The sequence below is a fragment of the Dama dama genome, chromosome 1 (genome assembly GCF_033118175.1).
Source record: "Dama dama isolate Ldn47 chromosome 1, ASM3311817v1, whole genome shotgun sequence".
Taxonomy (NCBI): domain Eukaryota; kingdom Metazoa; phylum Chordata; class Mammalia; order Artiodactyla; family Cervidae; genus Dama; species Dama dama.
The window spans coordinates 9,808,086-9,880,174 of NC_083681.1; the positions used below are offsets into that span (position 1 = coordinate 9,808,086).

Genomic DNA, 72,089 nt, shown 5'->3' on the forward strand with positions numbered 1-72,089 from the left:
GCTTGAAGGAAGATACAGGAAGAGCCAAAATTAATGAAAAATATAGGAAAATGGGAGGGAAAAACTGAAGAGAGTTTATAAAGCAAGTTGATTGTAGGATTTAAAGAACAGTAGTTTCCGAAGTTTTTGCTCTTTCCTCAGTCAGTGCTATTAGATGCCATAAATTGCAAGAGAGCAGCTTATCACAAAGCAGATTTAGGTGGAATTACTTTTTCTATGGATCCATCTATTTGATGCTCCATTTCATCCCTTGGTATGCTGGGAAAAAGGACCTAAACTGCTCTTCAGTGTGGAATCTGGCCCAGTGAAAGCATGCCTCACAATTACATATATTGCAAATGTACCTGGTGAATAATACATTACTTTTCTCAAGATTTTGGTTTTAGGAGAAAGCTTTTAGTGGGAGTTTGGTGAATTATATTAAGGATTGTGTTCCCCAGAGGTTTAAGATAAGAATTAAATGAAGGTTTACAATTTTGTTATAATATTTAGAAGTCAGAATATAAGCTGCCAACAATTTTTGCCATTAAAAAAAGAGAAATGATGACTAAGAATCTTTTGGTCATCACCTTGCCTCTTTCCAGTCTCATTTCCTCCTACATATTTTCTTCTTAACCAGTACAGAGGTGATATAGAAGTAACACAAATATTCTCAATGTTATTATATGCATAAAGTCTCTGTGGTCTAAAAATTCCTACTACTTTTATGGACTATATCATTACATTGGTACATCTTAAATATTGTCTTATACTTCTTTGTATCTACAGTAGAGTCTAGAGAAGTAGCAAGCAAAATGAAAAATTTATAAATAAATGTCACATAACTTCCAAATTGGAAAATTCTGAGAGATGGGATTACCAGACCACCTGACTTGCTTCTTGGGAAACCTGTATGCAGGTCAGGAAGCAACAGTTAGAACTGGACATGGAACAGCAGACTGGTTCCAAATAGGAAAAGGAGTACGTCAAGGCTGTATATTGTCACCCTGCTTATTTAACTTATATGCAGAGTACATCATGAGTAATGCTGAGCTGGAAGAAGCACAAACTGGAATCAAGATTACCGGGAGAAATATCAATAACCTCAGATATGCAGATGACACCACCCTTATGGCAGAAACTGAAGAGGAACTAAAAAGCCTCTTGATGAAAGTGAAGGAGGAGAGTGAAAAAGTTGACTTAAAGCTCAACATTCAGAAAACTAAGATCATGGCATCTGGTCCCATCACTTCATGGGAAATAGATGGGGAGACAGTGGAAACAGTGTCAGACTCTTTATTTTGGGGGGCTCCAAAATCACTGCAGATGGTGATTGCAGCCATGAAATTAAAAGACGGTTACTCCTTGGAAGGAAAGTTATGACCAACCTAGATAGCATATTAAAAAGCAGAGACATTACTTTGCCAATAAAGGTCTGTCTGATTAAGGCTATGGTTTTTCCAGTAGTCAGGTATGGATGTGAGAGTTGGACTGTGAAGAAAGCTGAGCACCGAAAAATTGATGCTTTTGAACTATGGTGTTGGAGAAGACTCTTGAGAGTCCCTTGGACTGCAAGGAGATCCAACCAGTTCATCCTAAAGGAGATCAGTCCTGGGTGTTCATTGGAAGGACTGATGCTGAAGCTGAAACTCCAGTACTTTGGCCACCTCATGCGAAGAGTTGACTCATTGGAAAAGACCCTGATGCTGGGAGGGATTGGGGGCAGGAGAAGGGGACGACAGAGGATGAGATGGCTGGATGGTATCACCAACTTGATGGACATGGGTTTGAGTAAACTCCAGGAGTTGGTGACGGACAGGGAGGCCTGGTGTGCCTCGATTCATGGGGTCGCCAAGAGTCAGGCATGACTGAGAAACTGAACTGAACTGACTGAACTTCCAAATTAATATACTTTTTAGCATATCCTCATTTTCCTGAGACCAAATATTGTCTCTACATTTACATATAAATATATGCTAGAAAATCCAAACTCATTATAGCTGAAACAAAATTTAGGGTTCTTCTGTACCTGCACTAACCAAATATGTTTTTTTGCCTATGTTCCCTAACCTAATAAATGGTCCTGTATCTATTTATGACAGAAACCTGAAAAATCATCCCTGATGTTTCCCTCCCACTATCACAATCTGTCTCCAACTCCTATCCCTTCTATTTCTGGAATATTTCTTGAATCCATCCATCTCTTTGCATTGCCAGCACCTTAGCACTTTCATCTCTCTCCAGAGGTCCTGCAATAGCCCTGTGACCTATTTTCTCATCCATTCTTTCTAGACTTTCCGCCCTTCAGTTTCTCTTCAGGCATTGTTCAGAGGTATATAGTTAAAATTAAAAATTTGATGAAGACATTCCTCTGCTTAAAACCATTGTATAAATTTTTATACTATTAGGACAAAAATTGTAATATTTTGCTTGGTTTTTCAGTTCCTCAATGATTTGTTTCCTAATTTCATTGTAAAACTTTGCTGAGTTTCCACATCTATAAGATGGGGATAATGATTGTACATTTGTCATAAAATTACTATTATAAGAATTAAATGAATACATATTTGTAAAGCACTTAGGGCTTCCCTGGTGGCTTAGCTGGTAAAGAATCCACCCACAGTGCGGGAGACCTGGGTTCAATCTCTGGGTTGGGAAGATCCCCTGGAGAAATGTTACCCACTTCAGTATTCTGGCCTGGAGAATTCCATGGACTGTACAGTTCATGGGGTCACAAAGAGTTGGACACAACTGAGTGACTTTCACTTTCATTTTCAAAGCACTTATAGATGTTCCTGGCTGGCAAAGAATAAATGCTATACAAATGTTTATTAAACGAAAAAAAAAAAAAAAAAACCCAACTAATCTTCAGTTATACTTCCCGTATTTTATTTTCTCTGTCACATTCTCTCCTTTAATTTCTAGCTACTTCAGGGTTGTTCCCCCTTTGGCTCTATGCCCAATTAAATCTCTCTACCAGGAATTTCTAGCTCTGACATTATCTTTGTTATTACCCAGTTTAAAAAGGGAGGTTTTTATGATGCCCAACTTCCAGACTAAATTAAATTCCCCAAACAAAAATTTTAAAGCACTCTCTACCTTTTTTTTGTTGGATTTATCACAATCAAGCATTTGCATGGTTTCCTCCCCAATGCCCATATACCTACCTGAACTAGAAACCCTCAGGTGTTAGCATTAAGATTGTGTTTGTATTGCTTATGCTCTAATCTCATCACTTATCACAGTAAATAGTCCATGGTAGACTCCCACTAAACATTTAGAAAATGAACAAATGAATGAAGAAACAATACTCCCAACATTCCATCCTTGTGTGCAATCCTAGAATTTTGTATCTACCTTGAAACAAAATGGCAGTTTAGTCTTGTCAGTTTATGAAAGACAGATGTGCCAAAGCTGAGCTTAGACACTCAGTTTGAATGACTTATACAGTGAGTGATTAGTTTTTTAAAGTTATCTTAATATGAGTATTAATACTCAGTGTTATTCTCCTTAAACCTCTGTCTCACACAATGTGGCAAAAGTAATAAACCCCAGCCCAGTAATAATTTATATCCTTAGTCATAAAGAAAGAGTTCAGATAATGTTCTGCTTATAAGATGTTCTCTTGTTATCAGTCACTTTATAATGAGTTGCATAACTCTTTCTAAAAAGGCAAGCTTATCTCAGGGTCTTCAACTGAACAACCCTCCCTTTTCCACATGTGGGGTATCAGAACAGCAAGTAGAGGAAGTCATCTCCACAGCATCCTGGTGTGAAGCATGTGTGAGACTGAATTGCACTCCTATGGACCAGTGAGGAATGCTTACTTGTCCTCTTCACCATTTTAGAATGAAAAAACAGACACAGTAAACAACTTTGTTTCGAAGGAAAGAGTGCAGTTGAATTGCAATTGCTGGAGGGGTCAAAAAAACATACTTTTAGCTACCCCTTAAAAAAGCATCTATTCATTTGTATACTTGCTCTTATGCTCTGAAACATCTCAGTCTTGGATTGGGTGATATATGAAGGGATCAATCAGCTTGCCTGTGAGCCAAGCACTCTCCTTGTAGCCAGCTAAGGATATAACCACTTTCATGGCAGCAGGGTGTCTTGACATTATGGGGTAAATTACCTCCTCTTGGATACCAAGTGGTACCAGGAAAAAGTAATTTACCTTCTTCAGGTTTCACTTCCCCAGAGGATAAAGCACTCACCTAGATGAGCAAATTGCTTTTTCCTTATCATTATGAAATACCATTCTGCCACAGTGTTTTCTTTGCCCTGGTCCATCAGCAGGCTGATTTTTGTCATTCTTTTTTTTTTTTTTTTTTTGCTTTTCTCCCTTTTCAGTGCATAGCTAGGGAAAGAACTCAGTGACAAAATGAAGAGTGCTGTTTTCACTGAAAATGGAAGGCCACAACTCAATAGACTAATATTGGTTTGGTTATTCCTCAGAATTTGTGTCCTTAAAACAGATGAGATCTAAACTAAAGATTAAAGTGTATTTCCAAACATGAAGTGGAACAGCAAGGTTCAAACATGTTCAGCCAGGCTGATTTGCAGCCACAAAGAAGCAGTCTGACAATAAACATTCTGAATGATAGTTCTCATGATGATTCATTGCAACTACTTACAACTATTTTACCAAAGTCTAGAGCACTAACTCTAGAGTTTAATTTGGCATTTGATGGTCCTGCAACCCCTTTAGTGAGAATGAGGAGATGACTTCTTTCAGGAGATCCATGAATTCTTTTCAGCCATAAGGGCATTGTGTTATGTCCTCAAAACTCAAGTTTATAAATTATCCTTTATGTCATCTAAGAGTTAATGTGACTGTCCTCCCAAATGACTCACTCTCTTCTCATCCTCAGAGACAGGTATGCCATGGGTTTGATTGCATCAAAACAAGCACTAACCGAGGATAGAATGTTTACAGAATTAAAGGAGAAAATATTAGACATGCATCAAGATGGGCAGTTTTAAAAATACACAAGGGTGTCCTGACCCATCATAGTTTTCATGGAGGAATTAACTTCAAAAAGTCAACGATTTTTGTGGTTTGTTTCATTTTGTTTTCTGGGAACACTGCTATATTAATTGAGAAAAATAAAACAGACCACAAGCCTTCACGTGTACAGCTATTATTTTGATAATGTGATTGTGCTCCTAAGCTTTATCTTTAAATATAGCCTCAGTTTGCAGCCATGGAAAATTAACATTTAAAAAGTAATAAATACAGCATTTAAAATATGAAATGCTTCCAAACTAATGATATCTCAAAGTAATCCTTTGGAGGAACAGGAAATTAAGAGAAAAATAGTGTGAAAGTAGGCTGCATGAATATTAATTGTAAGTAGCAAATTAATGTGATCTAGAGTACTGCTCACTTCCCCTTGGACCCCTGCAAGTCCTTCTTGCATTTCCTTTTCATATTCCCTTTTTTCGCAGCTATCTCAACTTTATCGCATGAAAGGAATTTTCAAACTAGTGTGTATTACATATACTTGTTATTTGTATCTCTTTTCCCAGGTACAGCTGGGGCTTAACATTTGCTAATTTATTCAACCTATCATTTATAGAGTGAATATTGTATGCTAGTAATTGTGTTAGACAGTGGGGTTGCTGCATCAGAGCAGACATAGTTGTTCTTGCTCCAACATATATCAAGTTTACAGACAGAAAGTTATGTTGTGAGTACACAAATTAGCAAAAGACAAAAAAGGTACACACACACACACCTGATTCTAAGTTGGCAAAAGTAAGCAATAGAAAGATAAGAGACAATTTTTTCTGGATAAGATAAAGTATTTGGGACTGAATTTACCCCTGTGTATGAAATAACTCAAATCTGAACAAAATATATGGAAAAATGACATCAAGTGTTAAATCAGTTCAGTTCAGTCATTCAGTCATGTCTGACTCTTTGTGACCCCGTGGACAGCAGCACGCCAGGCCTCCCTGTCCATCATGAACTCCCGGAGCTTATTCAAACTCATGTCCATTGAGTTGGTGATGCCACCCAACCATCTCATTCTGTGTTGTCCTCTTCTCCTCCTGCCTTCAATCTTTCCCAGCATCAAGGTCTTTTCAAATGAGTCAGCTCTTCGCATCAGGTGGCTAAAGTATTGGAGCTTCAGCTACAACTTCAGTCCTTCCAATGAACATTCAGGACTGATTGCATTTAGGAAGGACTGGTTGGATCTCTGGGCAGTCCAAGGGACTCTCGAGAGTCTTCTCCAATGCCACAGTTCAAAACCATCAACTCTTTGGCACTCAGTTTTCTTTATACTCCAACTCTTTCATCCATAAATGACTACTGGAAAAACCATAGCCTTGACTAGATGGACCTTTGCTGGCAAAGTAATGGCTCTGCTTTTTAATAGGTTATCTAGGTTGGTGATAACTTTCCTTCCAAGGAGTAAGCATCTTTTAATTAAATGGCTGCAGTTACCATCTGCAGTGATTATCGAGCCCCCCAAAAATAAAGTCTGCCACTGTTTCCACTGTTGCTCCATCTATTTGCCATGAAGTGATGGGACCAGATGCTATGATCTTAGTTTTCTGAATGTTGAGCTTTAAGCCAACTTTTTCACTTTCCTCTTTCACTTTCATCAAGAGGCTCTTTAGTTCTTCACTTTCTGCCAAAAGGGTGGTGTCATCTCCATATCTGAGGTTATTGATATTTTTCCCAGCAATCTTGATTCCAGCTTGTGCTTCCTCCAGCCCAGCATTTCTCATGATATACTCTGCATATAAGTTAAATAAGCAGGGTGATAATATACAACCTTGATATACTCCTTTCAGAACCAGTCTGTTGTTCCATTTCCAGTTCTAACTGTTGCTTCCTGACCTGCATACAGGTTTCTGAAGTGGCAGGTCAGGTTGTCTGATATTCCCATCTCTTGAAGAATTTTCCACAGTTTATTGTGATCCATAGTCAAAGGCTTTGGCATAGTCAGTAAAGCAGAAATAGATATTTTTCTGGAACTCTCTTGCTTTTTCAATGATCCAGTGATGTTGGCAATTTGATCTCTGGTTCCTCTGCCTTTTCTAAAACCAGATTGAACATCTGGAAGTTCACGGTTCACATATTCTTGAAGCCTTGCTTGGAGAATTTTGAGCATTACTTTACTAGCATATGAGATGAGTGCATTTCTGTGGTAGTTTGAGCATTCTTTGGCATTGCCTTTCTTAGGGATTGGAATGAAAACTGCCCTTTTCCATCCCTGTGGCCACTGCTGAGTTTTCCAAATTTGCTGGCATATTGAGTGCAGCACTTTCACAGCATCATGTTTTAGACTTTGAAATAGCTCAACTGGAATTCCATCACATCCACTAGCTTTGTTCATACTGATGCTTCATAAGGCCCACTTGACTTCACATTCCAGGATGTCTGGCTCTAGGTGAGTGATCACACCATCGTGATTATCTGGGTCATGAAGATCTTTGTGGTATCATTCTTCTGTGTATTCTTGCCACCTCTTCTTAATATCTTCTGCTTCTGTTAGGTCCCTACCATTTCTGTCCTTTATTGTGCTCATCTTTGCATGAAATGTTCCCTTTGTATCTCTAATTTTCTTGAAGAGATGTCTAGTGTTTCCCTTTCTATTGTTTTCCTCTATTTCTTTGCATTGATTGCTGAGGAAGGCTTTCTTATCTCTCATTGCTATTCTTTGGAACTCTGCATTCAACCATTTAATATCACGGTAATCCAAGTTTATGCCCTGACCAGTAATGCTGAAGAAGCTGAACAGTTCTATGAAGACCTACAGGACCTTCTGGAACTAACACCCAAAAAAGATGTCCTTTTCATTATATGGGACTGGAATGCAAAGTAGGAATTCAAGAAACACCTGGAGTAACAGGAAAATGTGTCCTTGGAGTACAGAATGAAGCAGGGCAAAGTCTAATAGAGTTCTGCTAAGAAAACAAATTGGTCATAGCAAATACCCTCTTCCAGCAACACAAGAGAAGACTCTACACATGGACATCACCAGATGCTCGATACCGAAACCAGATTGATTATATTCTCTGCAGCCAAAAATGAAGAAGCTCTATACAGTCAGCAAAAACAAGACCGGGAGCTAACTGTGGCTCAGATCATGAACTCATTGCCAAATTCAGACATAAATTGATGAACATAGGGAAAACCACTAGAAAATTCAGGTATGACCTGTATCAAATCCTTTACGATTATACAGTGGAAGTGACAAATAGATTCAAGGGATTAGACCTGATAGACAGAGTGCCTGAAGAACTATGGAAGGGAGTTCATGACATGGTACAGGAGGCAGTGATCAAGAGCAACCCCAAGAAAAAGAAACGCAAAAAGGCAAAACGGTTGTCAGAGGAGGCCTTACAAATAGCTGAGAAAAGAAGAGAAGTGAAAGGCCAAGGAGAAAAGGGAAGATATACCCATCCGAATGCAGAGTTCCAAAGAACAGCATAGAAAGATAAAAAGCCTTCCTCAATGATCAGTGCAAAGAAATAGACGAAAAGAACAGAATGGGAAAGACTAGAGATCTCTTCAAGAAAATTAGTGATATCAAGGGAACATTTCATGCAAATTGGGCACAATAAAGGACAGAAATGATAGGGACCTAACAGAAGCAGAAGATATTAAGAAGAGGTGTCAAGAATACACAGAAGAACTATACAAAAAAATTGTTAATGACCCAGATAACCACGATGGTGTCATCACTCAACTGAGACCAAACATCCTTGAGTCTGAGGTCAAGTTAGCTGTAGGGAGCATCACTATGAGAAAAACTAGTGGAGGTGATGGAATTCCATTTGATCTATCCTAAAAGATAATACTGTGAAAGTGCTGCACTCAGTATGCCAGCAAATTTGGAAAACTGCAGTGGCCACAGGACTGGAAAAGGTCAGTTTTCATTCCAATCCCAAAGTTAAGCAATGCCAAAGGATGTTGACACTACCACAGAATTGCACTCATCTCACATGCTAGCGAAGTAATGCTCAAAATTCTCCAAGCCAGGCTTCAACAGTACATGAACCGTGAACTTCCAGCTGTCAATCTGGATTTAGAAAAGTCAGAGGAACCAGAGATCAAATAGACAACATCTGCTGGACCATGGAAAAAGCAAGAGAGTTCCAGAAAATATCTACTTCTGCTTTACTGACTATGCCAAAGCCTTTGACTGTGTGAATCACAGTAAACTGTGGGAAATTCTTAAAGAGATGGGAATATCAGACAACCTGACCTGCCACTTCATAAACCTGTAAGCAGGTCAGGAAGCAACAGTTAGAACTGGACATGGAATAATAGACTGGTTCCAAATAGGAAAAGGAGTATGTCAAGGCTGTATATTGTTACCCTGCTTATTTAACTTATATGCAGAGTACATCATGAGAAACGCTGGGCTGGAGGAAGCACAAACTGGAATCAAGATTGCTGGGAGAAATATCAATAACCTCAGATATGCAGATGACACCACCCTTATGGCAGAAAATGAAGAAGAACTAAAGAGCCTCTTGATGAAATTGAAAGAGGAGAATGAAAAAGTTGGTTTAAAATTCAACATTCAGAAAACTAAAATCATGGCATCTGGTGCCATCACTTCATGACAAATAGATGGGGAAACAGTGGAAGCAGTGTCAGACTTTATTTTTCTGGGCTCCAAAATCACTGCAGATGGTGATTGCAGCCATGAAATTAAAAGACTCTTGCTCCTTGGAAGAAAAGTTATGACCAACCTAGACAGCATATTAAAAAGTAGTGACATTACTTCACCAGCAAAAATCCATCTAGTAAAAGCTATGGTTTTTCCAGTAGTCGTGCATGGATATGAGAGTTGGACTATAAAGAAAGCTGAGTGCCAAAGAATTGATGCTTTTGATCTGTGGGGTTGCAGAAGTCTCTTTAGAGTCCCTTGGGCCACAAGGAGGTCCAACCAGTTAATCCTAAAAGAAATAAGTCCTGAGTATTCATATTCATTGGAATAACGAATATTCAATCATTATTAGTCAATAAGCATCAAATATTCATACTGGAGCTGAAACTCCAATACTTTGGCCACCTGATTGAAGAATTGACTCATTGAAAAGATGCTGATGCTTGGAAAGACTGAAGGCAGGAAGAGAAGGGGACAACAGAGGATGAGATGGTTGGATGGCATCACCAACTCAAAGGACATGAATTTGAGCAAGCCCCGGGAGAATTGATGGACAGGGAAGCCTGGCGTGTTGAAGTCCAAGGGGTCACAAAGAGTCGGACACAACTGAGTGACTGAACTGAATTGGAACATATCAATCGATCACTAAATAAATCAAAGAGGAAATAGAAGCTACCAGGAGACAACAGAAAATGGAAACACAATGAACCAAAACATACAGAGCACAGCAAAAGCAGTCCTAAGGGAGGAGTTTATAGCAATACATACCAACTTTATGAAACAAAAATAATTCCAAATAAAGTAAATTTATACTTAAAATAATATAAAATAGTAAAACTCAAAATTAGTATCAGGAAATAAATAATAAAAATCAGAGCAGACATAAATGAAGTGGAGTAAATCAGTAATAGAAAGTATCAGTGAAACTCAGAGCTAGTTATTAAAACATAGTAAAACTGATAAAACTTTAGCCTGACTCATCCTGAAACACAAGAGACAAGGACTCCAACAGAATTTATGCCAGAAATAATAATATCAGAATATTGGAAATTAATGATGTCAGAAATTAAAGAGGAAATGTTATAATAGACAAGATAGAAATGTAAAGTTTCATAAGAGATTACTATAAATTATGTGATAATAAAATGGACAACCTAGAATAAATGGACAAACTCCTAAAAATGTGCAATCTCCCACCTATCCTTCTCAAGCTATTCCAAAAATTGAGAGGAAAGAATTTTTCCAAACTCATTCTATGAGGCTAGCTTCACCCTAACACCAAAACCAGAAAAAGATATCACAAAAAATAAAATTATAGCCTAGTATCACTGATGAAATCAACACTGAATATTCATTGGAGGGACTGTAGCTGAAGCTCCAGTACTTTGTGTTGACACCTCATGTGAAGAGCCGACTCACTGGAAAAGATCCCGATACTGGGGAAGATTGAAAGCAAAAGAAGTGGGTGACAGAGAATGAAATGGTTAAATAGTATCATTGAGTCAATGGACATGAGTTTGAGCAAAGTCCAGGAGATAGTGAAGGACAGGGAAGCCTGGCATGCTGCAATCCATGGGACTGCAAGAATCAGACATGACTTAGCAACTGAACAACAACAAAATCACTGATGAACATGGATGAAAAACTTTCAAAAAATATTAGCAATCCAGGTCAATAGCATATTAAAAGGATCAAACATCATCATCAAGTGGGACTTATTTCAGGAATTCAAGAATGGTCCAATATCTGCAAATCAATTAATGTGACACATTACATTAACACATTGAAGAATAAAAAATCATGATCATTGCAATAGATGCATAAAAAGTTTTTAACAAAATTCAACATCCATTTATGATAAAAAATCTCAATAAAGTAAGTATAGAGGGAAATTATATCAACATTTTACAGAACATACATGACCAGACCTATACCAGCCAACATGATACTCAGTGGTAAAGCGTTGAAAGCATTTCCTCTAAGTGAAAGAAAGTGAAAGTGAAGTCACTTAGTCATGTCCAACTCTTTGCAACCCCATGGACTGTAGCCTACCAGGTTCCTCCATCCATGGGATTTTTCCAGGCAAGAATACTGGAGTACGTTGCCATTTCCTTCTCCAGGAGATCTTCCCAACCCAAGAATTGAACCCGGGTCTCCCACATTGTAGGCAGATTCTTTACTGTCTGAGCCACCAGGGAAGTCTTATTTCCTCTAAAGTCAGGAGCAAAACAAAGATTCCCACTCTGCCACTTTCATTCCAGATAGTATTAGAAGTCTTAGCTATAGCAATTGGACAAGAAAAATACATAAAATACATCCAACTTGGAAAGGAAGAAGTAAAACTGTCACTGTTTGCAGATGACATCATATTGGGCTTCCCTGGTAGCTCAACAGGTAAAAAATCTCTCTGCAATGCAAGAGACCCCAGTTCAATTTCTGGGTGAGGAAGATCTGCTGCAGAAGGGATAGGTTACCCACTCCATTATTCTTGGGCTTCCCTGATGGCTCAGCTGATAAAGAATCTGCCTGCAATGTGGGTAGACCTGGGTTTGATCCCTGGGTTTGGAAGTTCCCCTGGAAAAGGGAATGGCTACCCACTCCAGTATTCTGGCCTGGAGAATTCCGTGGACTGTGTAGTCCATGGGGTCCCAAAGAGTCCAACACGACTGAGTGACTTTCACTTATAGAAAGTTATGAAGATGTAATCAGAAAGCAACTGGAACTCATCAATGACTTAGGTAAAATTGCACAACACAAAATTTATATATGGAAATGTTACATGTTTTCAAAGTGTACAGATAAATTATTTGAGATATATTATTTGGGGGAAATATATGCATGAGGCAGAAATTTTAACCTTCAACATAACACAGTGACAATCACCACCCCCATTCACTACTTAGATATGTATATATCACTACTTAGACATATATACACAATCAACTCTTCTCAGTTGGTTAAGAATCTGCCTGCAATGCAGGAGACCCCGGTTTGATTCCTGGGTTGGGGAAATCCCCTGGAGAAGAGAAAGGCTACTCACTCCAGTATTCTGACCTGGAGAATTCCATGGACTAAGTCCATGGGATTGCAAAGAGTCGGACATGACTGAGCAACTTTCACAACCAACTATTCTAGTGGTATTAAAAAGTAATTTTTTTAAAGGATAAATTTAATGTTTTTATTTTCTTTTTTATGGAAGTATGGGATTCTTCTCATCCAACAGCATGATATATCCTTCCATATGTTTGTGTCATCTTTAATTTCATTCATTAGTGTCTCATAGTTTTCAGTGTAGAGGTCTCTTGTCTCCTGAGGTTTGTTCATTCCTAGGTGTTTTATTCTTTTTGATATAATGATAAATGGGATTTTCATTAATTTTTCTTTCTGATAGTTTGTTATTAGTGTATAGAATTGCAACATATTTCTGTATATTGACTTTGTATTCTGAAACTTTACCAGATTCATTGATGAGTTGTAATAGTTTTCTGGTGGTATCTTTAGGATTTTCTTTGTTAAGTATCTTATCATCTGTAAACAAAGACAATTTTACTTCCTTTTCCAATTTTGATAAATTTCACTTGTTTTTCTCCTCTGATCGCTGTGTTGAGGACTTCCCAAACTATATTGAAAAGAAGTGGTGATCATAGGCATCCTTGTCTTGGTTCCTAATCATAGAGGGAATGCTTCCAGGTTTTCACCATTGAGTATGACATTGGTTATAGGTTTGTCAAGTGGTTAGGACTCCATACTTTCACTGCCTAGGACTCAAATTGGATCCCTGGTTAGGGAACTAAGATCCTACAAGTTGAGCCATATGGCAAAAGAAAAAAAAGAAAAAGAAAATTGAAAATTTTGAAACTTTTAATATTTGTACTTGCAAAGTTTCACCCCTCAGGAATTATTAGTAATTCTGAGTTATTTCTTTCTCTTCTTTTTTCTCTCAATCACCTGACATATAAACACTCCAAATTAGCATCACTTGAGATATTTCAGACTTGTGTGTTCTTGCCGAAAAATACTTTGTCATTTAAAATAAAATGTGAGTGCTATTCAACAATGAAAGATTTTCTAAGGACTTACATACAAAAATGATATTTTTTTTTGACTCAGGGATTAATTTATAGAAAAACTTGGGTATATATGAAAACTAGAAAAATTTGGTTGTTGTTTTGATGGAGAGGACAGTAAAGAAATTTTGTGAGAGAGTAATGGAAAGAGCTGTCTTGAAATTTCTTCAACAGGCAGAAGAGGAAAGGAGAGGAGAGTGTTCCAAGAAGAAGGAATAACAAGGAAAGTAAAAGAGAAAAATGGTGCTTCAGGGTCCTGTCAATGACCGGATTTTGGAAATCATATGAAGAAAAAGTGGGAGGCAAGCCTAGTGGGACTCAACCCTGAGGTGGCTTATGGTGGCAATTCTTCCAAATCACAAACTGAGACATATGGTCAGACAATAGATATTTCCTGATTTGTGAATTTATTTACTAGAACATTCTGATAAGGCATAGTTTCTTTTTAAAGGCATAGATTTTTAAGCCAAATTTCATTAGTCATTTAACAAACTGCTTCTGTGAAAGGGATAAAATCTTTATGAAATTAGATTATTAGCTATGTAAGCCATCACTGCTATTCTTATGTGAAGTCATTTGCAAAAGACAAAAAGAAATATTTTGCACATTTATAATTTTTAGTACATATCATATTACAATATTTGTTACAATATTTTTCACCAAACATCCTATGTGATGTGCCAGTCCATATTAAGCAATAGAGCATATACAAAGGAGAGATTAGTAGCTTTCAAAAATTTTTGTATAGTGAGTTGGAATTAAGGAACATGAGAAGAACAAGCAAAAAGAAATATTGGAAAAACTTATTTAAAATAGGGATATGCTTTAAACCTCTGGAAAATGCCAACTACTAATACAGAACAACTCAGGATGGGAGCAGTTCTCTTGAGAAAAAGTCTCATGAAATCAATCAGTGAACATATTTACTGGGAGTATGCACGGTTCAGAACTCCAGAGGGGTATTATAGCAGGAAGAGCAGAAATCCTTGACCTTTCCCATATTACAGAAGGAGAGTTTCAAGAGCTAGTTGGTTGAGAAGATTCAGTTTCTTCTTACTTAAGACATTTTTATATCATAAAGTTTAAAGCTGCTTACTGTAAAAACAAAGAAAAAAAGTCTTCAGTACAAAATAGAAAGAAAGAATCAATATAACCCCATGACCCGGAGTTATGGGTCATAGATCAAGGCCCAGAGTGTTTTGTTCCCCTAAAATTTCAACATAATGAAGAATTTTCAAACCAATAATGAAATCTTGAAACTTTTACCTGTGAGATCCACTATTATAAATCAATATGGAAAGAAAATACAAGCTTCTGAGAAAACGTACCTTTCCCTTATTTACTATTTAAAGCAAGCCTATATACGTAATGGGGTACTTTCCTATGAATATCTCTACCACTGCCCTGCTCTCTGTCACATAATGTGTGTGTGTGTGTGTGTGTGTGTGTGTGTTTAGATGGGGAGAGTGAAGGCTTGATATGGAAAGCACAGTCTGGAGGAGAAAGACTAAAGAATAGAATGGGTACACATATGCATGTATGCTAAGTCACTTCAGTTGTGTCCGACTCTTTGCGACCCTATGGACCATAGCCCGCCAGGCTCGTCTGTCCATCGAATTCTCCAGGCAAGAATACTTGAGTGGTTTGCCATGCCCTCCTCCAGGGGATCTCCCCAACCCAGGGATCGAACCCATGTCTGTTACGTCTCCCCCATTGGCAGGCGAGTTCTCTACCACTAGTGCCACCTTGGCACCAATGCGATTGTTTCATGGTAAAATCTGATGTAACTAAAACAGAGCAACATCCGACTTTGGGAACAAGCAGAGCCCTTTGGTTCCAGATGAAGAAGGCTTCTTCTGAAGCAGGCAGCCACTCTACCTGCCAGAACTTATACCTATTGGCATAGGTTTCATTGTCCTAATCCATAAAGCTCCTCAGTCTCTGCCACTTCACTGTTGTATTTAGGGAATAGAAATTTGGGGGGATGTTGCAAAAAAATTTCTTTTGGGGGATAGTCTCTCAACAATGCTTCTACAAAGCCAGGTAGAGTATGAACCCACAGCATGCTCCGATATCTCCCCAACCTCTTCTAGCCCAAGAGTGTCTCATTCTAGTCAACAAACAGGGTTATGCTGGGAAACAACATTCTTCTTCCAAAATATTTTGACTAAACATTGACCTCTCTTTGTTCATTAGAGAAAGAAAAGCCACAAAAGCTTTTCCCTGACACATACTTTTCTTAAATCAATGAATGCAGACCAGTAACAAACTTAAATATGGGGGAAATGAAAGAGAAAATTCAGATAGACAAAAGTAATTTGTAAGTCATTATATCAAGTATATTTCAGATACAACTTTTGACTCATGTAATTATTTGTTATCATAGATTTCTAAGCAAATTCTCCTACTGTATTTAGCACTTTGATGGATACCAAAGCAAAATCTACAAAACTCAGCTCAGAAAATATAGGGAAATGTACTGTTGGACACACCCATATACTCAATCTGGATGTTGTAAAAGAATGTAAGGGGGGGAAGCAGAAACTTGCTTCCTCCTGATATAATGGTACCAAGAGCACAAGTGATAAAGCTAGAAAAACCAGCATCTATACATGAATTGTGTAACATTTGATGAATCACATATTTACCATTTTCATACATTTAGATAGCAATTTTCTTAAAAGAAGGAATCACACTTGATTGTTTCCATCTTTATATCCTCAGAAATGAGCACACTAATGGTACATTCTTGGTGTGCAATGTATGTTGAATAAATGTACATATTTTTAACATTTCAGAACTTCAACTTTCTTATCCATATGAAGTGATAATATCAGCTTCTGCTAAGAAGATTCAGTGAACCTTCACATGTAACTAAGTCTGACAAACCCTGAAAGAGCAGGTATTCAATAAGTAATAAGTCCTCTCTCCCTTCCACTCCCCTTCCTTTTTCTCTTTTCTCCCACATTTCACTATTCAGTGAATATTCAAAATCTATAAGGTTTTTTTTTCCACAATATGTATAGTGTCTGCCTGTTGATTGACCCACCAGAGATAGCTGTTATCAACAGTAACAGTAGCATATATAATATTTGAGTGTGTAGTCTGCTAGACATTGAGGTGCTAACTTTGTCAACTGCTTTGAAGGGAAAAAGCTGCCCACCCCCTCCCCATCACATCTGCATCAACCTTTAACTTCACTGACACTAGTCCAGGTAACATTAACTGTCTCTCTCCTCTTTGGAACAAGGACATTCTTCCTTTACTGAAACCTAGATGTTTCCCCACTAATGCTTCTAATCTGTCACCTATCTACATGCAGTCATTTGAATTTTCTTCCACAACCTAACATTTACATTTTTGTGGTTAGTCAGCTTTGAAAGATTATCGAAAAATTGCTTCATTGTCAGTAAGGACATATGGCTTAAGATTTATATGTATTCATTTCATTTTCTTATAACAACTGAATTCCCGGAGGGGTGAAACATCAAGTAAGCAATGACCATTTCTGTACCTTAAAACAGTGATTATAAAATTTGTTCTATAAATAAATGTTTCCTTTGCCTGCAGATAAATGCTAAATATAATTATATTCTTATAAGGTCAGAGTTATAAATATAATTCAGAATCATATTTAGCTTATTTTAACTCATTGCCTAGAATAAAACTATTAAAAAACACACACAAACTAAATGGATGCTACTAAATAACCAATGGATCACTGAAGAAATCAAACAGGAAATTTAAAAAATACCTAGAGAAAAATAACAATGAATAAGTAACAGTCCAAAACCTTTGGAAAAGCAAAAGCAGTTCTAAGATGGAAGTTTATAGCAAGGCAATCCTACCTCAGGAAACAAGAAAATCCCAAATAAACAGTGTAACTTTGTATCTAAAGCAACTAGAGAAAGAGGAACAAACAAAACCCAAAGTTAGTAGAAGGAAAGAAATCATAAAGATCAGAGCAGAAATAAATGACATAGAGACAGAGAAAGCAATAACAAAGACCAATGAAATGAAAAGCTGGTTCTTTGAGAAGACAAACAAAATTGATAAACCTTTAGCCAGACTCACCAAGAAAAAAACAAAACAAAACTGAGGGAACTCAAATAAAATTAGAAATGAAAATGGAGAAATTACAATAGACACCACAAAAATACAAAAGCTCATAAGAGACCACTATAAACAACTATTTGCCAATAAAATTAACAACCTAAAAGAAATGGACAAATTCTTAGAAAGATACAACCTTCTAAGACTGAGCCAGGAAGAAACAGAAAACATGAACAGACATATCAAAAGCACCAAAATTGAAAACATGATTTAAAACCTTCCAACAAATAAAAGTCTAGAACCAGATGGCTTCACAGGTGAATTCTATCAAACGTTTAGAGAAGAGCTAACACCTATCCTTATGAAACTCCTACAAAAAATTCCAGTGAAAGAAACACATGAATCAGCCATGGATTTACATGTGTTCCCCATCCCAATCCCCCCTCCTGCCTCCCTCTCCATCCCATCCCTCTGGGTCTTCCCAGTGCACCAGCCCTGAGCACCCATCTCATGCATCCAACCTGGGCTGGTGATCTGTTTCACCCTTGATAGTATACTTGTTTCAATGCTGTTCTCTCTGAACATCCCACCCTCACCTTCTCCCAGAGTCTAAAAGTCTGTTCTGTACATCTGTGTCTCTTTTTCAAACCACTACAATATTGTAAAGTAATTAGCCTCCAACAAATAAAAATAAATGGAAATTATATATATATTAAATAAATAAAAATATATAAATATAAAAAAATAAATTACTTGCCAATCCCAAGCAAAAAAAAAGAAAAAAGAAAAGAAACACTCACAAGTTTATTCTATGAAGCCACCATTATCCTGATGCCAAAACCAGACAAAGACATCATGAAAAAAGAAAATTACAGGCTGATATCACAGATAACCATAGATACAAAAATATTCAACAAGGTACTAGCAAACTGAATCCAACAATACATTAAAAGGATCATACACCATGCTCAAGTGAGACTTATCTCAGGGATGCAAGGATGCTTCAATGTCCACAACTCAATTTTTATGTTAACCTTATTAACAAACTGAAGAATAAAAACCATATGATCATCTCAATAGATGCACAAAAATCTTTTGACAAGTCCAATACCCATTTATTATAAAATCCCTCCAAAAAGTGAGCATAAAGGGAATCTACCTCAACATAATAAAGGCCATATAAAGCAAACCACAGCTAACATTATCCTAGATGGTGAAAAGCAGAACTTGCCCTGTACTATCAGAAATAAGAAAAGGATGTCCTTATTTGATGTTGAATTTTCATTCAACAAAGTTTTGGTAGTCCTAGCCATAACAATCTCTCGCTCATATCAGGAAGTTTCCATAAGCCTCTTATCCTTATTCATCAGAAGGCAGACAGAAAGAAAACCACAATTACAGAAAACTAATCAAAGTGATCACATGACCCACAGCCTTGTCTAACTCAAAGAAATTATGAGCCACGGCGTTTAGGGTTACCCAAGATGGAGGGATCATGGTGGAGAGTTCTGACAAAATGTGGTCCACTGGAGAAAGGAACGGCAAACCACTTCAGAATTCTTGCCTTGAGAACCCCATGAACAGTATGGAAAGGCAAAAAGATAGAACACTGAAAGATGAACTCCCAGGTTGGTAGGTGTCCAATATACTACTGGAGAAGAGTGGATATATAACTCCAGGAAGAATAAAGAGATGGAGCCAAAGCAAAATGTCTAGTTGTGGATGTGACTGGCAATGGAAGTAAAGTCTGATGCTGTAAAGACCAATATTGCATAGGAACCTGGAATGTTAGGTCCATGAATCAAGGCAAATTGGAAGTGGTCAAACAGGAGATGATGAGTGAACATCAACATTTTAGGAATCAGTGAACTAACATTGACTGGAGGTGCGAATTTAATTCAGATGACCATTATATCTACTACTGTGGGCAGAATCCCTTAGAAGAAATGGAGTAGCCATCATAGACAACAAAAGAGTTCAAAATGCAGTACTTGGGTGCAATCTCAAAAATTACAGAATGATCTCTGTTCATTTCCAATGCAAACCATTCAATATCACAGTAATCCAAGCCTATGCCCCAACCACTAATGCCAAGAAGCTGAAGTTGAAAAGTTCTCTGATAACCTATAAGATATAGGTTATGTGATATGATATCTTATCTAATAAGATATATGATATTATATATGATATATGATATCATATCTTATCTTATGATATTATATATCATATAAGATATATGATAACTTTTAGAACTAACACCAAAAAAAAAAAAAAAGATGTGCTCTTCATAGGGGACTGGAATGCAGAAGTAGGAAGTCAAGAGATACCAGGAGTAACAGGCAAGTTTGGCCTTGGAGTAGAAAATGAAGCAGGGAAAATGCTAACAGAGTTTTGCCAAGAGAATGCACTGGTCATAGCAAACACCCTCTTCCAACAACACAACAGATGACTCTACACATGGACCTCACCAGATGGTCAATACCAAAATCAGATTAATTATATTCTTTGCAGTCAAAGATGGAGAAGCTCTACTGAGTCAGAAAAAACAAGACTGGGAGATGATTGTGGCTCAGATAACAAACTCTTTATTGCAGAATTCAGACTTAAATTGAGGAAGGTAGGGAAAACCACTAGACCATTCATCATCCCTTATGATTATACAGTGAAAGTGACAAATAGGTTCAAGGGATTAGATCTGATAGACAGAGTGCCTGAAAAACTGTGGAAGTGTACAGGGAGGCAGTGATCAAGGCCATTCCCAAGAAAGAGAATGGCAAAAAGGCAAAATGGTTGTCTGAGAAGGCCTTACAAATAGTTGAGAATAGAAGAGAAGATGATGACTGCAGCCATGAAATTAAAGGACACTTGTTCTTTGGAAGAAAAATTATAACCAACCTAAACAGCATATTAAAAAGCAGAGACAGCACTTTGCCAACAAAGGTCCATCTAGTCAAAGCTATGGTTTTTCCAGTAGCTATGCATGAATGTGAGAGCTGGACCATAAAGAAAGCTGAGTGCTGAAGAAATTATGCTTTTGAACTGTGGTTTTAGAGAAGACTCTTGAGAGTCCCTTGGACTTCAAGGAGATCAAACTAGTCAATCCTAAAGGAAATTGGTCCTGAATATTCATTGGAAGGACTGATGTTGAAGCTGAAGCTGAAGCTCGAATACTTTGGCCACCTGATGTGAAGAGCCAACTCTTTAGAAAAGACCCTGATGCTGGAAAAGACTGAAGGCTGGATGAGAAGGGGATGACAGAAGATGAGATGATTGGATGGCATCACTGATTCTATGGACATGAGTTTGAGCAAGCTCCAGAGTTGATGATGGACTGGGAAGCCTGGCGTGCTGCAGTCCATGGAGTCTCAAAGAGGTGGATATGACTGAGTGACTGAACTGAACTGAACTGAGCCATAGCAATCAGAGGGGAAAAAAGCAATAAAAGAATGTAAAATGGAAAAGAGGAGTAACCTGTAACTGTTAGCAGATAGTATGATACTATTCATAGAAAATCCTAAAGATCCCACCAGAAAACTACCGAAGCTAATCAGTCAGTTCAGTACCATTGCAGGATTCAAATTAATACAAATAAATCTCTTTTTGTATACACTTTCATTACTATATACTAACAGTGAAGAAGAGCAGAAAGAGATATTAAGGAAACAATCCCATTTACTATCACATCAAAAAGAATTAAAATTTTCAAAACCTAGGAATAAATTTACCTAGGAGACATAAAAACCTCTCCTCTGAAAACTCAAAGACACTGATGAAAGAAATTGAAGATGACACAAAGAGATGGAAGGATATACCATGTTCTTAGATTGGAAGAATCAATATTATCAAAATGTCTATACTACCTAAGATAATCTACAGATTCAATGCAATCTTTATCATTATCAGTGACATTTTTCACAGAACCAGAAGTCTCTAAAATTTATATGGAAAAACAAAAGGCTACCAATAGCCAAAGCAATTCTGAGAAAGAAAAATGGAGCTGGAGGAATCAGACTCCCTGACTTCAGACTATACTACAAAGCTAAATTAATCAAAATGGTATGTCACTGGCACAAAAACTGAAATATAGATCAACAGAGCAGGGTAGAAATCCCAGAAATAAAATCACACCCCTATAATTAATTAATCTACAACAAAGTCGGCAAGAATATACAATGAAGAAACAGACATAGAGAACAGAGTTATGGACGTGGGGGAGAGAGGAGGAGAGGGTGAGATGTATGGAGAGAGTAACATGGAAGCTTATGTTACCATATGTAAAATAGACAGCCAACGGGAATTTGCTGTATGTCTCAGGGATCCCAAACAGGATCTCTGTAACAACCTAGAGGGCTGGGAGGGGGAGGGAGATGGGAGCGTGGTTCAAGAGGGAGGAGATATATGTATACCTACGGCTGATTCATGTTGAGGTTTGACAGAAAACAGCAAAATTCTGTAATGCAATTATCCTTTAATTAAAAAATAAATAAATGGAAAAAAATGTTCTGCCTCATGCGTAAATTCCCCCAAAATAATATATCTAAAATAATTTATCTGTACACTTTGAACAATTTTGTTAGATGACTGAAGAAAATCTGAAGATAAAAGCATAAATGTTAAGTATGCAGTGTATAGTTTAAATAAAATTTGACTATAAAGTGTGAAAATGGAAAAAATCTAAATTAGTACAGTGCATATAAGAAAATCTAGGAACTTCCATGGTGGTCAGTGGTTAACACTCTGCACTTCCACTGCAGGGAGTGCAGTTTCGATCCCTGGTCAGGGAACTAAGATTCTACCAGCTGGAGCAGTGGTCATAAATAAATAAATAAGAAAATCTGAAATACAAATTCATAATTCAATTGATAAATTCAAATATTACAGGCAGATATTTTGACCACTTCATTTACATTGTTAGAAGTTTGCATAGCCAGGTATCATTTAGAAATTAGGATTGTTTAAGTTAAATATGATAGTGACTTTGCAATTTATTACCCACACAAGGACATTCTTAATGTGTTATGCATCTTTATATATATATTATTTATATATATATTCTATATATAATATATATATATAGAATATATATTATATATTCTAAAGTAAGGTATTTGCCATATGATACATAAATGTTTAAATGAATAAAGAGAATAAAATAATTGTTTAATTAAAATAAAATACAGAGATTTGAGTTTTGACCCCAAAAAAGAAACATCAGAATTTCATCCTTTCACTCCAGTTCTATAAATGTAGCCAAAACACCAATAGAATGTGTTTTACTGACATTTATCCTTGAAGACTAAATATAAATTTGACTAAATGATTTTTGAGAAAGGATTGATTAAAAATAACAACAAATGAGAAAACCAAGTATAGGAGATTATCCACAACTACTCCTTTTAAAATTACACGAAGCAAAAAAAAATAAAAATAATAAAAATAAAATTACATGAAGCATAACTAAGGATTTCAAAAAATTATTTAGCAAATTTATAAGAAATAAAGCCATTCACACTTGATGAATTAGAATAGCTGAACTAAATAACCCATGATACTTATCTTATAGATTTAAGATGCCTGGTTTCTTCAAATGAAAGACAGTTTAGACTGGAAGAAGTCTGGAAATATGGAAATAAAGTTCACAATAGAAAATATTAATAGGGTAATTAAAGGTCAGAAAATATGAGAAAAGGCTTGTAGCTTTGAGAAGGGCAGATAGCAGCTGACATGTAGAAGAACAATAAAGAAGCCAATGTTTATAAAAGCAGAGATTAAGTTCGTGAAATGGTACTTGACTGGCAGCTAGGAGGCTTTGTTTCCTTTCATCTTCATTCTGAATTAAATGTCTTGCCCTGCCCAGAGCCGCCCAGTCTGCCTCTTCCCAGCCTGAGGCCTGGGTCCATCACTCTGTGAGGAAACACCTCCAGCAAGTTGGACAAGCGTTCTTACAAAGTTGCTGCCGTTAACTGGGCCATCTGGGGATGCAAGGTCCCAGACCTCACGGAGGATGAGACGCCATGCCCGATGCGCTTGTGGGAGATGGCCTCCACCTCCGAGCCACGCAAGTGCGTCCGGTTTGCCCACTGCCGGCACGTGACCATGGAGACAGCTGTCTTCATCGAGACTCTCCTGACCCTGTGTGTTGAGGTGCGGTGGTCCAGGTACAATTATCTTCCCCACCCAGGACCATGCAGCAGCTGGAAGGCTGAAACAGATGAGGAGTATCTGTGGTGCATAGAGCAGACACTATTCTTCAAGGATAGGTGGCTCAGCATGATTCTGGACGATGGTGGGACCTCACCAACCTCATTCACACCAAGTACCCGCAGTTCGTGTCCAAGTCATCTCCAAAGAGACCACAACGGGGTCCACAACCTGTATAAGGTCATCACACACAGAGTCCTGAAGGTGCCTGCCATCAACGGCGATGACTCCATCACCAAGAACAAGTTTGACAACCTCTCTGGCTGCCAGGAGCCCTTCATAGATGGCATCAAGTGGACCACAGGCAATGATTATGGTGGTGGAAGCGGGCTATGGCAACGTGGGCAAGGGCTGTGCCCACGCCCTGAGGGGGTTTGGGGCCACAGCATCATCACGGAGATCTACACTATCAACACACTCCAGGTGGCCACGGAGGGCTATGAGTGACCACCAGCGATGAAGCCTGCCTGGAGTGCAGCATCTTTGTTACCACCATAGGCTGTATCAACAAAACTGTTGGCCTGCCCTTTAAAGAGATGAAAGATGATGTCATTGTGTGTGCAACTTTGACACTTCATGGACACTTTGACATGGAGATTGATGTCAAGTGTGCTGAATTAAAAAGCTGTGGAGAAGGTGAACATTAGGACCTAGGTGGACTGCTACTTGTTGAAGAATGGGTGTCGCATTATCTTGCTAGCCAAGGGCTAGCTGTCCAACCTGGGCTGAGCCATGGATCATCCCAGCTTCATGATGAGCTACCTCTTCACCAAGCAGGTGAGCTGTGGACCCACCCAGCCAAGTACCCGATCAGAGTCCACTTCCTGCACAAGAAGCTAGATGAAGCAGTGGCTGAAGCCCCCTGGGCAAGCAGAATGTGAAGCTAACCAAGCTGACTGAGAAGGAGGCCTATTACCTGGGCATGTGCTGTGATGGCCCCTTCAAGCCTAATCACTACTGCTATTGAAAAGCAGACCTGCTCTTTGCCTTTGAGCTGCTGTCCTTGCCTGGGTCCCACTTCTCCTCCCTAAGAACAAATGGAACCACCTCTGAGGTTGGTTTGATAATGTCTGTCATTGACGCCTTGGGACTAGTCAGTCAGTCTTTGGCCTCTGCTGCATCCCTCATGCAGTTCCAAGTGTGGCACGGGGAATTGAGAAGTCCCTCCGCAAGTCCTGGTCAGGATGGAGGTACGTGGGAGTTACCACAAGGAACCATGAGCTCAGGGGCTTTGGAACTGTTCACTCAGTCCTTTCTTCTCATCTAGAGCCAGACATCTTGGAGTGCGAAGTCAAGTGAGGCTTAGGAAGCATCACTACGAACAAAGGTAGTGGAGTGATGGAATTCCAACTGAGTATTTCAAATCCTAAAGGGTGATTCTGTGAAAGTGATACACTCAATATGCCAGCAAATTTGAAAAGTGCAGCAGTGGTCACAGGAATGAAAAAGTTCAGTTTTCATTCCAATCCCAAAGAAGGGCCATGACAAAGGATGTTCAAACTACTGCACAGTTGAACTCATCTCACAGGCTAGCAAAGGAATGCTGAAAATTCCCCAAGCTAGGCTTCAACAGTACATGAACTGAGAACTTCCAGATGTTCAAGATGGATTTAGAAAAGGCAGAGGAACCAGAAATCAAATTGTCAACATCTGTTGGATCATAGAAAAAGCAAGAGAGTTCCAGAAGAGTATCTACTTCTGCTTCATTGACTATGCTAAAGCCTTTGTGTGGACCACAACAAACTGTGGAAAATTCTTCAAGAGGTAGAAATACCTGACCACCTTACCTGCCTCCTGTGAAACCTGTATGCAGGTCAAAAAGCAACGGTTAGAACCGGATATGGAACAATGGACTGGTTCCAAATTGGGAAAGGAGTATACCAAGGTTGTATATTGTCATCCTGCTTATTTAACTTATATGTACAGTCCATAGAATTCTCCAGGTGAGCATACTGAAATGGGTAGCCTTTCCCTTCTCCAGGGGATCTTCCCAACCCAGGAATTGAACCCAGGTCTCCCAAATTGCAGGTGGATTCTTTACCAGCTGAGCCACAAGATGAGCCCTATATGTAGAGTACTTCATGCACAATGCCCTGTTGGATGAATCACAAGCTGAAATCAAGATTTCTGGGAGAAATATCCATAATCTCAGATATGCCGAGAAATATCCATAATCTCAGATATGCAGGTGACACCACCCTTATGGCAGAAAGCAAAGAAGAATTAAAGTGCCTCTTGATGAAGTTGAGAGAGGAGGGTGTAAAATCTGGCTTAAAACTCAACATTCAAATAACTAAGATAATGGCATCTGGTCCCATTACTTCATGTCAAATAGATGGGGAAGCAATGGAAACGGTGACAGTCTTTATTTTCTTGGGCTCCAAAATCTCTGCAGATGGTGATTGAAGCCATGAAATTTAAAGACACTTGCTCCTTGACAAACCTTGACAGAATATTAAAAAAGCAGAGGCATTACTTTGCCAACAAAGGTCTGTCTAATCAAAGCTATGGTTTTTCCAGTAGTCATGTATGAACGTGAGAGTTGGACATTAAAGAAGGCTGTGCACTGAAGAACTGATGCTTTTGAACTTGGAGAAGACTCTTGAGAATCCCTTGGACGGCAAGGAGATCAACCAGTCCATCCTAAAGGAAATCAGTCCTAGGTGTTCATTGGAAGGACTGATGCTGAAGCTGAAGCTCCAATCCTTTGACCACCTGATGTGAAGAGCCAACTCTTTAGAAAAGACCTCGATTCTAGGAAAGATTGAAGGCAGGTGGAGAAGGGGATGACAGAGGACAAGACGGTTGGATGGCGTCACCAACAACATGGACACGAGTTTGAGCAAGCTCCGGGAGATGGTGAAGGACAGGGAAGCCTCGCATACTGCAGTTCATGGGGTCGCAAAGAGTGACTGAACAACAACAACTCAGTCTTTCCTTAGGCTGGAAGTTGGCAGTAGCAGTCAAAAAGCCATGCTCTTTACCAGCCAGGCCCTTGCTTGGTCTATGGACTTTAGACCATGTTCTTGGTTTATAGGCTCATTGGTTCCTCAACCCGTGACAGATGAGAAGGAATTATGTCAAAGAGTGTAGGGGAACTACCGGAGTTTGAATGCTCCTGAGAGCCTGGCTTAGTGCTGGGCATTCTCTTAAATCTCAAAACAATGATGTTGTTACCTTTAGTCCATATTTTACAGGGGTTGGAATACATTGGTAAGTGAGAAAGGATGAGAGAAGTGACAACCAGAGGTTGAGAGGGGGCCAGAGAGAAATAAAAGTACATTGTAACTTGGTTCCCATCACAACTGTGGATCCAAAAGAGATTAACTTGGTTTATAAAGAAAGAGTAAGAAGGAGAGTTAGTAACATTTTGGTGCCTGAAAAAAAATCAAATGTCTTCCTCTCGAGTAGAATGTAGAAGTTATATTGAATACATGCACACACACACACATATATGTATATATAACATATGCACACATATAATATGTACAAATAACAGGACATAGGTAAGTATAAGTATACTGAACAATTCTCTACTCTTAATTTCCGTTCTTAAAGTAAGCAAATCCACCAGGTCTCTGGTAAATTACTTGGCATCATTACTAACTTGGTAGCTATATATGATCTAGAGAAATTTAATTTTTCTGCAGGAATTGTTAGCAAGCTCAATTCTTTATAAGCAATACAAATCAGGGCACAAAATCCTAAGTGGACTCATTGACAATCAATATAGAAACATTTGACTGCCTAAAGAAAAATGGCAAAAATCATTGGGGGCTGAAATTAAACTGTTATGTTCAGTGCAGTCACTAAAAATTTAGTTCAACTACTAAACTTTCCTGCAGACAACCAAATAGGTCTTTCAAAAAAATTCAACTACTGTCTAATATGTAGAGATATAACTTTATAACTCAAAATTTTCTGCATTTTTAAAGAAAGCCATTGAAAATTTATTCATTCTTACCTAGGGACTATTCATATTTTTAGGTTGGGGGCTCCCAGGAAGTCATAATTCTTCTTATGTAAATGCTATAAAACATCAGTATATTAAAAATAAAAATAAAATCATTGAACATGAAATTCTGCAATATCTGAAATTAAATTCAGTCAGACATGAGTGAAGTGAATTAGCATGCATGCAAGTCAATTATACTTCCATTTTAAAATTTTTAATATTAAAAAAACTGTACATTCTTAAACCGCGGAGTTTGCTGTTATTCTCTCCAGTTAATAAGCAATCTTGGGATTTTTGCAGTGAATGTTGAGGAGCATGTATCTTCTTAAATTATGGTTTACTTTGTATATATGCCCAGGAGTGGATTTGCTGGAGAATTCCAGCGACGGCGAAGCCTGTGGGGTCGCACAGAGTGGGACATGACTGGAGCGACTTAGCAGCAGCAGCAGCGTGGTAGCTCTATTTTGTTTTTTAAGAAACCTCCATGGTATTCTCCTTAGTGGCAATAGTGGCAATACCAACTTATCTTCCCATCAACAATGTGGGAGGGTTCCCTTTTCTCCATATCCTCTCCAGCATTTATTGTTTTTAGAGTTGCTGATGATGGCCATTCTGACCATTGTGAGGTGATAGCTCATTGTAGTTTTGATTTCAATTTTTTTGATAATTAGTGTTGTTGAGCATCATTTCATGTGCTTTTTGGCCATCCGTATGTCTTCTTTGGAGAAATGTCTTTTTAGATCTTCCTCCCATTTTTGATTAAATTAGTTTTTAGATGTTGAGCTGCATGAGCTGTTTGTAAAGTTTGGAGATTAATTCCTTATTCAGTAGAATATGAATTTGAGCAAACTCTGGAAGACAGTGAAGGACAGAGGAGCCTAGTCATACTCCATGCAAAGCATTGAACGCTTAGTGACAAAACAAGAACAATTCCTTGTTTGTCACTTCATTTGCAAGTATTTTCTCCCATTCTGTTGGTTGTCTTTTCATTTTGTTTATGATTTCCTTTGCTATGCAGAAGCTTCAAGTGTAATTAGGTCTGATTTGTTGTTTATTTTTATTTTTATTTTCATTACTCTGGGATGTGGATCAAAAAAGATCTTGCTGTGATTTATGTCAGAGGATGTTCTGTTTTTTTCTGAGTTTTATAGACTCTGATCTTACATTTAGGTCTTTAATTCATTTTGAGTTTTGTGCATGGCATTAGAGAATGTACTAATTTCATTCTTTCACATGTAGTAATTTCCCAGGTTGACTGTTTAAAAAAGTTAGGACTTAGAAGATGTGGTCCATATATACAATGAAATATTGCTCAGCCATTAAAAAAAGAACGAAATAATGCCAATTGCAGTGCATGGATGGACCTAGATACTGTCATACTGAGTGGAGTAAGTCAGACAGAGGAATACAGATGTCATATGATATTGTTTAAATGTGGAATTTTAAAAAAAGGTTCAAATGAACTTATTTACAGAATAAAATTAGAGTCACAGATGTATGGAAAAAAGTTGTGGTTACCAAGGGGAGAAGGGGTTGGGAGGGATAAATTGGGAAATTGGGATAGACATATAGACACCACTACATGTAAATAGATAATTGATAATAAACTATTGTATAGCACAGGGAATTCTACTCAATAGTCTGTAATGAGCTATATGGGAAAAGAATCTAAAAAAGAGTGGATATAAGCATATGCATTATTGATTCACTTTGCTGTAGAGCAGAAACTAACACAGCATACAAAATTCAAGTGATAATATTGAGATTGAGTACTTAGGTATTTGTGAAAAATTATTCTTAAAGTTTGTAATTTAAAAGTCAGTCAGATATTGGGTTCCACTTCCAGTAGTGACAGAGTAGCATATAGTAGATCAAGTCACTCTCAATTAATAATTCTAAACTGTGGATAATATACATATAAGCAACTATTTAAAGACTTTGGAGAGTCACCAAAAGCAGGAAAAAAATGAACAGATGTTAAATTTTCAGAGAGGAACTGCACTGGATGAGATAATACATATTTATAAGCCTTTCATCTAAAAGTACTATCTAGTCTTCATGGTGTGGAGCATCTGGAACTTAAGCAGAAAGATGTGGTCTTAACATGTTGGGAAGTAAGAAGCTATATTTCAGGTTGCAAGAAAGATTTTAAAGGTGGGAGCACAGAAAGTGGGTTGCTATAGACAGGGGAGCACTAAAATCTGAGCAAAAATTTTGCCAAACATTTTGGCTGATCACTGATTTTGTATTCCCAATGACCAGGAAGAAGGCAAAAAAAAAAAAAAAAAAACGGCTGACAGAAGTGAGCAGAACTTTCAAGCACCAAAGGGGAAATAGAGTTTAGATTCAATCCAGAGAAGTATATTTTCTGCTAGAACAAAACCAACAATTGTCAGATGAAGATACAGAATCTAGAATCTTTAAAATGTATTAGTTCCAATGTTTAGAAGTCAATGGAAAGTTACTAGATGTGTTAAGAAACAGGGAAAGGGGACCCACAGTCAAGAACAAAAAATAATGAAAACTAAAGTCAAAGAGACAAAATTTTTGGAATAAGCAAAAACCTTGTCATGCATATGTTCAAGAGATGAAGGGAACTATGCTCACAGGAATGAACAAAGGATGTATCTAAATATATAAATGGAAAATATATGCAAGAACTAAGTGGAAATTATAAAACTGAAAAATACAATATCCAAAGTAAGGATTAACTGGGTAGATTTAATAACAGATTGTCATATATAATGTCAAAGTAAATAATAATGAAAATATATCACAGCAGTATTTATTATTAAATTAAAGCAGTTCTAACTAAAGTGATAAGTATAGCTTATATATTTATATTATAAAATAAAAATATATATTTCTCTCCAATGTCTGACTTATCACCTATAAAAGCTAGAAAATATGTGCAAAGTAAATATGTGCATATTAGGAAGTAGGACTAGCATAGATATTGATGGTATAGAAAATGGAGAAAACTGAAAAAAAAAAAAAAAAAGAAACTGGAGAAAACTGACAAAGGTGAAAATTGGTTCTGAAAAAATTATTAAAATTGACAAATGATTAGAAGGGTTGGACAGAGAAATAAGAAAAACATATTACCAATCGAGTATAAAAAATTGACTATCACTAGAAACTCTCTAAAAATTAAAGTAAAATGAAGGAACATTAACAGTTTTAGCCAACAAATTCATCTGTTTCAAATTCCTCTAAATATAAAATTTACCAAAGGTTGAAATACTGGGTCTGTATAGTCCTATACCTGTTAAAGTAGAAAATTAAATTTCTTTTAAGTACACTCTCACTAATAGATTTGCAGGCTCAGATTATTTTATGATAAATTAAATCTATTATTTAAGAAATATGGAGATGAAAATGGCAACCCACTCCAGTGTTCTTGCCTGGAGGATCCCAGGGATGGAGGAGCCTGGTGGGCTGCCGTCTATGGGGTCACACAGAGTTGGATATGACTGAAGTGACTTAGCAGCAGCAGCAGCAGCATTTAAGAAATAAGTAATACAAATATTTTTTTTAAATAGAGGAGGGAAGAACACATTAGCATTCATTTTATGAGGCCAACGTAAGTAACACTAAATCATGATAAAGATGTTACAGACAAAAAAAAAAAAAAAATAATTGCAGACCTATACCTCTCACAAGTACAGATGGAAAAAATCCTTAACAAAATATCAGATAGTATTCAATAATAAATGAAAGAATAATATATTTTTATCAGGAAAGTAGAATTGCTTTAACATTCAAAAATCATCAGTCTAATTAAAAATATTAGCAGATAAAGAATAACCATATAATTATCTCAAAGATGCTCAAAGTTAAAAAAATTTTAAACCATTCATGATAAATACACTCAAAAAACTAAGGATAGAAAATAAATTTCTCAAATTAATCAAAGAAATTTTTGAAAATCCTACAGATATTATCATATTTAATTGTGAAATGTTTAATATGACCTCCTTCAAATCAGGATCAGTGCATAAAAGCCACTACTTTCATTAAATATTTCTCTGAAAGTTTTAGTCATTGCAACAAAAAGAAGTAAAGGACATCAAAACTAGAAAGGAGAATTAGTACAAATTTTTGTGGACTGATGACTTGTTTTCATAAAAAATTTGTAAAGTATATGCAAGGAAATAATTAGAAATAATACCTACCTTGGGCAAGAACACAAACTGCAAAGTTAATGCACAAAAGTTAATTGTATGTTTATATATTAGATCAAAAATTGAAAATGAAGTTAATAAAATGATTATATTTACAATAATGCCAACAATACAATCGGAACACATCTGACAAGATAAATGCAACATGTCTATGTTGAATGCCACAAAAATTTGCTGGGGGAAAGTCAAAAGGACCTAAGTAGATGGAGACATAGAACTTGTTTATAGGTTGAAAGACTCAATATTTTATATGTCAGTGTCAACTCTAACCAAATCAAATCATTTATTCAATGCAATCCCAATCAAGACCTATGCATATTTTTTGCAGAAATTAACAAGCTAACTTTAAAACTTTACTGAAAGTTCAAAAAATCTAGATTATTCCAAACAATTTTGAAAAAGTTGGATGACTTACAGTACCTGACTTACTGTAGAACTGAAAACAAAGTGATAGCTGGCATGAAAATCAGCAAATAAATCAGTGAAATTGGACAGAGAACCTAAAAGTAGACTTGCACCTATGTAATCATTGGATTACTGACAAAAGCATCATGTGAAGAAAGAAAAGTCTTTTCAACAAATAGTGTGGGCACAACTAGATTGCAATAGAAAAAGATAAACCTTGACCTCCTAACTCAAGTACACAAAGATTAATTTGAGATGGATCATCAATCCAAACATAAATGCTAAAACTGTAAAGCTTTGAAGAAGACAGGAGGCTATTTTTGTGACTTGGAGGTAAACAAAAATTTCTTAGACTCAACACAGCAAGCAGTAACCTCCTAGAAAATTGCTAAACTTCACTGAGATTTAAAATTTCTCTTCATCAAAAGGTGTTATGAGAAAGTGAAGATTCAAACCACTGACTGGGAGGATATATATTTACAATGCATATATTCAATAAAGATGACAAAAGATAGGTATCCAGAACATGTAGAGAGCTACTACAGCTCAATAACAAATACACAAATAATACAATTTTCACATGTGCAAAAATTTGAAGAAATTGTTCAGAAAGGGAGATATATGAATGGCAAAAAAAAAAAAATTAAATTCTCAAAATTATTAGTCATCAGGAAGTTTAAAATTAAGACTACAATGAGAAATCACAACACACTAACAGAGTGGTTAAAGTTAAAAAGACTAATAGCACCAAATATTGATGTGCATGTAGAGAATTGGACTTTTCAAACACGTAGGACTGAAAAACAGTACCGTGGAAAAGGGTGTTAAATTCTTAAAAGAGCTAAACCTATACTTAACTTGTAACCTAAGTAGTTACCAAAGAGAAATAATAAAAAATGTGTCTAAAAAGAAAAAAGACATGATCGGTATTGTCCATAGCTATGTTATTAATAATAGCTAAAATTTGTAACTAAATTAGATGGAAAACAAACCCTCATATGTTCATACAAAGGGATACTACTTTCCAATTTAAAAAAGCAAGAAACTATTGATGTATGTAACACTATAGATGAATTTCAAAAACATTGACTGAGTCAAAGAAGCTTTACATGAAAATGTACATAGTGTATGGTTCCACTGATATAAAGCTCTAGAGCAGGGAAACAATTCTATAGAGGTTGCCACATGGAATTGAAGACTGAGAAAGGGCATGGGAGACATTTCTGGGGTGCTGATAGCGTTCCACATCTAAACAGATATGTGTGCTTTAAAGGTGCATGCAACTGTCAAAATTCAGCTTGTCTTAACTTAAGATTTGTGCTTTTAATTGGATATAAATATCACTTCGAAAGAACAAAACTGCAGACAAATGTTGTACTAGGTGTTAGGAGTAAGTCTCCTAAGGACAATTATTTCAAAATGCATACAAATATAAGATGGTTAGAGGAATGGAGAGATGAGTAGAAAAGTTATAGGGCAAATATAGTATTGATGGTATAACTGGTGTGGTGAACATGTGGGCATTCACTATATATTTTTCAAATTTTCTGTTTATGAGCATGTTTCCAGAGGAAAATGTCAAGAAAGTATTTATACATCCATACACCTATATAAGGTATACATTTCACTGTATATTTACCTCAAAGAGAATTGTAACAAAGTGAGACCCGATGCCACTTACTCCTTGAACACTTGCCTCTATATCTATATACTCTTTTGTACACCTCTCTATCCTTTTCCCCTTTTTGCTCCTCTCCTCCTCCTTCCCATGCTTTCTTCTCTCTCTTGTCCTTCCCTTTCTCGCCATTCTTCCTCCTCTATGCCACACCACCACACCAGCCTCTCTCTCTTCAACTCCCTACCCACTCATATCCTCAAGTCAAAACTGGAAGTGGTGGTGGGGGACATGGCACACAAATAGATTTTTAAAGTATCTTCACTGTAATTAAAACCATTGCAAATTAATGGCCATTCTTTTTAATAAATCTACAATCTGATTGCTAAACCATAAAAATATATCATTAATTTTAAACTAAAAAACAATAAAGTTATAAGCTAGTTCAGAGACCATATTTTGAGTTCCACTGAATTAAATGGCAGAGACTGTTGAAATTTCTTTATTTTATCTTAACTGATATGTCCTAGTAGCTATAACAAGGCCCAACACATTATAAGGAAGAGTTAAGTATTTATTAAACAGCAAGAGTAGCAATACACGTAAGTGTGTATGTGTGCATTTATTCATGCATACAGGCTTCCCTGGCGGCTCAGATGGTAAAGAATCTGCCTGCAATGAGGGAGACCTGGGTTCGATCCATGGATTGGGAAGATCCCCTGGAGGAGGTCATGGCCACCCACTCCAGTATTCTTCCCTGGAGAATCCCCACGGACAGAGGAGCCTGGTGGGCTGCAGTCAATGGGTTGCAAAGAGTCGGACACGACTGAGTGACTAAGCACATCTACACAGTTAAATTACTTAGACAAGAAGACCAAAGATTAAACATACTGTAATGCACTGGGAGCCTATGTAAGCAAACCAAAATCTAAGCCTATAAATGCCTCAAGTTTACAAAATCAAAATACTAAGAAAACCATCACAAAGAGCCAAAACATCCAACGAGGTTTTAACCAGTAGCCAAGTATATAATTTCTTTCTTTGCTTCTACACTTTTTCTCTAGGTCTTTCCCCTGCCTCCTGTCTGCCGTACTCTAACTACTTCCGCTTTGGTGCTGTCTGATTGAAATTGATTTTTTTTTTCTTGATCTGAAGATTTGTAATATGTCTCAATCTATCTTTTGGTAAGGGGTGACTGGAGAGAGGCAAGGAGGGAGAGAAAGGGACTGGAGGGCCCCAAATAATTTTCTTCATGATTTTGCCCAAGTCAGTTCTACCACAAACAACAAAACAGTTTTGGAATGGATAAAAACCATTCTACCCACAGCCATGAGCATAACGCCAAGCCTACAATTTTGGAGGGTGCCACTCAGCTCAATGGATCTATCTCATCTCCTCCTACTTCAAAAGATTCACTCACTGTAAACAGGGTCATAGTATGACTTCTGTGGGCCAAGGGCATCTTTGCCTTTGTGGACACTTCCTCTGTAAAAAATATTAAAATTATATTTTATGACCATGTTGTTATAAAGACAAATGTATTCCTAACTGGATTTATTATCATGTACTTATTATTTTCATTTTCCTTCCAATTTAAAAGATAGGAAAACCTTTTTTATTTGCATGGACCATTATAAGTATCATAGATACTAGGCACTGTTCCTTCTATGTGCAGTGGACAAGTTGGTCCTTGTTATAGGGACCTGTTAGGGTTCCCTATTGAATAATAATTTTTTGATAGCTTTCTAAAAAAATTTCCTTTTTTCAGCAGACAACCTTTCAATTTCTCTTTCTGAGAGTGGAGAAGTTATCCTGTTATACATTTGTCTTCTTCTCAGGCAGAGTCTGACTTGATCATAGAGCTTCTATTGAATTGAGAGAGTACAGTTTAATATGCCCTGAGCTTTTGAATGACAGCAGTGTTAATATGCTCCGTCTCCTGTTACCTAATAGAAATGAAAAGCCTACTCTTTCTCCTGCAGTCCTGAAATGAATTTAAAAATAAATATGAGTAGTAATCTTTTCTTACCTTAAAAAAAACACATCAGGGAGTCCAGTAATTTTGGGAAAAATTAGCTTGTATTACCTTTTTCCAGGTCTAAGACCAAAGAACATGGATCATTAATCCAGGGGAAGCATGTATGAAAATGATTCAGTCCAACATATCTAATTTTAGAGACTATATATTCTGTGTTGTGCTCTAGGCACTGGGTTACATGAAACATGAGTAAAACACTATTTCTGTCCTTAAGAGACTTGAGATCTACACAAGAAAATAAATAGAGCAAAAATAATATCAGCAAAATGTGTTAAATTATATGAGAGCATGTACATAGGGAATGAGTGCCAAGGCAAGCCAAGAAAGTTTTAGAGACCATTCCCAACTATCCTTTCACTTCATATGAGCATTATCTTTATCCACATACATGTCACTTGAGTATATATCTATAGGTAGACTATAATTTTCCATTTCATTATTGGGCTTGGCTATATGACTTGCCTGCACCAATGGAGTATTAGCAGAAGTGATATTGTACTGATCACAAACAGAACCTTTAAAGAGAACTGTTCGTTATTACTTGGTCTTTTGAAGATCATTGCCACAAAAATAGCATGCCCTAGATAGGTATAATTCCTTCTTCCTGGATCTTAGAAGAATATATGTGCACCCAAACAGAGCAAAACTAGGCTGAGCTGCACAAAAACCACCCCACTTACGATGATAAAAAAAACAAATGTGGCTGTAAGCTATTGAGACTTTTTTTATTACAGCAAAGGCCAAAAATACATATATGTTTAGCCACCATAGTTTATCACACATTTTCTATGACCACCCATACATCTGAATCATAAAATCAGGTAACAGAGTAATTAACTGATATTGCTACAATTACTTGGAAAATGAACCCTGGACCATGATAGTTTACCATAATTCTTTAAAAAGATCCAGAAAATCATACCATAAAAACATATGCATAAGAATCTAATTTTGTGAACATCTTGTGAAATTTGTACTCTCATTCTTTTCTGATGGCATTGTAATTGGTCCCAAGTCTTGATGAAAGTAATTATGTGAACTGTAAAAATGTTTCTATTTTTGGTTCAATAACACCATTTCTGGTGTTTTCAGAAATTTTTTATTGATTAAAAAACAACTCACTAAAGGGCTTTCTCCCCCAAAATTATCCATGATGGTAGGAAATTATAAAGTTATTCTTAAACATACAGAGTAATGTGGACATATTAAGGAAAATATGGCAAACCTGTTTTATAGAATGTTATGACATGTTCAAGTGGAACTTATGAACCCTAATTATGATCTCACAATTGAAATTTACCAAATACATGAATAAATGATTCACTGATTCAGCAGAAACAACAAAAAATAAATTTAGACCTCTTAAGAACTTAGGCATTTTTCAGATAAAAAATATAAAATGACTATGCTTAATACATTTAAAGAAATAAAGTCTAGAATACAAAAAAATGAGCAAGAAACAATGCGCTGTCAAAAATAACCAGGCATAAATGACCAAAAGATTCTCCGGAAATAAAAATATAGTTGTTGTATTTATTTGTCTGTAGGATAACTAATGCAAAAATTACTTAACTGGATAATACATTCAAAAATTTATTACTCAGAATGCATCTCAGAGATATAAAAAGATTAAAAACTACATGAAAATGCAGTAAGCAACCCAAGAAAAATAGAATAAAGTCTAACAGATATCCAGGTCCAATTTCAGAAAAGATAAAAAGATAGAATGGGGAAAGGTAATACTGGAAAAGATAGCGGCTGAGAATCAATCCACTGGTGCAAAATTTATCAAGAAAGATAAGTAAAAACAAAACCATACTTGCGTGCATACTAAGTTGCGTCTGACTCTGATACCCAATGGATGGTAACCTGCCAGGCTCCTCTGTCCATGGGATTCTCCAAGCAAGAAGGCTAGAGTGGGTTGCTATGCTGTCCTCCAGGGGATCTTCCTGACTCAGGGATGGAACCCGCGTCTATTGCTTCTCCTGCATTGCAGGAGGATTCTTTACCACTGAGCCACTGCGGGAAGACCCTGAAACCATATTCAGACACACCAAAATCAAATTTCAGGGCAATGAAGTAAACAAAGGAAATATCCTGCTTATAAACTGACAAATTTTCTAAGCATATGTCTAAGCATATGACTTTCTTATAACAATTTACCAAAGACAGACAGAAACCAACACACCACCCAAAAAAAGAAAATTGTTTTCTGATCCCCCTCTTCTGTAACAGCAAGTTTATTAGGTAGAGGATTTTTGGTCCCCATAATCAAAAGGGGTAGTTTCACTGATGTTTTGCCACTGCACAAAATGCATTATCTTTTCAGTCTCTAATTGCAGCTTTCTCACTGTGCATACTCTATTAAACCAATGTCAATTGTTTCTATGTTTTTATATATTTTATGCTGCTGCAAGGCATTCTACTTTGATCTATGTAGAGGTTAAGATCATCTAGGTAATATACAACTCCCAAGGTTTAAGGGTCTTAAACAATAAAGATTTATTTCCTACTCAGGCGGTTGGCCAAAGGCTCTGTCTCATGTCATACTAACTTGGTGATTCAGGAGGAGAAAGAATCCACAGTTAGGAATGTCACATTTTGGGAGTAGAAACCAGAATGCCCTGCCCAGAATCCGCTTGAAAGAAGTTTCTGCCCGGTTGCAGGTAATAGTGTCATCAGACATCAGGGCCAGGACGAGATTGAGGTAAATCAGGCAAATGAGGCACTTGCCGCAGGTACTGAATTTAAAGGGACATCAAAAAAGGAAGCAGTCAAGATGTCATGTCTTAATAAAATATTTTAAAAATCAAAAGTAATGAAAAATCTGTGATAAAAATGTCAAATTTTAAATAAAACCTGGCTACTGGCTTCTTTAGCATCAGTTTCAGCTATAGAAAACCCCTTTGCCCAAGCTTACAACCTTCCCAGGGCAGACAGCTTCTGGTGACTGAGTGAGGTTGGGGTACAAAGGAATAGACATTGAACCCCAAAATGTAATGTTGAGTAAAAAAACAAGTTGCAGAAAGACAAACAGAATGATGCTACTATTAAATTTTTAAATAAATAAATAATAATAGGTATACAAACATATACATTTTAACGTTACGACAAAATTTAAAGGAGTGATCAGCCTTCAGCATTAGAAAAAGAAAACAATATTGAGTGGTAAATCCATAGGAGGCTTAAAAGAAATTGATGATCCTTGACTTCCTGAGGTACATAGTGTCTTTGTTTTAGGGTTCTTTTTGCTAACATATATATTAAACTGGATAGATAGACAAGCATTATGAATGGCTTCATGGCTAAACATGAAGAAAAATATACATGATATAACCCTATTTAGGTTAATATATATATAATATACATATTATAATATACTAGAAAAATGCACATATACATTTACCTAAAGGTATAGTTCTACTAGTTAGACATAACTTGAGAAATATTTAACCAAAACCCTAAGTCCATACTGAAACGGCAGAAAAAAACACATTCCCTTTGTTCCCCAGTGTGTGTGTGCGTGTGTGTGTGTGTGTGTGTGTGTACACACGCATGTGTGCTCCATCATTTCCAACTCTTTGCAACCCCATGGACTATAGCCCACCAGGCTCCTCTGTCTGTGAAATTTTCCAGGCAAGTATACTGGAGGAGATTACCATGTCCTTCTCCAGGGGGTCTTCCCAACTGAGGGATCAAGCCCACGTCTGGCATCTCCTGCATTGGCAGGCAGGTTCTTTCTCAGCTGAGCCACCAAGGGAGGGCTGAGCTTGAAGTTAAATATCAAACACTTAACATTGTCAAATAGTTTATGTGCTTCAAAGAGATGAGTGAAAAAGCTCAAACTGATGTAACTCCTTTTTCATCAGTTAAGTGTACTCTTGGCATAAGAAACTTTTGATATCTACAACATACAAGGCAGTTGATCAGATACTTCTCAGGTTATTCTGACTTTTTTCCTCACTTTCATTTATACACTTGGACCTGATGTGAGGTAGCAAAAGTAGTCCTTGACAATCTATTCCCCAAAGCAAACATGAGAGAGTGAATTTAAGAAGAAAGCATTTCAGAAGAATTTCTGTTCCATCAGACGGTTGTGCTCCTTGTATTGTACTTGATCAAGGTTAGACGGGCAAGAAGGCATCTCAGACTGATCTGATGCACAGGTTTCTCGGAAGGTCTCTGGGAAGAAGAGGTGGGTTTGGAGCAGGCCAGGTATCATTATTGTGGCCAAATACTATAATTCCCAAGTAGGTATTATGAGGACTGCTCATATAACACTGAAGCAACAGATCAGGCTAGTCAACTCTGAAAAATGTCTGTTCACTGGTAATGTAACTATGACCCAGTCCGCACCTGCAGCGGGTAAATGCAACAGTGCTGCGGGAAAGGCCAGCACAGTGAAAGCTCTGCAACCGCCACAGCTTTGCTCAATGGTCCTCTAACGTCTCCTGGCATCTGTTTCCCCCGATGCTGTCTCCCAGTACCATACCTTAGTGCTGTTATGCTCTCCTGCCCCTCTTCCTCCCACCCAAACCTTGTCTCAGACAGTTGTCCTTCTGGAAAGAATCAGAAAGGTAAGAATCACACTAATACATGTGACTGAAATAACGTATGGACTATTTCTAATAAAATAATTTTTCTAGTATGACCTCTAGCACATACCATAAGAACTTATCCAGAGGTTTTTTTAATTGTCTGTTTCACTCTGGTAGAGTTGAAGCTGCATAACAGCAGAAACTTCATTTTTCTAATTAATTGCAAAATCTCCAAGGGAGTCTAAGACATGACATATGTAACATCAACAATAGTGCTCAACAATCACTCCTGATGTTGATGGAGCTAAAGCCATCAGTTCGCTTTAGAAAAGACAGCTTAAAGAGGTAACCATCATCCAGGAAAATAAATAAAACGTCAGTACACCCAACATTCTGTGATTTTTTTTCTCTCTTAATAGTTCATATCTCAAAAAAAAAAAGAGTTCATATCTCTTCTCTCCAGCTAAAGAACATCATCTCTTCTTGCCTGAACCAGTGAAACAGTGCTAAAACTTTCCAGCTTATGATCTCATTTATTTTGTTATATTTGTAACACTGATTCAATTAATTTCTTATAGGTGTGGGTAGAGCTCCTTTATCTGTGGGATGTATTAGTGTAGCACATTAGCACATATTGAGATTTAAAAATTGCCAAGGCAAAACTAAGAAAATACATTAGGGACGCTACTAATAATTGCTAGTAGTTTTCACGATTTTTCAGAGATTTAACACTATTGGACTAAGTTAGAACTTTTGGAATAGTGGATCTACAAATTAACATTAAGGAATATATGTGATCTCTTGCCAAACTCTTTTTTTTTTTTTTTTTTTTTGGATTTGTCATTGTGATTCTAGTATCATTTCTTTATTTTTTATTTTTATTTATCTTTTTAATTTATTTTTATTAGTTGGAGGCTAATTACTTTACAATACTGTAGTGGTTTTTGCCATACATTGACATGAATCAGCCATGGATTTACATGTATTCCCCATCCCGATCCCCCCTCCCCGCTCCCTCTCTACCCGATCCCTCTGGGTCTTCTCAGTGCACCAGGCTTGAAATGATAGCTTAATTGAAATTTTAAGCATTATTTTGAGAATGTTTCTATTAATCAAAAATATCTGGAGTTTCTCATTTTTCTTTTCACTTTGAATGCAACCTGTTTTCTAAGGTCTATCATCAACTATGTATCATTTTGAAAACTCTATTTTTTTCTTCCAATTTTATTGGGATATAACTGACATACAGCACTGTATAAGCTTATGTTATACAGTGATAAGATTTGACTTACATACATGGTGAAATGATTATCACAGGTTTAAATATCCATCATCTCATACAGATACAAAGTTGAAGGAATAGAAAAGTTTTCCTTGATTTGGAAATACTTTCCCTTTTAACAACTGTCATGTATAACTTACACCAGTGTTAAATGTATCATAATGCACATTACATCATGAACAACTATCTCACATCTGGAAGTTTATACATTTTCGCTACCTTATTCTAACTCTCCTCCCCCAAACCCCCATCTGGTACATACAAATCTGATTTATTTTTCTCTGAGTCAGATTATTTGGTTATTTTTGAGATACAATCAATCTACAGCACCACAGTAGTTCTTGATAACACAACATAGTGATTTGATATCTCCATACATTTGAAAAATGATCATCATAATACATCTATTTACTACTTGTTTTAAATAAAGAGATTAAATAATTATTGACTATATTCCTCACACTGGACATTTTTTTTCACACTGGACATTTTATACCCATGACATTAATTTTGTAATTGAAAGTTTGTACCTCTTATTCTTCTTCACCTATTTACCTCCTTCCTTCAGCTCCCTTCCCTCTGGCAACCACATGTTTATTCTCTGTATCTGTGTATTCTCTGCTTCTTTTTAGTTATATATGTTTATATGTTTTGCTTTTTAGAGTCCACATATAAGTGAATTCATATGGTATGAGTCTTCCTCTGTCTGACTTGTGTCAGCAAGCATAATATGTTCTAAGTTCATCCATGTTGTCACAAATGGCAAGATAACATTTTTTATGGCTGAGAAATATTTCAGTGTGTGTATATATACATATACATACACACACACACATATATATATACCAAATATTTCTTATCTCTTCATCTATCAATAGACACTGTGTTATTGGTTTCATATCTTGGCTATTATAAAAAAAATAATATGCTGCAATGAACATAGGAGTGCATGGATCCTTCTGAACTTGAGTTTCAGTTTCTTCAGATAAAGATATAAATACCTAGGAGTGGAATTGCTGAATCTTGTGGTAGTTTTTTTTTTTTTTTGATGAATCTACATAAAATTTTCCATAGTGTCTGTACCAATTTATATTCCCAGCAACAGGACACAAGTGTTCCATTTTCTCCACATCTTCACCAACACTCCAATACTATAAAGTGATGAGAGTAAGTACTCTATCTTATTCCCTTAAAGGAAATGCTTTCAGCATTTTATCATTGAACATGTAATTAGCTATGGGCTTGTCATACACTGTCTTTATTATGTAGAGCTAAGTTTTCTCTATACACATTTGTGGAGAGTTTCTATCATAAATGGACATTAAATTTTATCAAAAGCCTTTGTGTACCAATGAAGATGATCATATAATTTTTATTCCTCAGTTTGTTCATGTAGTATATATCACATTGGTCGATTTGTGGATCATGAACCATTAATCCATCTTGTGATAAATCCCTGTTAACCATGGTGTGTAATCCTTCTAATGTACAGTTGAATTCAGCCTATTAATATTTCATTGATGATTTTAGCATCTATTTTCATTAGAGATATTGGTTTCTGACAACCACCCCAGCACGCACCCCAGCCCATGGTGAGTCCTGGCTCCAGCTCCTCTAATCTCCAGATACTCCAAGCTGCTGTTTACAAGGAGAGTGTACACACTGGGGAGAAGGAGTCAATATGGACCTGGCAGTGTGTCTGAATATGGTGAGGACAGCTACTGCTGGTGCTTGTGGAGGTGGCATACTGGGAGCTGCTGGAGCTCTGACTGGCATGCCAAGACATCCCAAAAGGGGCCCCAGCCTGTGCTGAGCACCCTCTCTAGCCACTCTAGCTCCAGTGCAGCTCACACTAGAGTGAAGGCTGCCGTTGCCAAGGAGAGTGCACCCTTGAAAGGGACGGAGCAGCTCAGATCTGGCATTGCATTTGAATATGGCAAGGGCCACCATTGTTGGCACTCATGGAGTTGGTGGGGCAGGAGCTGTCTGGAGCTCTGGATGGCATGCTGGGACTGTCCTAGTACACGTTCCAGCCCACACTTGTGCTTGGCCTGTTCCCCTTTGGGGCAGAGTGCCATTGCTGAAAGGGCACAAGAGATACTTGGAAAAAAACAGCTCAGACCCAAATCTCAGGGCTTCTTCTCCAGCACCATGGGCCCCAAGCCCACCGCTGATAAGGTGATGGTGGCCGCTGAGCATAGCAGAAGCTCCAGCTCACACCTGGCACTGGATCTAGTCCCTCATCTCCAGCTCCACTTCCCACCAAGGGGATGGCTTCTAGCACACTCTGGTGGAACACATGACCCATGCTCATTTCAAATCTAGATCCCAGACAAAAACCGCTGGGCACAAGCATAATGCATAGGAACATTCCCGCACAAGGACACCCCATTAAGGTCAGGAGAGGTAGCTGTGTCACCTTATTCCATAGAGACAGAAAAATTAAGCAAAATGAGAAAACAGGAATTTGTTTCAAATGAAGAACAAGGGAAAAACAGCTAATGAAACAGAGATAAATAATTTATCAGACACAGAGTTCAAATCATTTGTAATAAGAATGCTAATTGAACTTGGCAAAAGGATAGATGAACACAGAGAGATTTTTTAACAATGAAGTAGAAATTTTTTTTTAAAGATTCAGAGCAGAAGACTAAATCACTAAAATTAAAAATACACTAGGAGGCATTAACAGCTAGTAAGTGGATATAGAAGAATGCATATGTGATCTAGAAGATAGAATAATGGATATAATCCAATTGGAGCAGCAAAATGAATAAGAAAATTTATTTTTATTTACTTATTTTCATTTAAAAATGTATTAGAGTATAATTGATTTACAATGTTGTTAGTTTCAGGTGTACAATAAAGTGAATAATTATACATGTGCATACATCCACTCTATTTATGATTCTTTTCCCATATAGGTCATTACAGAGTATTGAGTAGAGTTTTTGTGCTGTACAATACATCTTTATCAGTTATCTATTTTATATATAATAGTGTGTATGTGTCAACCCCAGTCTCCCAATTTATTTCTCCCCTACTTACACCCTGGTAACCATAGTTTGCTTTCCACATCTGTAACTCTGTGTCTGTTTTGTAGATGACTTCATTTGTACTCTTTTTTTAGATGCCATATATAAGCAATCATATGATATTTGTCATTCTGTGTCTCACTTACTTCCCTCAGCATGACAATCTCTAGGTCTATCCATATTGCTGCAAATGGCATTATCTTCTTTTTCAAGGCCAAGTAATATTCCATTGTGTATATGTACCACATCTTCTTTATCCATTCCTCTGTTGATGGACATTTAGGTTGCTGCTGTGTATGAGCTAAGTCGCTTCAGTCATGTCCAACTCTTTGTGACCCTATGGACTGTAGCCCACCAGGCTCCTCTGTCCAGGGGATTTTTCAGGCAAAAATGCTGGAGTGGGTTGTCATACCCTCCTCAAGGGAATCTTTCCAACCCAGGGATTGAACCCGTGTCTCTTATGTCTGCTGCATTGATGTACAGGTGGGTTCTTTACCACTAGCACCACCTGGGAAACCCACAACATCTATGTCTTGGCTATTGTAAATAGTGCTGCAATGAACATCAGGGCTCATGCATCTTTTCATATTATGATTATCTCCAGATATATGCCCAGGAGTGGGGTTGCTGGAGTATATGGTAGTTCTGTTTTTTAAGGAAATTCCATACTGTTCTCCATAGTAGCTATACCAGTTTACATTCGCACCAACAGTGTAGGAGATTGCCCTTTCCTGCACACCCACTTCAGCATTTATTGTTTGGCCATTCTGACTGGAATGAAATGATACCTTATTGTAGTTTGGGTTTGCAGTTCTCTAATGATAAGTGATGTTGAGTGTCATTTCATGTGATTTTTACCTATCTGTATGTCTTCTTTGGAAAAATGTCTATTTAGATCTTCCACCCATTTTTTAAACCAAGTGTTAGCAAACCAAATCTAACGACACATTAAAAGGATAATAAACCATGATCAAGTAGAATTTATCCCAGGGATGCAAGGATTTTTCAATACATGCAAGTCAAACATTGTGATACACCATATTAACAAACTGAAACAAAAAATAACATATGATCATCTCAACAGATGCAAAAAGATGCTTTTGACAAAATTCAACATCCGTTTATAATAGAAATTCTCCAGGAAGTGGGCTGAGAGGAATCTACCTCAACATACTAAAAGTCATATATGACAAACCCACAGCAAACACCATTCTCAATGGTGAAAACATGAAAGCATTTCCTTTAAGATCAAGACCAAGACAAACATGCCCACTCTCACCACTATTGTTCAACATAATTTTGGAAGTTCTAGCCATGGCAATCAGAGAAGAAAAACAAATGAAAGAAATCCAAACTGGAAAAGAAGTAAAACTATCACTTTTTGCAGATGACATGAGACTATACGTAGAAAACCCTAAAGTTGCTAGTAGAAAACTATTAGATCTTATCAACAAATTTGGGAAAGTTTCAGGATACAAAATTAACACAGAGAAATCTCTTGCATTCTTAGGCAGTAACAAAAAAAATCAGAAATAGAAACCAAGGAAGCAATCTCATTTACCATTGCATCAAAAAAAAATATATATATATATCTAGGAATAAACCTAAAGAGGCAAAAGTCCTGTACTCAGAAAACTACAAGATATTGGTGAAGGAAATCAAAGATGACACCATTAGATGAAGAGATATACCATGTACTTGGATTGGAAGAATCAATATTGTGAAAATGACTGTAATAAACAAAGTAGTCTAGAGATTCAGTTCAATCCCTCTCAAATTACCAATGGTATTTTTCAAAGAACTAGAACAAAAATTTTTACAACTTGTATGGAAATACCAAATACCCCAAATAGCTTAAGTAATCTTCATAAAGAAAAATGGAACTGGAGGAATCAGACTACACTACAAAGCTACAGTCATTAAGATAGTATGGTGCTGGAACAAAAACATAAGTGTAGATCAGTGGCTCAGGATACAAAGTCCAGAAATAAACACACACATCTCTGGTCACCTAATCTATGACAGAGGAAGCAAGAATATACCATAGTGAAAAGATGGCCTCTCCAACAAGTGATGTTTGGAAAACTAGACAGCTACATGAAAAAGAATGAATTTAAAACATTCTCTAACACCATGCACAAAAATAAATTCAAAATGGGCTGAAGACCTAAATATAGGGATGGACACTGTAAAACTCTTGGAGGAAAACATAGGCAGAACACTCTATAACATCTATCACAACAAGATTTTTTTTCAATTCACTCCTTAGAGTAAAATGAGGACAATTAAGGGAACTGAGACAATATGAAGTGTACTAATATTCCCATTATATGGGGTCTCAGAAGGAGAAGAGAGGGAAAGAAAATTGTTGAAATTTAGCTGATGAAATTATTGCTGAAAATTTTCCATACCTGAAGAAGAAACAGAAACCCATACAGAAATCACAGAGAGCCCCAAACAAGACAAACACAGAATCACATTGAAACATATAATTAAAATGGCAAAATGTGAAGAAAAAGAGAATATTCTAAAGGCAGTAAGAGAGTATACAAGAGATATCCCCAAAGGCTATCAGCTTATTTTTCAGCAGAAACTTTGCAAGCCAGAAGGGAGTGGCAAGATATATTTAAAGTGCTCAAACTGAAAAATCTAAAATCTAGAATCCTCTACCCGTAAAGTTATCATTAGAATTGAAGGACAGATAAAGAACTTCTCAGATAAGCAACAACTCAAAGGGGCTATAAATATTAAACTAACCCTAAGGGTCTTCTCTAGGTGAAAAAATGACTAAGAATTAAGAAATTATAGGAAAAGCAAACCCCACTAGTAAAAGCAAATACATGGTAAAAGCTGTGGATCAACCATTTAAATAAGCAAATATGAAGATTAAAAGACAAAAATTGTAAAAGCAACTATAACCACAGTAAATATTTAGGGGAGGAATATAAAGATGCAAAATATGACATCAAAAACACAAAATATAGGGCAGCAGGGTGAAAAACGTAGCTCTTTTAGAATGTGTTTGAACATAAGTGGCTATTGGTTAAATCAAGTAGATATAGGTATTTGAAGCTCATGGTAACCACAAATCAAAAATCTACAGATTATAAATGAAAACTAGAGAAAAATAAAAGCATAAATCATCAAGCCACAAGGAAAGTAATGAAAAGAAGAAGAAAAGAATAGAGAACTGCAGAAACACAGAGGAAACAAGTAACAAAAGGAAAACAAGTCATATCTATCAATACTTTAAATAACAATGGACTAAGTGTTCCAATCAAAAGACATAGGTGGCTGATTAGAACAAAAACCAAAATCAGTTTATACACTGTTTAAAAGAGAATCATTTCAGAGCTAAAGACATGCACAGATTGAAATCAAGAGGATGGAAAAAGATCTTTTATATAAATGTAAATGACAAAAAATGGAATAGTAGTACTCATATCAGACAAAGTAGACTTTAAAAACAAACTCTATCACAAAAGACAAAGAAGGTCATTATACAATGATAAAAAGATCAATAAAAGAATACACAAGCATCTAATATAGGAATACCTAAATATACATGTATATATGGAAATACTAACAGACATAATATTGTATTATTGTATAACAATACAATAATAGTAGGAAATTTTAACATCCGCTTGCATCATTGGAAAGACCATCCAGACAGAAAATCAGAAAGGAAATATGGGAATAGTGTCCTTAAATGACACATTAGACCACTTGGATATGATAAATATCCACAGGATATTCCATCCAAAATCATCAGAAAGAATATTCTTAACAAGTGCATATGAAAAAGTCCCCAGGATAGATCACATAGTAGGTCACAAAAATAAGTCTCAATAAAAAATAAGAGTATAGAAATTATATTAAGCTTTTTCTTTTTCCGAACACAATGGCATAAAGCAAGAAATCAATTATGGGAAGAAAAATAGGAAAAACACGAGCAAACAAAGAGTAAACAATATGCTACCAAAAAAAAACCTCGGAGAGGGGAAAGGCTACCCACTTCAGTATTCTTGCCTGGAGAATTCTATGGACAAAGAAGCCTGGTGGGCGACATTCTATGGAGACACAAAGAGTCAGACATACTTGAGCAACTAACACACACTTAAAAATAAAAAAGATTGGTCAATGAGAAAACCAAATGGAAATCAGAAAATACTTTAAAGTAAATTAAAATAAAAACATAACTTTCCCAAATCAAAAGCAGTTTTAAGAGGGAAGTTTATAATAATACAGGCTTACTTCAAAAAACACAAAAAATCTAAAATAAACAACTTAACCTACTATCTAAAGGAATTAAAAAAGGAAAACAAGCCCAAAGTCAGCAGTAGGGAGGAAATAATAGATATCAGAGTGGAAATAAAATGAGATGTCATATGATATCTTTCTGTATTTGACTTACTTCACTCGGTATGACAACCTTTGTGAAAGTGAAAGTCATTCAGTTGTGTCCAACTCTTTGTGACCCCATGGACTATACAGTCTATGGAATTTTCCAGGCCAGGATACTGGAGTGGGTAGCTTTTTCCTTGGTTTCTACAAAGGCTGCATAATATTTCATTATATATATATAAGTGTATATATATATATATATATATATATATATATATACACCACATCTTCTTTATCCATTCATCTACTGATGGACACTTAGCTTGCTTCTATGTCGTGGACATTATAAATAGTGCTGCAGTGAACACGGGGGCCCATGTTCAAACTATGATTTTTTTCTGGGTGTATGCCCAGAAGTGGGATTGCTGAGTCATATGATAGTTCTATTTTTAGTTTTTTAAGAAACCTCCATTTCCATACTAGATGCACCAATTTACATTTCCACCAGCAGTGTAGGAAGTTTCCCTTCTCTTGATACCCTCTCTAGCATTTTATTGTTCGTAGACTTTTTTACAAGGGCCATTCTGGCCATTGTGAGGTGATAATACTTCCTTGTAGTTTTATTTGCATTTCTCAAATAATTAGTGATGTTGAGCATCTTTTGTTTGTTTTTTTTTTTTTATATTGGGCTGCACGACCTGTTTGTATATTTGGGGGATTAATCTCTTGTGGGTTGCTTATTTGCAACCCAAATATTTGCAAATATTTTCTCCCATTCTGGAGTTTGTGTTTTTATTTTTATTTTTTTTAATTTTTTAAATTATTTTATTTTTTTCCATTTATCTTTTTTGGTTGGAGGCTAATTCCTTTATAATATTGTAGTGGTTTTTGCCATACATTGACATGAATCAGCCATGGATTTACATGTATTCCCCATCCCCACCCCCCCTCCCACCTCCCTCTCCACCCAATTCCTCTGGGTCTTCCCAGTGCACCAGGCCCGAGCACTTGTCTCATCCATCCAGCCTGGGCTGGTTATCTGTTTCACCATAGATAATATACATGTTTCAATGCTGTTCTCTAGAAACATCCGACCCTCGCCTTCTCCCACAGAGTCCAAAAGTCTGTTCTGTACATCTGTGTCTCTTTTTCTGTTTTGCATATAGGGTTATCATTACCATCTTTCTAAATTTCATATATATGTGTTAGTATGCTGTAATGTTCTTTATCTTTCTGGCTTACTTCACTCTGTATAATGGGCTCCAGTTTCATCCATCTCATTAGAACTGATTCAAATGAATTCTTTTTAATGGCTGAGTAATACTCCATTGTGTATATGTACCACAGTTTCCTTATCCATTCAACTGCTGATGGACATCTAGGTTGCTTCCATGTCCTGGCTATAATAAACAGTGCTGCGATGAACATTGGGGTGCATGTGTCTCTTTCAGATCTGGTTTCCTTAGGGTGTATGCCCAGAAGTGGTATTGCTGGGTCATATGGCAGTTCTATTTCCAGTTTTTTAAGAAATATCCACACCGTTCCTGGAGTTTGTGTTTTTATTTTGTTCATGGTTTCCTTTGTTGTGAGAAAGCTTTTAATTAGATCTCATTTGATTATTTTTATTTTCATTACTCTAGGAGGTATGTCAAAAACAATCCTGCTGTGATTTATGTTAGAGGGTTCTGCCTATGCTTTCCTACAACAGTTTTATAGCACTCAGCCTTACATTTAGGTTTTTAATCCATTTTTAGTTTACTTTTGTGTATAGTGTTAGGGGTGTTCTAATTTCATTCTTTCACATGTAGCTGTCCAGTTTTCCCAGCACCACTTATCGAATAGAATATCTTTACAGAAATCTCTGGCATTCCTATACAGCAAGATTCTCTTTAAAATATTCAAAGAGATATCAAGCTAATAAATCTAGTAGAATTCTCTTTCTTGGCAAATATAGGGGATAGATTGAGAAGTACTTTTTAGAAGTAGGTTGTTATGTGTCTTACATCTTTGTTTGATGGTAAGAATCTGCCTGCTAAGCAGGAGACATGGGTTCGAACCCTGGGTTGGGAAGATTCCCTGGAGAAGGAATAGCAACCCACTCCGGTATTCTTGCCTGGGAAATCCCATGGACAGAGGAACCTAGTGGGCTACAATTCATGGGGTTGCAAAATCCACATGACTTAGCAACTAAACAACAACAACACAGCTCTTTGACATCAGAAATTAGAGGGACATGCATGGCAGCTCACTGCCTCCTGAGATGATTTGTTGTCAGGGCAGTGGGGGGGGGGGGGGGTACAACAGGACCTGAGGCAAGGTGGCCTTTATCAGTTATTTGTTTAGCATTTACTGTATGCCAAAATCCTATGCTCCACAGAGGTGATAAATCAATGAAAAATACAATGGCCAAGGACCTGGTAAGTTGTTTTTTTTTTTTTTTTTAAACTATTATGCTTCTAGCCCCTAAATTAGCACCTGTCATATGGTAAACACTGTACTTTTGGCAGGCAGTAGGGAGGGAGGAAGGGAGGCAGGAACAAGGGAGGGAGTAAGGGAGAAAGGAGACTTCAAATCTAATCAGATATACAAACATTAAAAACAGATACAGACAAATCATCTTTTATAATGTCAGAATGAAGACCTCAGTGGAATACTCAACAACTCTAAAACAAGGAAAATACAAACAAAACAACTTAAATGAACCACTTTGTGTTCAGTTGCTCATTTGTGTCCAACTCTTTGCAATCCTGTGGACTGCAGCCTTCCAGGCTTCTCTGTCCATGGGATTTTCCTGGCAAGAATACTGGAGTGGTTGCTATTTCTTCCTCCGGGGATCATCCTGACCCAGGGACCGAATCCCTGTCTCCCACATCTCCTGCATTTCAGGCAAGTTGTTTACTGCTAAGCCACCAAGGAAGCCCACTTTAGAACTCTGTCAATTAATCTACAGAATGAAATGAATTTGTCTATCAAAGAATCTACTAAACCTTGATAAGACAGTGGGGTTTGTGACATTTGACTAACTCCAACCTCAGCTTATAGCTGGAGGGATAGGGTTTCCCTTAGGGCGTTACAGAAACAATGGTAAACTGCTGGCAACATCCAAGGGCCTGAGGTTATAAATTCAGCTGGGGAAAACCAGAACTAGACTACAAAAGTGAATTTTGAAAAGCTCCAATATATTGATGGGGGCTTCCCTGGTGGCTCAGTAGTAAAGAATCTACCTGCCAATGCAGGAGACATGAGTTTGATCTCTGGGTCAGGAAGATCCTCTGGAGAAGGTAATAGCAACCCACTCCAGTATTTTTTGCCTGGTAAATCCCGTGAAAAGTGGAGTCCAGTAGGTTACAGTCCATGGTGTCTCAAAAGAGTCAGACATGACTTCGTGGATATAAATAGATAGATCTAAGAGATATTTTAAAGGTAGAATTTGTCAGAATTTGGTGGTGCTTATCAACATTCTGGCTTGAACTCTCAGGTTTTAATAGATGGTAGTTTTGGTTTTTCTTTTTTTTTTCTTCTTCTTCTTCTTCTTTTAATTGAGATAGGAAGCACTGAGGGCTTCCCAGGTGGCACTAATGGTAAAGAATCTGCCTGCCAATGCAGGAGACCTAAGAAACTTGGGTTGAATCCCTTAGTCAGGAAGATCCCCTGGAGAAGGAAATGGCACCCCACTCCAGTATTCTTGCCAGGAGTCTCCTACAGGCAGAGGAGCCTGGCAGGCTACAGTCCATATGGTCACAAAAGAGTCAGACATGACGGAGTGTCTGAGTGAGTGAGTGAGAAAGGAAACACTGAAGAGGAGAGTAGATGAGTCAAGAGTCCAATTTGGGGCTGGTTGAGCTGGCCTTCCCTTGTAATTTGAGAGTAAACTGTGAGAAGACAGAAGGGCCTAAAGAAGAGTGCTAAGGAGAAGCTATGTGCTTAAAGAATGATCAGAGAAGGTAGGGAGGAAAAGTAGGACTGAAAAGGAGCACGCAGGAAGGAGGGAAGAATGCTAGAATGAGTGTCATAGAAATCTAGAGGGAATTTTCAAAAAGGAGGAAGCATATAGGGTTATCATTACCATCTTTCTAAATTGATCACCAGCCCAGGTTGGATGCATGAGAAAAGTGCTCGGGCCTGGTGCACTGGGAAGACCCAGAGGAATCGGGTGGAGAGGGAGGTGGGAGGGGGAATCGGGATAGGGAATACATGTAAATCCATGGCTGATTCATGTCAATGTATGACAAAAACCACTACAATATTGTAAAGTAATTAGCCTCCAACTAATAAAAATAAGTGAAAAAAAAAAAAAAGGAGGAAGCAATCAAAAGTGTCAAATGTAGTTGAGGTCAAGTGAGATAAAAACAAACAAAAAATATTCTTTCAATTAGCACAAGGAAGTTGTTGAAAACCTAGAAGAGAAATTCCCATGAAGATGTGGACGGTGGTAAAACTGAAGTAGATTAATGAGGTGGGGATGGGGAAAAAAAGCAAATAGAAACATCATAGCATACGTTGAAAACCCTTTTCAGATTTCAACTCCTAGAGGGGGAAGAGGGAGTTAAGAGCAGCAGTTTCTTTGGTTATTGAGTAACAGTGACTGATGCATGTGTAAATATTGATGCAAAGATGAGTGTAGAGAAGCTGACTCGACAAAGAAAATACCCAGTAGTGCAATTTCATTGAGAAGGCAAGAAGTCAAATGTCTAAGAGCAAGGGTAGGGAAGCAGATCTTACATAAGAGACATTGATAGTCCTCTTACAGTTATAATGGAAGTAAAGAGGATATGGATGAGGTCTGTATTGACTTGATGATATAAAGTTGAGGGTCTTTCTGAATGAAAGTTTCTCTTTGATCTGCAAGGTGAAAGGTGGTGTCTTTTACATAAAATGAAAAGTATTGGCAAAGCAGGTCGTAGGTCTGACAAAAATGGAAAATGTTTGATGTAGTCAGTCTGAAACAAAAGAATGAGGCAATTGAATAAACTATTTCTGGCCTTGAGGGCCTAGACTGGACTGGACAGCTGTGTCTAATAATGTGGCGTTAGTTGTCATGTTGCCATGATTTTTCAGAACAGGCCCGAGTGCTCACATGGAGATGGACAGTTGTCTAATCTGAGGTTTTGAGTTGTGATGTGGAAACTGTAGAAGCACAATATGGCAAGTAAGTGATTAAATTAATGTCTGAAGGAGTCTAAGCTAGATAGGGAGGAAGTAGGGACAGGAAAGGGTTGGTGGATAAGAGAAAATGGAATGATCTAATCACTGTAGGTCCTATAAATTCAAAGAGCAGATCTACTGTGAATAAGTGAGAATGGGATATTTTAATTAATGATCTCAGTGGTAGAGGGGGCAAGCAGAGTTGAATTTTGGTTTGTGTAAAAATAGAATCAAAAGACACTGTTTCAATCACTTTTTTGACATCAAGAATCATAAGTTTAAATAAAACTACGTTCAGATGGCATTTTTTTTACCTTAGTTAGGCAGAGATTATAATATTTGATAATACTCTGCTAACAAAAATGTGGAGAAACAGGCATTCTTATATATACATTGCTAGTAACTGTGTAGATTGATACAACCTTTATGAAGGGAAATTTCACAAATTTAATCAAAATTTCAAGTATGCAATTCCCATGATGAAGCAGTTCCATTTGTAAGGATTTTATTTAAAATTAGCTTGCATATGTATGTGAGAAATGCCAGATGCACAAAGTTATTTATTGAAACATACTTTGTATAAGGAAAAGGCTGGAATCAGCCTGAATATCTTTAAATAGGCAAATAGTTAAATAAATTATCATCTATCCACACAGTAGAATTTGTAAAATTCAGAGAAAATGATTCAAGGATGACTTTTTATGTGAATATGTAACAAATTCTAACATATTGTTAAATAAGAGGTATGTGATTATTTGTGTAAAAGGAGGAAAAGAATAAAAATTTATATATGTATGAAATATATAAAATATAATATAAAACTATAAAATATATGTAATTAAAATGCATAAAATAATATATTGAATGATACATAAGGAAACTAAAAAAATCACTCCCCTTTGAAAAGAGAAATTAAGTGGCCAGGAAACAAGTACAGAAATTTTATCACTGTATCTCTTCCTATGCATTTTAAATTTAGACCCACATTATTAAATTTCTAATGCAATTAATTAACTAATTAAAACATATTCATTAATTACTATGTGCTATGTACATAGTACATTACTATGTGTATCTTACATGCAAGCCACTGTAGGCTTAACTTAGAATGTGTTCCTATAAATCACTATTCATGTGTATATTAAAAGATAGAAAACAAATAGCTATCAGAAAATATTTTAAAGGTATACAATATGACAGAGATAAAGGACAATAAATCAATTACAATAACTGTTGGAAATGCTACTGTGCTATGCACAGTTGTGTCCGACTCTTTGTGACCCCTTGAACTGTAGCCCACCAGTCTCCTCTAGGGGTTAATCTTTCTTATTAAAAATGATAACCATAATAACAGATTAAATATGCTGATTTAAAAAATATTTATATATATTATTTTGTTCAATTCTCAAAGAAATCCTATGAAGAAGGTACTTTTATAAATATTACTAAAGAGATGATGAAAATGAGAGACAAGGCTGTATATTGTCACCCTGTTTTTTTAACTTATATGTAGAGTACATCATGAGAAACGCTGGGCTGGAAGAAGCACAAGCTGGAATTAAGATTGCCAGGAGAAATATCAATAACCTCAGATATGCAGATGACACCACCCTTATGGCAGAAAGTGAAGAGGAACTAAAAAGCCCTTTGATGGAAGTGCAAGAAGAGAGTGAAAAAGTTGGCTTAAAGCTCAACATTCAGAAAACGAAGATCATGGCATCCGGTCCCATCACTTCATGGGAAATAGATGGGGAAACAGTGGAAACAGTGTCAGACTTTATTTTTGGGGGCTCCCAAATGACTGCAGATGGTGATTGCAGCCATGAAATTAAGACGCTTACTCCTTGGAAGGAAAGTCATGACCAATCTAGATAGCATATTAAAAAGCAGAGACATTACTTTGCCAACAAAGGTCCGTCTAGTCAAGGCTATGGTTTTTCCAGTGGTCATGCATTGATGTGAGAGTTGGACTGTGAAGAAAGCTGAGCACTGAAAAATTGAAGCTTTTAAACTGTGCTGTTGGAGAAGACTCTTGAGAGTCCCTTGGACAGCAAGGAGATCCAACCAGTCCATCCTAAAGGAGATCAGTCCTGGGTGTTCATTGGAAGGACTGATGTTGAAGCTGAAACTCCAATACTTTGGCCACCTCATGGGAAGAGTTGACTCATTGGAAAAGACCCTGATGCTGGGAGGAATTGGGGGCAGGAGGAGAAGGGGATGACCGACAGAGGATGAGATGGCTGGATGACATCACTGACTCGATGGGCATGAGTTTGAGTAACCTCCAGGAGTTGGTGATGGACAGGGAGGCCTGGCGTGCTGCGATTCATGGGGTTACAACGAGTCGGACACAACTGAGCGACTGAACTGAACTGAGGGTTAATTAATTTGCCCAAGAGCACATAGGTAAGAATGAAGAATTATGCCTGCCTTCAAAGCAGCAGAGCATTATGGAATTAAATATAAAATTATAAACTTCTTAAAGAAAAATATAGCCATACTGGGTTAAAGAATAACAATCCATATGCTACTTACAACTGCAAAAACAGTCACAAAGATGTTAAAAACAAAAGAAATTATGTCAGATAAATAATAATACAAGAAGTAATTGAAATCAACAAGTTGTGAAATCAACATTTTTCAAAAATATGAAGGAAGGGGAAAAGATAAAGGAAAGTTTGGAGGAGAAGAGAAATGGAGGGAGAGAGGGAGAAGAGGGAGGATATGTAACAGAGAAGTAGGATTTAAACTTTTAGTAAAGGTCCCCTGGGCTTCCCAGTGGTAAAGAATCTGCCCATGATACAGAAGACACGGGAGACATGGGTTCAGTCTCTAGGTAGGAAGATCTCTAGATCAGGAATGGCAACCCACCCCAGTATTCCATGGACAGAGGAGCCTGGTGGGCTGCAGTCCATGGGGTCACAAAGAGTTGGCCATGACTAAGAACACAAGATATGTGGTCTAGGCAATTTGAGCCAACCATCTCACTGAAGGCAACTGAAAAAACAATAAAAGAAATAAAATCTATCTTAAAGTATAAACACACTAATGATACAGGAAGGAATGATTTTGCCCAAATCTGGAATCTGAAAAGAGGAAGCCTAGTTTTCTAGGCCACTTTTTTCCATAAGAGAATTAGCAACATGAATTTTGATGTATTTTCAGGGAAGAGTACAAAAGTCAAAGTTAGCCCAAGATAACCAATCCCCTTCAAACTAGCCAAGGTCTGATATAACTTCCAAAGGGTTCCACCTTCAGAGTGAATTGAAAGTGAAACAGCTCTCGTGTAGATTTGTGGTCTGCATATGTATTACCAGAATTGCTCAGAGGGTAGCATGTAAGGGCCAAGAACCAACAGAAATAAGAGACATCTAAAACCAACTCACAAAGACTTGAGATAGTGGAGCTATAAAAATTTAGTAGTTATAAAATAATTAGGCTTAGTCAGACTTTATTTTTTGGGGGCTCCAAAATGACTGCAGATGGTGATTGGAGCCATGAAATTAAAAGACCCTTACTCCTTGGAAGGAAAGTTATGACCAACCTAGACAGTATATTAAAAAGCAGAGACATTACTTTGCCAACAAAGGTCCATCTAGTCAAGGCTATGGTTTTTCCAGTGGTCATGTATGGATGTGAGAGTTGGACTGTGAAGAAAGCTGAGCACCAAAAAATTGATGCTTTTGAACTATGGTGTTGGAGAAGACTCTTGAGAGTCCCTTGGACTGCAAGGAGATCCAACCAGTCCATCCTGAAGGAGATCAGTCCTGGGTGTTCATTGGAAGGACTGATGCTGAAGCTGAAACTCCAATACTTTGGCCACCTCATGTGAAGAGTTGACTCATTGGAAAAGACCCTGATGCTGTGAGGGATTGGGGGCAGGAGGAGAAGGGGATGACAGAGGATAAGATGGCTGGATGACATCACCGACTCGATGGGCATGAGTTTGAGTAAACTCCGGGGGTTGGTGATGGACAGGGAGGCCTGGCGTGCTGTAGTTCATGGGGTCGCAAAGAGTCGGACACGTTTGAGCGACTGAACTGAACAGATGTTTAAGAGTAGAGAAAACATGCTTCGAAATATCTTCAAGGAGGGAAAAGCAAACTAAAAACAAATTAGGCAAGATGCAATAAAACCAGAAATAAGAACTCACATTAAAACAAATACCCATAAACCAGGTTTAAAATACACTGTTTAGATCAAAGAGAAAATAAAAAGTTAAAATCTCAGAAATTATGAAATATTGGTTAAAAACAGTATCTGACAGGCATCTCTTAGTGCAACTATTACAGTGTTTCCCATAACACAGCTTTTGAAGTGTCAGAAAAAGACAAGTAAAAAGAAAATTTAGACTGATAATGGTAGGATCAGAATCTGTAGGGAGGGAATATTAAAACACTATTTAGCTGACAGAACTAGAAAAAATTCCACTTAGGCTTTTTTTTCACTTACTTGTCTAAGAGTTGCCATATAAAACAGATACATCTTTAAAAGAGATATTAAGAAAATATTTAATATCTTCATCACTGCCTTTTGATCTGAACATCCATGATCCAATGAAAAGATACTCATATAATAGATATATGTATATAGAACCATTCTTCTCTTCTTTCTTACAAACGACCTAAAATGTTGCTTTTGACAGCAACATGTACTGCTAAAACTGTCACTTTCCAGCTGAACCTGTAATTAGGACTGGCGTTATAACCTCATTCTATCCAATTACTGTAAGTAGTGATGATTCAGTTCAGTTCAGTCGCTCAGTCATGTCCGACTCTTTGTGACCCCATGAACTGCAGCACTCTAGGCTTTCCTATCCATCATCAACTCCCAGACCTTACTCAAACTCAAGTCCATTGCATCAGTGATGCCACCCAACCATCTCATCCTCGTTTGCCCCCTTCTCCTCCTGCTTTCAATCTTTCCCAGCATCAGAGTCTTTTCCAATGAGTTGGTTCTTCACATCAGGTGGCCAGAGTATTGGAGCTTCAGCTTCAGCATCAATCCTTCCAATGAATATTCAGGACTGCTTTCCTTTAGGACTGACTGGTTGGACCTCCTTGCAGTTCAAGGGACTGTCAAGAGTCTTCTCCAACACTACAGTTCAAAAGTATCAATTCTTCAGTGCTCAGCTTTCTTTATAGCCCATTTCTCACATCCATATATGACTACTGGAAAAACTATAGCTTTGACTGGATAGACCTTTGTTGGTAAATTAATGTCTCCTCTTTTTAATATGTTATCTAAGTTGGTCATAGCCTTTCTTCCAAGGAGCAAGGATCTTTTGATTTCATGGCTGCAGTCACCATCTAAAGTTAATTTGGAGCCCAAGAAAATAAAGTCTGCCACTGTTTCTACTGTTTCTCCATATATTTGCCATGAAGTGATGGGACTGGATGCCATGATCTTAGTTTCCTGAATGTTGAGTTTTTTAAGTTAACATTTTCACTCTCCTGTTTCACTTTCATCAAGAGGTTCTTTAGTTCTTCTTCACTTTCTGCCATAAGAGTGGTGTCATCTGCATATCTCAGGTTATTGATATTTCTCCCAGCTATCTTGATTCAAGCTTGTGCTTCATCCAGTCCAGCACTGCACATGATGTACTCTGCATATAAGTTAAATAAGCAGGGTGGCAACATACAGCCTTGACATACTCCTTTCCCAACTTGGAACCAGTCTGTTGCTCCATGTCCAGTTTTAACTGTTGCTTCCTGACCTGTATACATATTTCTCAGGAGTTGAGTCAGGTGGTCTGGTAGTCCCATCGTTTTAAGAATTTTCCACAGTTTATTGTGATCCACACAGTCAAAGGCTTTGGTGTAGTCAATAAAGCAGAAGTAGTCTTTTTTTTTTTTTTCTGGATCTCTCTTGCTTTTTCGATGATCCAGCAGATGTTGGCAATTTGATCTCTTGTTCGTCTCCCTTTTCTAAATCTAGCTTGAACATCTGGAAGTTCACAGTTCATGTACGGTTGAAGCCTGGCTGGGAGAATTTTGAGCACTACTTTGCTAGTGTGTGAGATGAGTCCAATTGTGCCATAGTTTAAACATTCTTTGGTATTGCCTTTCTTTGGGTTTGAAATGAAAACTGGCCTTTTCCAGTCCTGTGACCATTGCTGAGTTTTCCAGATTTGCTGGCAAATTGAGTGCAGCACTTTAACAGCATTATCATTTAGGATTTGAAATAGCTCAACTGGAATTCTATCACCTCCACTAGCTTTGTTTGTAGAAATGCTTCCCAAGGCTCACTTGATCTCAGACTCGAGGATATTTGGCTCCAGCTGAGTGATCACACACCATCATGGTTATCTGGGTCATGAAGATCTTTTTTGTTAGTTCTTCTGTATATTCTTGTCACCTCTTCTTAATATCATCTGCTTCTGTTAGTCCATAGCATTTCTGTCCTTTATTGTGCTCATCTTTGCATGAAATGTTCCCTTGGTATCTCTAATTTTCTTGAAGAGATCTTTATCTCCCATTCTATTGTTTTCCTCTATTTCTTTGCATTGATCGCTGAGGAAGGCTTCCTTATCTCTCCTTGCTATTCTTTGGAACTCTGCATTCAAATGGGTATATCTTTCCTTTTTTCCTTTGGCATAAGCTTCTCTTATTTTCTCAGCTATTTGTAAGGCCTCCTCAGACAACCAGTTTGCCTTTTGGCATTTCTTTTTCTTTGGGATGATCTTAATCACTCCTTCTTGTACAGTGTCATTAACCTCTGTCCATTATTCTTCAGGCACTGTATCAGATCTAATCCCTTGAATCTATTTGTCACTTCCACTGTATTATCATAAGAGATTTGATTTAGATCGTACCTGGATGGTCTAATGGTTTTCCCTACTTTTTTTTTCAATTTAAGTCTGAATTTGGCAATAAAGAGTTCATGATCTGAGCCATGGTCAGTTCCCAGTCTTGTTTTTGCTGACTGTATAGAGCTTCTCCATTTTTGGCTGCAAAAAATATAATCAATCTGATTTCAGTGTTGACCATTTGGTGATGTCGATATGTAGAGTCTTCTCTTGTGTTGTTGGAAGAGTGTTTGCTGTAACCAGCGCGTTCTCTTGGCAAAACTCTGTTAGCCTTTGTTTTTTACTCCAAGGCCAAATTTGTATGTTACTCCAAGTAACTCTTGACTTCCTCCTTTTGCATTCCAGTCCCCTATAATTAAGAGGACATCTTTTTTGGGTGTTAGTTCTAGAAGGTCTTGTAGGTCTTTATAGAACCATTTAACTTCAGCTTCTTCAGCATTAGTAGTTGGGGCATAGACTTGGATTATTCTGATATTGAATGATTTGCCTTGGAAGCGAAGAGAGATCATTCTGTCCTTTTTTGAGATTGCATCTAAGAACTGCAATATTGACCCTTTTGTTGACTACGATGGCTACTCTATTTCTTCTAATAGATCCGTGCCCACAGTAGTAGATATAATCGTAATCTGAGTTAAATTCACCCATTCCAGTCCATTTTAGTTCACTGATTCCTAAAATATTGACTTTCACTCTTGCCATCTCCTGTTTGACCACTTCCAATTTGCCTTGATTCATGGACCTAACATTCCAGGTTCCTATGAAATATTGTTCTTTACAGCATCAGACTTTACTTCCATCACTCATCACATCCACAACTGGGTGTTTTTTTACTTTGGCTCTATCTCTTCATTCTTTCTGGAGTTATTTATCCACTCTTCTCCAGCAGCATAGTGGGTACCTATTGACCTGGGGAGTTCATCTTTCAGTATCATACCTTTTTGCATTTTTATACTGTTTATGGAGTTCTCAGGACAAGGAGATTGTATTGGTTTGCCATTCCCTTTTCCAGTGGACCATGTTTTGTTAGAACTCTCCGCCATGACCTGTCCATCTTGGGTGTCCCTACACAGCATAACTCATAGTTTCACTGACTTAGACAAGGTTGTGGTCCATGTGATCGATTTGGTTAGTTTTCTGTGACTGTGGTTTTCATTCTGTCTGCACTCTGATGGAGAAGGATAAGAGGCTTATGGAAGCTTCCCAATGGGAGAGACTGAATGAGGGCAAACTGGTTCTGATTGGGCCCATGTTCAGTAAATCTTTAATACAATTTTCTGTTCAAGGGCGGGGATTTGCTCCCTCCCTATTGCTTGGTCTGAGGCCAAACTGTAGTGGAGATAATGAAGATAATGGCAACCTCCTTCAAAAGGTCCCATGCATGCACTGCTGCACTGAGTGCCCCCAACCCTGCATCAGGCCACCACTAAACTCACGCCTCTGCTGGACACTCCTGCACACTCATGGGCAAGTCTGGGTCAGTTTCACTGCTCCTTTCTCCCTGGTCCTGCTGCACACAAGGTTTTGTTTGTGCCCTCCAAGAGTCTGTTTCCCAGTCTTGTGTAAGTTCTGGTGGTTCTTTGGTGGGGTTAATGGCGACTTCCTCCAAGAGGGCTTATGCCGTACCCAGGTCTGTGCACCTGGAGCCCCAGTGGCAGGCCACTTCTGACTCGTACCTCCACAGGAGACACTCAGACACAGTTCTGGCTCAGTCTTTGTGGGTGGAAAAACCAGAGCTTTGACTAGACGGACCTTTGTCAGCAAAGTAATGTCTCTGCTTTTTAATGTACTGTCTAGGTGGGCCATAGCTTTTCTTCCAAGGAGCAAGCATCTTTTAAGTTCATGGTTGCAGTCACCATCTGCAGTGATATTGGAGCCCGAGAAAATAAAGTATGTCATTGTTTCCAGTTCCATCACTTCATGGCAAATAGATGGGGAAACACTGGAAACAGTATTAATGATTAAGTGGGTAGAATTTCCAGGAAAAAAGGCATTTTTAAAGTAGCAGATTCTCATTGCACATGTATTTAGCCATTTTATTTACCCCTTTTTCTGGTATCATGGCTATTATCTTGTCATCCTAAGGACAAAAGCCTCATGGCAAGGAAAGTGGAACAGTAAGACACAGCCAACTCCTGGTGGCATCATTCTATCTTCACACCAAACCTGACTGCCTACGTCTCCTTGTGTCTGTTTTGCTACATGAAAAACAAGCAAGCAAAAACACATGCCTATATGTATAAAGCCACTGTCACTTATTTTTCTGATACTTAAAGGTGAACACTTTTTGTAACTTATATGTTTGGGGTCAAGAGTTCAGTAAAAAGTTATCTTCTATTATTGAAGGTTGCTTTTTGAGTGGATAGAGGACCTCTGTTCTTCCACACTCCTGCCACTCAAAATACATTTCAAATGCCTCAGCCTACGTTCAAAGCTCTGTGTAGTCAAACTTCTTCCACCTATTCAATCATTTGACTGGATATTCCTGATCATTAGTCCCACATGTTTCTGTCAAAAAACTGCAAGGTCAAAGACATTCCTGACCTCCATTCTTTGTTCTACTCCTGTAAGGTTTCCCAGACTCTCTTGTTTGCATCAATTTCTCCTTTCTATGAACTGTCTTTGTACTTTCTAGCTATATCACCTACTTTGTCAATTAATAATATACCCTTCTATAATGTTATTTATATCACAAGATTTATATATCTTGCATTTTCAACCAGACTGAATTCTTTTAAATACATTTCCTTCAACACCTAGTACAGTAGGACATGCCTAACCTCATTGACAAAAATCAATAAAAAATGATGAATAAATAAAATTTTCATTCTTGATTATAGTAATCATGATCAAGTTTCTTTTCAAAAGGCTTAACCTCTATCTCACATCTTTCCCATTTCTACTTACTCCAAAATAGTATGAGGCATAACCTGAAATATATCCTTGTGAATTGCCTAGGCAAGCCCATAATGGCATCCTCCAGAACACTGGACACCTATTGTTTCTCATTCTATCATATGAAACATCCTATAAAAATTAAGAAAAATGCATTACTGTGTGATATCATTCTGGTTTTCATTCACATGAATATCTTAATACTTAAAAGATTCTAGAAATTTAGATATTAAAAATGTTTTAAATTGGTTATATGTTACATTGAACTGGAATAAAATAATTTGCTTTGTTTTTCAAATAGAACAGAGAGAAAAGTATTGTAATTCTTATTTCAATTTTAGGCTTTTAAAAATAATATACTCTGACTAATGACAACTAACATTTGTGAACCGTTTGCATTTATAAGGTGCTTTCACATCTATTTCCTCACTGATACCTCTCAACAAAATGGTGATTACTTCCATTCGTATATGAAGAAATGCAAATATGCAAAGTGACTTACAGTAAGTGCCAAAATTGGAAAGTGTTCATAGGTCTTACAATTCCAAATTCAATGTGCATTCCAAAGGAAGACCTTCCATTGAATGTTAAATTTAAGATCAGGAATGATGAAGTCTTTCTATGAGTTTACGGTCCTTCGATAAAAGAACCCCTTCCTACCTTTTTTGTGAAGAAAGGAGTCATTACTATCTAACATGATATTTAATAGCATAAGCTCTAGAGGCAGAATACCTGGATTTGAAGTCATTGTCTTTGGGATGCCAGGAATATTATTTAACTCCTCTTGTGCTTCAAATTCCTAATCTGCAAAATCAAGGCAATAATAGCACTTAGCTCATGGAATCTATGTGACTTGTAAAGTACTCACCACAATATCTATCATATAGTCAATTTTCAAAATGTTATCATCACTATTATTATATTCTTAAAGAAGGCCACCACTTAATTCTGAATAATATTTATTATCTATATACTATGAATTGTCCGTGGCACATTATCTGTGTGTCTTTTACTTTTCCAAGTATTCAATCCCTCAATGCAAATGTGACTACTCTCAATTTACAAATAAAGATATTGAAGTTGAGAGTGCATGGTTAGGTAGCAAGTTCAAGGCTTCACTGGCAGGTATTCTGCTTAGGCTCACCTAATGTCAACCCTTGTTCTTTTCATCTCTATCTGCTGATTCTTTGATTGGGCAATTGGGCTGAATTTCACGTGTACCTTAGTTTGGTAAAGTCTTAGCGATGGTGTGTATAGTGTTCCCAAAGGACAGAGAGCTATTCTTCCCCAGCATGGGATCAGAGCATCTTTGTGCTCAGCCAACATATCAACTGAATCAGGACTGCATGTGCTGCCCAAGTATTGTCCCAGGAGGAAAGCCACTGTTCACCTCTGGTTCTCTGATCATTTTATGCAACTCCAATAAGCCACTGCTTTCAACAATGATTCTCTTACTTTAGCTAAAAGGAAGATCAATCTGAGAGTTATGCTGTGAGAATAATGAGTCACCCCATCCTACCACTACTTCCATCCAATATACAGAATTCTAGAAATCTAATAGACTTAAGATAATAATATACTCAAGTTAATTTATATATCATAATAAATATCCTCACCATACAATATACTTGTGAATAGTTGTGAAGTGGTTAAGAGAAATGTAACTTACAGAACTGTAGCTATAATAGTAAGAAATTATGAAGGAATGGAAACAGACTGGAGGTAGGGGGAGCTCTCTAGAGAGGGACCTTGGTTTAGGAGGTAGCATGACAGGTTTAGGAATAAAGATTAAAGTGGCTATAAATCCCGGTTTCTAAATGCAAGTTTGCAAGATAAGTTTCAATATTTCTTTTAGTTAAATTAAATCTGGTTTTCTCAAATTAGGATAAGAAGCTCCTTTCTGGTCTCAACTGTAACTCCCAAAAAAGTACAAGTCAAAGAAATGCCTGGACTGTAGTACTTGTATGGATGAGGAAGGCCTTCTAGGTTCCTGTCAATTATGACCACCACTGGCACCCTCAGTTTCAAAACTTAGACTGTCTAAAAGACCAGAGTGCTCTGGATGATATGTTTGAACCAAGAATCTTTCCAAAGGTCAAGAATGGTGAAGTATACAGCTGAGCATTCCTAGGTATATTCTGGGCACAATAAAGGACAGAAGTGGTATGGACCTATGAGAAGCAGAAGATATTAAGAAGAGGTGACAAGAATACACAAAAGAACTATACAGAAAAGATCTTCATGACCCAGATAACCATGATGGTGTGATCACTCACCTAGAGCCAGACATCCTGGAATGCGAAGTCAAGTGGGTCTTAGGAAGCATCACTATGAACAAAGCTAATAGAGGTGATAGAATTCCAGTTGAGCTCTTTCAAATCCTAAAAGATGATGCTGTGAAAGTGCTGCACTCAATATGCAGCAAACCTTGAAAACTCAGCAGCGGCCACAGCACTGGAAAAAGTCAGTTTTCATTCCAAACCCAAAGAAAGGCAATGCCAAAGAATGTTCAAACTACCACATGACTGCACTCATCTCACATGCTAGCAAATTAATGCTCAAAATCCTCCAAGCTAGGCTTAAACAGTATGTGAACTGAGAACTTCCACATGTTCAAGCTGAGTTTAGAAAAGGGAGACGAACCAGAGGTCAAATTGCCAAAATCCATTGGATCATTGAAAAAGCAAGAGTTCCAGAAAAACAGCTACTTCTGCTTTATTGACTACACCAAAGCCTTTGACTGTGTGGATCACAACGAACTGTGGAAAACCCTTCAAGAGATGGGAATACCAGACCACCTGACCTGCCTCCTGAGAAATCTGTATGCAGGTTAGGAAGCAACAGTTAGAACCGGACATGGGACAACAGACTGGTTCCAAATTTGGAAAGGAATACGTCAAGACTGCATATTGTCACCCTGCTTATTTAACTTCTATGCAGTGCACATCATTCAAAATGCCCAGCTGGATGAAGCACAAGCTGGAATCAAGATTGCCAGGATAAATATCAATAATCTCAGATAAAGAGATGACACCACCCTTTTGGCAGAAAGTGAAAAAGAACTAAAGAGCATCTTGATGAAAGTCAAGATGAGAAAGAGGAGAGTGGGAGAAGTTAGCTTAAAACTCAACATTAGAAAAACTAAGATCATGGCATCCAGTTCCATCACTTCACAGCAAATAGGTGGGGAATCAAATGAAACAGTGAGAGACTTTATTTTGGGGGGCTACAAAATCACTGCAGATAGTGACTGAAGCCATGAAATTAAAAGATGCTTGCTCCTTGGAAGAAAAACTATGACCAACCTAGACAGCATATTGAAAAGAAGAGACATTATTTTGCCAACAAAGGTCCATCTTGTCAAAGCTATGGGTTTTCCAGTAGTTAATGTATGGAGTTGGCCTATAAAGAAAGTGTGGAATAATTGATGCTTTTGAACTGGGGTGTTGGAGAAGACTCTTGAGAGTCCCTTGGAGACTCCTTGGACAAGGAGATCAAACCAGTCCATCCTAAAGGTAATCAGTCCTTAATATTCATTGAAAGGTGAAACTGAAACTCAAATACATTGGCCAGCTGATTTCTCTTCATTGGAAAAGACCCTGATGCTGGGAAAGATTGAAGGTGAGAGGAGAAGGGGACAATGGAGGATGAGCTGGTTGGAGGGCATCACTGACTCAGACTTGAGTTTGAGTAAGCTCCAGGAGCTGGTGACGGACAGGGAAGCCTGGCATGCTGCAGTCCACGGGGTCACAAAGAGTCGGACATGACTGAGTGCCTGAACTGAACTGAGGTATATCATACAGCTATCGCCTTTCATGTCTTTCCTCCTCAAGGCGCCAACACTAAATGACAGGACATTGTTTGCTCTTTTCCCATCTGTACAATTTTCCAGTTTGTTTTATAGTCTTGACATATCTTTCCCTCTCTTTTCTAATAACTCATATTGCTTTCAAAGTTAGTTGCCTCTTCTCAAAAGCAATGATCACAAGTTCTTCAATAAATTTAAAAAAAATTGAAGACAAAGAATACATAACAGTAAACATTCGTTATCTGAAATTGGGATTAGGGTGAAAACCTGTGTACCACAAAACCATAGATGTCAGTTGAAAATTTTCACTTAATATTTGTGTACATATTCATAAGTAAACAATCAAAAAGTAGAAAAAATTACATCAAAGTGCAAAGACTGATAAAACATACCAAAATGATAACAGTAGTTCTTTTTATACATATGTCTTTCCCATAATTGCTAGAGTGTTGCTTTGAGTATAGTAACAGAAAGCTAGAAGGTATTAATATAACAGAAGACCAGAAGAAACATATATCTATACCTAAGGAGGTTATGAAATGACATAACTGTGGTCTCCCCAGCATTCTCAGACACTGGTTAGAACCATCCTTGGGGAGTACATTACTCAGGTTTAACCCTGCAGAAGATGCAAAGTTGTGTCAGATGAAGACTGCTACCCCACAAATGTCTTTGCTGAAGACTGTCCTAGAGATCTTAGCAATGCAGCTTCACTGGTTTGCATAATCTGCCCCTTGCTCTGCAATGAGCCACACATCTCTACATGGTTAGGAGGAGCTCCTTTATGCTTCTTGTGAACCTCTCCACCTGAGGGTAAATTTAGAAGAGGGAAGTTAGTAGGATGAGCTAACACCCATTGGTTCAGTTGATTTCAGGGTAGTGATAGGTAGTGATTTCTCATCTTCCCCTTCCTCCACTATCCATTTTAGATTCCTCTCTCAACTATTATCGTTACAGATCTTGACTCAAATGGATGACTCAAACCTTCATTCTTAAGTGGTTGGACCTTGGATAATATTTTTCTGAGGCTGCACTTGTTACAGTTAAAACTAGCATGAGAGTCATAACTGTCATGTGTAGTTACAACTGGTGTGTGAGAAAGAAGAGATGTCCAACTGGATCATCTAGGCTGCACATGTATCATTCCTTACCTCCTTTAAGTATGAGCAACCCTCCCTCCTCCTGTTTATTAGAAGCGATCACTTCTTATATACAAAGAACACAAAAAGCAGCCATATCTTACATTTCAGTGAGGTCTTTGTTGTGTTCCCTGGCAAGAGTGCTCCCTTCACACATCAGAATCACTAAACCTGCATAGCCTAGAACTGTCAGAACAAGAAACACAAATTCTTGCTTTGAGATTGGGGTTGGAGAGGGGGTGGCCATAACTTTATTTTATTCATATAGTGGACTGATGCTGGACCAAATTGATTCTTATGATTTAATTTCAGCAAAACTGTTAATGGTCAGTAGGTCTGAAAAGAGGGTTACATAGTACTCTAGGGCTAAGTAGTCTATTTCAGTAGGGCACAGTGACATTCCAGAAACTACTAGAAAGTTGTATAACTGTCTGCTGCCGGTAGCTTGGTTCTGCTCTGGAAGTAGAACCCACACTGTGGTTCTCAACTAGAGCTTGCCATTAATTCTACCCTGAGTCTTTTTCTTAAATTAACATTTAATTAAAAGATGCTTACTCCTTGGAAGGAAAGTTATGACCAACCTAGATAGCATATTAAAAAGCAGAGACCTTACTTTGTCAACAAAGGTCCATCTAGTCAAGGCTATGGTTTTTCCAGTAGTCATATATGGATGTGAGAGAAAGCCGAGAATAGAAGAATTGATGCTTTTGATTGGTGATGTTGGAGAAGACTCTTGAGAGTCCCTTGGACTGCAAGGAGATCCAACCAGTCCATCCTAAAGGAGATCAGTCCTGGGTGTTCATTGGAAGGACTGATGCTGAAGCTGAAACTCCAATATTTTGGCCAACTGATGTGAAGAGCTGACTCATTTGAAAAGACCCTGATGCTGGGAAAGATTGAAGGCAGGAGGAGAAGGGGACAACAGAGAATGAGATGGTTAGATGGTACCACTGACTCAATGGACATGAGTTTGGGTAAACTCCAGGAGTTCTCGATGGACAGGGAGGCCTCATAGGGTTGCAAAGAGTCAGAAATAACTGAGTGACTGAACTGAACTGAGTCTTTTTCTATCATTGAAACCTTAACATCTAAACTCATGCTGGATTGCATTTTCAGTTAAACCTGCTACAGTTCAGTTCAGTTCAGTTCAGTCGCTCAGTCGTGTCCGATTCTTTGTGACCCCATGAACCGCAGCATGCCAGGCCTCCCTGTCCATCACCAACTCCCGGAGTCCACCCAAACCCATGTCCATTGAGTCAGTGATGCCATCCAACCATCTTATCCTCTGTGGTCCCCTTGTCCTCCTGCCCTCAATCTTCTCCAGCATCAGAGTCTTTTCCAATGAGTCAGCTCTTCACATCAAGTGGCCAAAGTATTGGAGTTTCAGCTTCAACATCAGTCCTTCCAATGAACACCCAGGACTGATCTCCTTTGGGATGGACTGGTTGGATCTCCTTGCAGTCCAAGGGACTCTCAAGAGTCTTCTCCAACACCACAGTTCAAAAGCATCAATTCTTTGGTGCTCAGCTTTCTTCACAGTCCAACTCTCACATCCATACATGACCACTCGAAAAACCATAGCCTTGACCAGATGGACCTTTGTTGGCAAGGTAATGTCTCTGCTTTTTAATATGCTATCTAGGTTGGTCATAACTTTCCTTCCAAAGAGTAAGAGTCTTTTAATTTCAAAGCTGCAATCACCATCAGCAGTGATTTTGGAGCCCAGAAAAATAAAGTCAGCAACTATTTCCACTGTTTCCCCATCTATTTGCCATGAATGATGGGACTGGATGCCATGATCTTAGTTTTCTGAATGTTGAACTTTAAGCCAAACTTTTTCACTCTGCTGTTTCACTTTCATCAAAAGGCTCTTTAGTTCTTCACTTTCTGCCATAAGGGTGGTGTCATCTGCATATTTGAGGTAGTTGGTATTTCTCCCAGCTACCTTGATTCCAGCTTGTGCTTCTTCCTGCCCAGCGTTTCTCATGATGTACTCTGCATAGAAGTTAAATAAGCAAGGTGACAATATACAGCCTTGACGTACTCCTTTTCCTATTTGGAACCAGTCTGTTGTTACATGTCCACTTCTAACTGTTGCTTCCTGACCTGCATACAGGTTTCTCAGGAGGCAGGTCAGGTGGTCTGGTATTCCCATCTCTTTCAGAATTTTCCACAGTTTATTGTGATCCACACAGTCAAAGGCTTTGGCATAGTCAGTAAAGCAGAAATGAATGTTTTTCTGGAACTCTCTTGCTTTTTTGATGATCCAGCAGATGTTGGCAATTTGATCTCTGGCTCCTCTACCTTTTCTAAAGCCATCTCGAACATCTGGAAGTTCACGGTTCATGTATTGCTGAAGCCTGGCTTGGAGGATTTTAAGCATCACTTTACTAGTGTGCGAGATGAGTACAATTGTGCAGTACTTTGAGCATTCTTTGGCATTTACCTATTCTGGCCCCATTCAAAACTGGTAATAGGTATATGGATCATAGCAGTTTCCCCAGGTTTGAAATGTGTTGCCTTCCTTGATGAACATATTAACAATTAGTCCTCTGGGGATGGGCAGTGGGGAGAGGAGGATCAACGTCTTTTATAGTGTTTGTTGATTTCCAGGATGTATATACTTCCACCACGAACAATTTCAAGCTTCCATCAAAGATGTGCAGAGATACACATTTGAACTCTTTTGACCTGGTCAGAGTCAGGTCCTGTTGGGGTAGAATTGCCACAATATTAGAGAATCTTACCTTTGACAACACGATCATGTGTTTTTTCAATGGACTCTAGATCTGAAAATTGACTCAGCTTCAGGAAGGCAGCGTAGCCCTCAGTTTCCTGTTTCTCCAATCTTGCCTTCTTCTGATTTAAAATATTATGTACATCCTTGTTGGTTGCCCATCTATTTTGCTCCTTGGGGCACCATATTCTATTAAGCATCTTCACAACTCTGTGGTCAAGCCCCC

General features: G+C 37.5%; 1 pseudogene; it reads left to right on the forward strand.

The window, feature by feature from the left end:
- The first annotated feature begins 4,097 nt into the window (after positions 1-4,097).
- On the forward strand, positions 4,098-24,902 carry LOC133064640 (adenosylhomocysteinase-like; annotated as a pseudogene).
- Positions 24,903-72,089: the final 47,187 nt, after the last annotated feature.